The sequence below is a fragment of the Tubulanus polymorphus genome, chromosome 9 (assembly GCF_964204645.1).
Source record: "Tubulanus polymorphus chromosome 9, tnTubPoly1.2, whole genome shotgun sequence".
Classification (NCBI taxonomy): domain Eukaryota; kingdom Metazoa; phylum Nemertea; class Palaeonemertea; order Tubulaniformes; family Tubulanidae; genus Tubulanus; species Tubulanus polymorphus.
In genome coordinates, this window is record NC_134033.1 from 5,593,985 (window position 1) to 5,657,549 (window position 63,565).

General features: G+C 39.9%; 2 protein-coding genes across 2 annotated transcripts; one reads left to right on the forward strand and one right to left on the reverse strand.

Moving 5' to 3' along the window:
- The first annotated feature begins 501 nt into the window (after positions 1-501).
- Positions 502-53,349, forward strand: LOC141910490 (uncharacterized). Its single transcript, XM_074801183.1, has 40 exons — positions 502-2,636; positions 3,390-3,691; positions 4,426-4,503; positions 5,671-8,211; positions 8,610-8,741; positions 9,048-9,184; positions 10,068-10,287; positions 11,196-12,050; positions 12,473-12,570; positions 12,647-12,754; positions 13,149-13,202; positions 13,840-14,013; positions 15,738-16,010; positions 16,898-17,011; positions 17,362-17,644; positions 18,429-18,626; positions 19,313-19,568; positions 20,542-20,677; positions 26,998-27,195; positions 27,614-27,780; positions 27,915-28,071; positions 31,017-31,275; positions 31,598-31,841; positions 32,337-32,472; positions 32,723-32,863; positions 32,955-33,094; positions 33,781-33,926; positions 34,674-34,820; positions 35,142-35,337; positions 35,757-35,896; positions 41,458-41,652; positions 41,807-41,964; positions 42,235-42,355; positions 45,054-45,143; positions 45,880-45,975; positions 46,554-46,637; positions 47,210-47,362; positions 48,176-48,431; positions 49,031-49,200; positions 50,928-53,349. The coding sequence occupies exons 1-40, from the start codon at positions 502-504 to the stop codon at positions 52,190-52,192; spliced, it is 12,753 nt and encodes a 4,250-aa protein (XP_074657284.1). The 3' UTR covers positions 52,193-53,349.
- Positions 28,664-29,732, reverse strand: LOC141911149 (uncharacterized). Its single transcript, XM_074802123.1, has 2 exons — positions 29,721-29,732; positions 28,664-29,638 (listed from the first exon to the last, which is right to left on the reverse strand). The coding sequence occupies exons 1-2, from the start codon at positions 29,730-29,732 to the stop codon at positions 28,664-28,666; spliced, it is 987 nt and encodes a 328-aa protein (XP_074658224.1).
- Positions 53,350-63,565: the final 10,216 nt, after the last annotated feature.

The window sequence follows — 63,565 nt, forward strand, 5'->3', positions numbered from 1 at the left end:
CAATACCACCGATTAATACACCGCACAGCGGTGTAGACGCACTGAAAGGGTTAATTTTTCATCGATGCTATTACCATGAAATTACGCTAGCAATAGCGTTCTCTTCCCCTACAGCCATTGGAAAACTTAACGTTTAACATACCGGGGTGACATCATTAATGTTGGGTAACGCCACTTTCAACATAATCAATATCAATTCCGCCGATTTATACACCGCACTGCGGTGTAGACGCACAGAAAGGGTTTATTTATCATCGATAACGTTTACCTTTTGTAGGTCGCCGAATTTCGATCGAAGATTCCATCGCGCGAAACAACAGTGAAAACGGGCTGACGTTCGCCGGTAAACTCGGCGCCGTATCCGTGAGGCGAGTCATTATCGACCAGTCGCGAATCGGAATCCAGTCACTCGCGGATTCGTTCCTCGCGCTCGAACTGACGCGAACGAACGTAACGCGCAGCGGCGAATACGGAATATTCTTTGCCACGAATTCCGGAAACATGTCCCTCGTCGATTCCGCGATAAACGACTCGAGAAAGCGCGGTATCCGCGTCGTTAACTGGTACAGTTGGAACTGTCATAATAGAGCGATTACTATTCGTAATTCAACGTTGGAAAATAATGCGGAATCGGCCGTCGACGTCGACGACGTTTGTCTCGTCGAATTCGACGCCGCGAACAACGTCGTCTCACGCAATAAAGTCGGGCTCAAAATAACAAACGTACACGGCCAAAACGGACTCAACGTCCGTATTCGCGATAGTACCTTCATACACAATCGCGTCGTGGCCATTCGATTCGAAATCGATTCGAACAGCAGCATCAGCGTCGTCGTCAACGATTCGAAATTCGAATCGAACGGAAACTCGACTTCGAGAAACTCGACCGTCGAAGCGCGTATTTGCGGCGGGAACAGTATCCGAGCGGCAATCGATTTGACGAATAATTCATTTGCTCGCAATTTAGCCGCGACGGGAATCGTCAAGATATTCGGATGCCCCAGTCGGAGCCCGCGAACCGAGGCGCGGTTGATCTCGAACGAGTTCGTCGCGAATACGGCGCGTGATTCCGTCGTGACGCTGTACGGCGGTGACGAAACGGTCATCAAACGTAACGTATTCCGCAATCCTGCGTCGAAATACGAGTGCGCGTTATTACCGGAAAACACGCGAAAAACGTTTAATTTGTCGTATAATTATTGGGGCATCGATACCGGTATCGAGAATCGGATACTCGGTCAGAATATGAAGATTTCGCGGCCGACGTTTGAACTCGTGCCGTATTTCACCGATTCGACGTTGACCCGAACGAGTTCGGTTCTCACGCACGATTCGAGTGCGTTCAAAAACGGAAGTCGCCTCGGCGGAAGTTTATACGACGCGTTGACCTTGACGTCGAGCGGAAGCCCGTTTACGATCGATAGCGACGTGATCGTTAACCGCGGAGGTTCACTGCGTATCGAACCGGGCGTCGTTTTGAACGTGGCGCCCGACGTTGGATTTATCGTTCGTGGCGGGGGCCGTCTGCTCACGGACGGTGGCGCCATCTCGCGTATACACTTCCGACTCGACAAGCGAACGCCAGATTCACGAATCACGATCGCAAACGCGACGAAAATAACCGAATACGAACTTCAAAACTATTATCGTTTTCAACAACCGCACCGTCGCAGACGCAAGCGGCAGGCGGCTCCTTACAGACGCAAGCGGCAGGCGGCTCTTCGCAGACGCGAGCGACAGGCGGCCCGTTACAGACGCAAGCGGCAGACGTCTTACATGTTTACGGATGTCGTACAATTCTATCTCGAGAATGAAAAAAGGACCGTCTGCTCTCCTTATTTGGGTGAAAGTGGATTCACGCCTGTCGGCCCGACGCTCTGCCGATTGATGGGCCTCGGTCCGTATGTACCCCCACGAAGCTATAGACCGTATTACAGTGAGCGTATAGCGTATAGAAGCATACACTGTGAAGAGGGCGCTAAAACACTCGACGATTGTCAACTTGAAAAATGTCCCGTCAATGTTCGGTGTTGCAACTCTCCGTTACGAATGAAATGTCTACCGCCGGCCTGGGCCGGAATTCATCTAGCGGCTGGCGCCAAACCGAGCGTTCTACGTAACGTCGATATCTCCGGCGCCGGGTTGAATTACGGCGGTAACCTGGCCGCGAGTTTATCGATCGATTTTCATCGGCATCGAATCGAAAACGTTACCATCGTTCAAAACACGTCGGGTCTGGGCGTTGTCGCGAGCGGCCTCGTGATCAAACGCGCCAGTCTAGCCGTCGAGGAAACGTTACGCCATGTCACCGTCGACGTTTCGCAAAATATCAACGGTTTGAAATTACCGGCTTCGTCGACGACCAAACTCACAAACGTGACGGTAAGCAAAACAAACGGCACCACGAGGGGATACGGAATCGGTTTCGAAGACTCGGCGGTGAAGTTTAATCCGACGATTCGATCGTGTAACGATCAGAATCCGGTACGAGTCGACGCGGACGGCGCGTTCTACTCGTTGACCAATAACATGACGGCGACTAACTCTACACTAGCTGAATGTACAGTTCGTCTGCTACCCGACAAACTGACCGATTCGATCGTCATCGATTTGCTCAAAATCGTCGTTTCAATGAGGTTCGTTACAAATCTCCCTACGATATTATCAATGAATTACGTAGTGTACGTAATCCTTATTCGGGAAAACATGGCTACATCCATAAATCCCCTATGACATCACCAGCCGGCTGATGGAGGTATAAGTGTTTCTGTCGTCGATATCTGTCCCATTTATCCTTTTTTTGTACGGAAGAGCATTGCGGCCACATGCAATTTTGAATTCGGCATTTCGACATTATAACACATGTGCGCATGTTGTAAAATTCACACCATGACACAATGAGATCAGAGATCAGTTTGACCGTCGCCTCTTCAAGCTAGGTTCAAAAAATGCCGATATACGATACTGACTTGGCAAGCACGATCGACCTCGAATGGGTGCAAAGTTTCGAGATTAAAAGTCAAAATTTCGAGATTAAAACTTAAAATTTCGAGTTTGTAAAGTCGAAAATACGAGTTTCAACGTCGTAATTTCGACTTAAAAAGACAAGAAGGTTTCATGTGGCCGCAATGCTCTTTCGGATTTAATACATCATCGGAATTCTTGTGATTTTTTTTAACCTTCCAGGAAAAATGTCTGCCTCCACAATATGACATTTGACCTAATATATACCTCTTGATAAAGGCATTTTTCTCAATGATGATCTGCGCTGCCAAAAATTTCTCTATCACATAATCAGTTTGCTAAGTGATTGGATATAAATGAACGCTTCCAGAAAAGTTAGTTAATGTTTTTTAAGAACGAAATATAAGATGATCTACGTTTTATAGGAATCATTCTCGAGTCGAGCCCGATAAGGGAGGTAAGGGAGATGGTAAATCCAAGGTCAAGCGGAGTACGAAAATATCAGGCTCTAAATGCAAGGAGAATCCGTCGGTGCAGTTGTATGCCGGGAGTCAACTGTTGACTGAAGAACTGACCACTAGAGACGGGTTTAGGTATAAACCGACAAGCGGAAATCAGGAACTCGCTTTGAAGATCGTAACAGGCGCCGATAACTGCGGATCTGTTGATATCATCATTCACGTTATTGCCGTCAAACATGCGTCATTGTCACCGAAACAAAATACCGGTAAATATCCACCGTATATCGATTTGCCTCCATGAAATCCCCCTATGACATCATGAATATTTTGATTAATTAATGTATATACCGTAATAGAAGAGATGTTTGCCTAAATCCGCTTAGACTAATCGTAAACTTAATGATTTTGTATATGAACGTTTACGGAAAAAGACACCAGGCCCCATAAGCCCCCTTTGACATAGACCCTTCTATAAAAGATGTCTGCCCCCGTAAATCTCCTGATGATATCATACCCACTAGCGATTTGAAAATATTTCCAGAAGAGACGTCTGCCATCAAGACATCCATATCAACCCTTCGGATTTCATAGTCATTTCTTGTATAGAACCTTCCAAAATGATGTCTGCCTCCAGAAAATGTCAAAATGACATTCATCAATAATGGCCTAGGGTCAGTTGCGCAGTCGTCGTTTAGATAGTTCCACAGCAAATTAACAAAACTTAAAAACGGGTCTTGAATTAAATCTATTCCAGGTTTGCGCAATTGGGCCCAGGGTCCAGTTCCACAGTTGTAAGTTAAGATTTAACTCTGAGTTAACTCATTGAAAATGAACTAACTTTAACTCAGAGTTAAATCTAACTCAGAACTGTGGAACTGGGTCCAGGTGATTTAATATTACAGCTGTTATGTTTCCAGAAAAGAAGTTCGCCTCCATAAATCCCCGTTTTTAAAGTGTTTCCATAGAATTTCGCTTCTCTAACAGAAAGTTCCCTTTACAGATAAACCTAAGAAAGAACTCGATCAAGTGAAAGTTCACGGTGATTTCAAGACAGGAATTAACTTCGATTCTCCGTATTGTAAGTACACATGATTTCTGTGATTGTATTAAGCCGAGGGGTTCCTTTTTTGCTATGTTTAAACTCCGATTTATGAAAAAAATCTATGCATGAATTTTGATTTTGCCTTATTCACAGACTTTTGGGAAAAAACTTTCACTCGAAAATTTGATTTAGGCCTAATTGATATGGATCTTCTCTTAAAATCCACCCACCTCATATCGCACTTTCCCCGAGGTGTGATGTATCAATCATCAAAATAGCTTTTGAAATATGGCAGCACATGTCAAGCAATGTGAAAATCGCGCTGCAGAAGGTGTAATTTCGTGGTGAGCCCAGTGGCGGATTTAGCCTACCGCACTTGCCGCTAATGCGGTAGTCAACATTTTTCCTTTTTGATGCAATATAGCGGTACGCCTGTTATACACCGCACTGAAGGGTAAATTCAATAAGGCGGCACGCATGGTACACACCGTACTGTGGGGTATATGTAATATAGCGGTACGCCTGTTATACACCGCACTGAAGGGTAAATTCAATAAGGTGGCACGCATGGTACACACCGTACTGTGGGGTAGATGTAATAAAGCAGTAATAGGCCCGTGATACACTGCACTGCGGGGTTGATGCAATTTAACGGTGGGCCTGATATATACCGCGCTGCGGGGCAGAATGTGGTACGCCTGTTATACACCGCACTGCGGGATAAACGCGGATAAATGCAATAAGTAATACGCATTTTATTCACCGCATCCTTGGGCAGATCGAAATAGTGGTATTTCTGATATAAACCGTAGTATGGGGTAGATGCTATATGGCGGTATGCCTGTTATACACTGCACTGCTGGATAAATACTATCAAGCATTACGCCTGATATACACCGCACTGCGGGGCATATTGAAAAAGTGGTATTCTTCAAATAAACCGCCGTGCAGGGTTGATGCAATATAGCGGTATGCCTGTTATGCACCGCACTGCAGGATGAATGCAATTAGTAATGTGCCTGATATACAACGCACTGCAGGGCGGATCAAAATCATATTTCTCATATACACCACTGTGCGGGGTAGACGCAATATAGGTGTATGGAAAGTGTTCGAATTTTCGATACTGAAAAATTATCTGTAGCATTTCTAAAGGATGTATCTATTCTATCGATTCACGTGATATGAATTCGATATTTTCAGCAAAAGAAAAAGAACGAATCGCGATTCACAATTCGACGATCCGTGCCAGTGGTCCGTACGGGATTTACTTCGGATTCGAAACGGACGTGAATCTAACGATGCAAAACGTCAGCGTTTCGAACGTGACCGTACAAACCGTCTACGGGAAATTCGTGGCGTTCGACGTTCGCGACTCGACGTTCAGCGGCAGACGCGTCGAGGTCGAGTTCGGAGGAAATTCAAACGCGACGGCGCGCATCGAAACTTGCGTGTTCACGAACGGCAGCTTCCTACAATTTCGGATGCTGCAACTGACGAACAAATCGGGAAAACCCGAACACCGGCAGCAGACTTTGGTGGCGCGCATCGAAATATTGCGCAATAAATTTGAAACAGACAATCGAACGATCTATCAGCTAGAGTGCGGCCCGATCGATTGGACGATCGCGTATAACACGTTTTCTAATATAACCGTCGACAAAAACTATTCGATCGTTGACGTCTGCGGAGTCGGGAAAATCTCCGACAATTTATTCCGCGGAATCCGCGCGCGAACGCGAGGATCGACCGCGGCGATCGTGAGCGTCGCGCAGAACGCGCGGGTATCGTCCGCCTCCACGACCGATCCCCGGAGCGTAGCTTGGGAAATAATCGGCAACGAGTTTCTCGATAATCGAGTTATGATGAGTTTGGTGCGAGTTCGACACGTAGCGAAGAGCGTCACGTTCGTGCGGAATAAACTCATCGGTAACTCCCGAATGTTCGACGGTTGTCGACTGCCGCCAGGTGGCAGCACGGCTTTAGAAATCGGAAGTGTCGAAAACGTCGCGGTTAGTTTGAACGCGTTCGACAACCCGGGACTCGATTCGGAGGTCGTTTCGGAATTTGGTCGTTCGCTCGTCGATTTCAACACGAATTTCTGGAACTCGCAAGACGCGGAGGCGATCGTGAACCGTCTGGCGGGGATGATCGTCCCGCCGCGTTCAAAGACATTCAAGATCTGCACCGATTCCGATTGTAAAATCGTTCTCGATTTACAAACGCGAAATCCGCACGTGTACGCGAGTCGCGACGAACCGTACATCATCGAACGGGATATCGTCGTCACCGCAGACGATCTGCTAACGATAGAAGCCGGCGTTACGCTGCATTTTCGACCGGGGCGATCGCTGATCGTTTACGGCCGGTTGTCAGCGGCGGGTACGTGCGATAAACCGATCGCGATGGACGTCGAGCGGCGCGCGCAAACGGGAAATCCCATCTGTTCGCCGGAATCTACACGCGCGGTGCTGGTTGGCGGAAACACATCGACGGAAGGCACCGTCTTGATCAAAAAACAACGGGGCGTTTTATATCAAGCGTGCGGTGGTAATTTATGGACGGCGGTGGAATCGGAAATGATTTGCCGGTCGCTCGGATTTGGGCCGCCGGTTCTGTGGCAGAATCTAACGTCGCTCGCGGAAAAGAACAGGAGTTTGTCGACGCGTGTTTTGTCTTGTTCAGGAGCGAGTGAACTGAACGGTTGCTTTCCGAAGAATAGTTCGTGCAACCAGTACAATTACGAGGCAGTATTTATCCGCTGTCAGCCGGAAGTTTGGGGCGGCGTGAAACTGCGCGGTGAAAAATCACGCGCAGATTTCAAACACGTGAACATCTTAAACACAAAGGACGGTGCCATTACTCTGAGTGGTGGTACAGGTGATACCAGTAGTGCAGGTGGTACCAGTGGTACAGGTGGTGCAGGTGGTACCAGTGGTACAAGTGGTGCAGGTGGTACCAGTGGTACAAGTGGTGCAGGTAGTACCAGTGGTACAAGTGGTGCAGGTGGTACCAGTGGTACAAGTGGTGCAGGTAGTACCGACGGTACAAGTGGTTCTTCATCCCTAATAATCAGAAACACCGATATCATCAACGCGACTAACGGAATTCAGATTTACCGCGCCGTAAGCGGTATCGAAATCGACGGCATCAATTTCGAAAACGTTTCCGATAAAGCGATCGTGGCGAGCGTCGTCGTGCCGATGAGCGTCAAACGCGCGCGTCTGAAAAACATCGGCAACACCGGCGTCTATATTTCCCCGCCCGACAACGACCTCGAGCGATACCGGAAAAAAAAGGAACCGCTCGCGTACGACCCGGCGATCGGCGGCGGCGATTTCGTTCTATGTCGATCGGACGGGGTCATGGTCGAACCGCGGCAGACGTTACTGATGAAATCGACGAAAATCGCGAGTTGGAAATCGCGAGAGGCGGCGGGAAGTTCGATCATGGGTTGCGAACCGACGGTTTTCGCTACGGACCCCGGTTGCGTGCTACGCGTTTTCGTACGGTACTCCTCGACGGCCACGAGCGAATCCGATTTGTTCGATTTTTTTAACATCGACGGAAACGGCACGCGCGTCGAGCAAATTAATTATAAACGGAATTTCGGGCGAATAAAGAAACGTCGAACGTACGAGGTGTGGTCGAATTCGTCGCGGTTAGAAATATCGTCACTTTGCCACAGAGCTGGAATTGATAGATACATCGAATATATGGAAGTTTCAGCTCACAATGCGTCGTGTAAGCATTGCATTTGATCATTTTGCTAATTTACATTTAGTTCCGAAACTTGGGCCAATTCCTTTAAACTTTGACCTTTTGGTGGTTCGTTTCGGTTCAACGCTGGGCAATCTAACACACTAACGCTCACTCAAGCAAGACCAGTCTTAAGTTCATTTTAGTTCTTAGTCTTTAGTTCAAAATTAAGACCAGTCTAAACTCATTTTGGTTTTCAACAAATCGATGCACTTAAGGTATTTTGGTTCTATAACCAATGAGACAACTTAAGACCAGTCTAAGCTCATTACGGTTCTATAGACAATCTGACAACTTACGACCAGTATAAGCTCATTTTGGTTCCATTTGGCTCTAATGTTTCAGGAAATATTTTTGTATCATTTTTCATACATCTATTTCAGTTGCTAAATGTACGTTTGACTGGAGCAGCCCGTTCTGTCCTTGGAAATCCGATCCCAACCGATACATCGAGTGGAAAAGAGGAACTGCCAGTAGACGGTTTAATTATGAAGATAATACAGTAGGACACTCTGGTTTGTATTATACATGTAGACTCAATAAGTAATTGATGTCCCCGGATTGTTCCATGCCTGGAAATGGTTAAATAACTGCCTCTGAAATTGGTTGGCCGTGCCCTGACTGTCTGAAAGAGCCCGTGAACTGCCAGGAACTGTCTCTGAGACTATTTTAATAGTAATGTCCCCTGATTGTCAGGAGCAGATTCTGGCAATGGTTTACTTATCCCGATTGTCCGAAACAGCCGGGACAGTCACTGAAAATGAAAAAAACCATTGTGACGAAAACTCGGATACGAAAAATTGAACATCGATCTTTTTCAGGTAAATCGATTGCGGTGGTTCCTAAAAAATCAGCTAGACTAACATCGACGTTGCGCAGTGGGTTGATCCCGGTCGGCGCGTGTGGTATTGAATTTGCCTACTCGGTGAGCGGTGAACGGAAGGAATCTCATCTCGAGGTATGGAAACGAATATGAAAATTGATCATAACAAATCGATCAAAGGCTTAGATCGGCCGCATGGAAATCAGTTTTCTTAGAAAGTAGTCTCGACTAATGTTCGGAACTGATGATAATCGAACACACTCAACCCTTCAGGTGGCAGTATACAAAATAAAAATCCAGAAGCCCGAGAAAGCAGTTTTTCTAAAAAAAGAAATTTTCAAGAACTTCGGCCATATATCTGTTTGGGCATTTCAACGACTGTAAGACAGCTCTAAAGCATGCCATAGTGCAGTTAGAGCGGCCACCTTCGACTAGCTCGCCCTCTAGAGGACAATTAGGTCAGTAGGCCACTTCTGATACCTCAAGGTTTTCACTGTCACTCCCCACATGGGATGGCCGAGTGGTTCGAGCTGCCTCGTCAACCCATGGTTTCTGGGTTCGAATCCTTTTTGGTGATAGAGTTTTCTTGCCGGGGAGTTCTTTTCCGTTCTCTCCCCAATCGGGTAAAAGAAAAATCCTACCCGCTTATAAAGCCCTGCGTGGCGCTCAGTGGTTGAGGGGAAAAAAAAAAACAAAGAAACTTAAGTTCGAGTTTGACGCATTTCTTAAAGTGTCGTCCATCTTTGAACTAGTCCGGATTTAGAAGCAACTGTACACAGTCGTGTTGTCGACCATTTCCGGACCCATCTCCCGACCGAAGTTCCGATCGACTGACTATCGGCTTCATTTAGTTCGCAAATATGGAGTCTCCCACTTCCGATAACCGAACTTCGTCAAGGTTTGCTGGTTGGTTACCTCGCTTCTGGCTGGCTAGTTAGCCTTAAATAAAAAGCCACTGGTTCAGAGATCCCCGTGTTTAAAACAAAGGCATTCCGTTTTGTTCTTGTTTTTTTTCTAGATTTTCGTTGGAGATAGCACGTCTGATGAACTGATATGGACGTACGGCGGTCCGTACGAAACGACCGAGCCTGAGAAATTCCTGAACGGCAAGGCGTGGTTCAAACCGGTTAGTCCTGATAGCGGCGCCGAACTGAAATTCGTAGCTAGATTTGAATACGTCCGGAACACCGAAATCGCGCTGGACGATATCGCATTTTTGGAATGCGACTCTAGACCAGGTAAAGACAAAAATGTGCATAGATATACCTCCGCTTTAATTGGTAATTGTTTTTTATGTCGATTGTTTGAAAAAAGTCCCCTTCGCATCAATCGGGCAAACGTTTCATGATTTCCGCAGGCATCGGTTTAAAGACACCCTACGTACACACCTTGTGTCGGAAATATAGGGAAAACCATCAAGTAGAAATTTAACAAATGTTTGTTAGCCTCCGAAGCGCACCCCCTGTATGCTGATCGGAAGAAATGGCTGAATTATTGCGTAGGCTTTGGTTAAAAAAAATCATCTAGGACTTTGAAATATCGGGTAGTCCCTCTGTAGGCAGATCAGGAGATATGGGAGCACCCCGTGTAGACATATCAGAAGAAATGTTTGAAATATTTTTCGGACTGTAGTCCGAACGGACCCCAACCAAATTTCAAAAAGTCTGGTAAAACCTGCAGGTCAGGCAGAAATATAAAGCCACCTGTAGGCAGATCAGAAGAAATGGCTTTATTATTGTGTAGGCTTTGGTCATTAGATACCATATGACGAGTTTCAGGTTTTGGAAGCAATTCTAAGTTGAATATGTCCGACGGACAACAATTTAAGAACGGAGTTAGGCCTAATTGACAATTTTGTGGAAAATTCCACGCCAGTGCGATGCATTACAAGCTTACCGCTATATTGTGTCTACATTACCGCCATATCGTCAAATTGCATCTACGTTGATTTTAACTTACCAACCAATAGTTACCAGCTCGGAGTACCAGCGAAGTCCATCGATATTTGATACACCGCATTATGGCGTAAACGCGTTGAAAGGGATGAGATGACGGACCGATCGAGATCCCAATAACCCACTAGGTCCCCGAGCTGAAGTATCTTTGTATTATCGGTTTGAAAGATCTGATTGCTTTTCTATTTCAGCGAGTTTAACCCCGGAGATTGTTTTGGAAGACGTAGAAATGGTCGACGTTCACAACCAAGCTGTTTACATGACGTCACCGGACCCGGCGCTGCGCCCGCAGATCCTGCTCGATCGCGTGCATCTGCACCGGTTTTCGGGAATACACACGCCGCGAGTCATGCGCATAATTGACGCGTACACCTTGGAGTTCGGCGTCAAGAACGCCAACGTAACTCTACGTAACTTTGCGACGTACGACTTGAATCTACCGGGTATTCGCATTGACGCTTACGCGCTCGATCGTTCGAAATTCGAACTGGTCGGCTCGACCATCAACGGAACTCTCAACGCTGTTTTGTACGTCAACTACGGTTACCAGATCCCTTTCGAAGGCCGGTATCCGTTCGTTGCGCGTATTCGCAATTCTTCGATAACGGCGACGCGCGCAGAGCGGAAGAACTCGTTTACCATCGCGATTATGTTCTACGGCGTCGCGTTGAATATCACGAATAGCCGCATCAACGAGAACCGTGGATACGGGGTGATGTTTGCGCACCGCACGGAGGCGACCATCCGCGACAGTCAGCTGTTGTGGAATGCGCCGGCGAACTACTTGACGCAGAACAATCATGTCGTTCAACTCGAGTTCACGAGCGTTTCGATGGCGAATAGTTCGTTTTACAATCCGGGAACGACGAAACAGATTCAATGGCGGAATATGAACGGACAGAAAGTGAGCGTCGCGTGGAACTGGTGGGGACAGGCGTCTCAATCGGCGGTCGGTAGCGTAATAAACGCAGCGACTCAGCACGGTTGGAGACCGACTATTGAATATTTACCGATCATTCCGTTTAACGACCCGGCGTATGAATCAGGTGAGTAAACAAGCGACACCTACCATAAGTATAATCGGCTATCACCGCAGTAGTTGATACCCTATTGCGCACTGTCGACACCTGGTGGATCCTCACTTGCCACAAGTGGAATCCTGTATTGCCACAGTAGTTGATGTCCTACTGCAAACTAGCGACACGCGCTGGTGAATTCTAACTTGCTGCAAGTGGAATCCATGATTGCAACAGTAATTGATATCCTACTGCACACACACGACACCTGGTGGAGTTCACTTGCCACAAGTAAAATCCGTTATTGCTGCAGCAGATGATGCCCTAGACTTTAACCAATCGGCTCCTGAGAACCTCACTTGCCACAGGTAGAATCCTCTATAGCTGCAGTAGTTGAAGTCCTACTAGCCGGTCTTTACTGGCGACAGTAACTCTGAGTATTTTCTTTTCAGTTATAATTTGTCCGATTGGTTGGTATATCTCGGGATCGAGTTGTTTGTTATATCATGGCGGGGCCATGTCATTTTCGAACGCTTTCAAAACTTGCGCGGTAAGGTTTTTAGAATACCATTCAAAAGTAGTCTGCCCTCATTTCATGACAGGAAATGAATTCGTTTTTTTTTTAGAAATACGCCGGCGGTTCCCCTTTGAAATCAACCAGCGTCGCTAGGGCAAAACATTTATGGCAGAATACCGTCGACCAGTCGGACAAAATTTGGATCGTAGCGGAGCAGGTGAATAAAACATTCGCAAATTAAAAAAATGTTGATTGAAAACCTAGATCCAGAGTCAAAATCCCATAACTGTGTAGCTGGGTTCAGAGTCAAATTGAAACTACACCACCGTGGAACAGGTTCCACAGTTGAAACGAGCCCGCAAACTAGCGGAGCTAAGTTCTGAGTAAAAATCCACACAACTTTCGAACTGGATTTACAGTTGAAATAAACCCACAAAACTTGGAGCTAAAATCCAATCAGCGACATTGCACCCGCACTGTTGTGTTACTTGATCCAGAGTTATAATCATACCTGAATATATTGTGGAACTAGATTCAGAGTAAAATCTAACCCACAAAATCGTGATACTGAATCGCAAAAAGACCTTTAAGATCTCTAATCATGTTTTTAGGATGTTGATTCTTGCTACACTCGCTCTGTATTCGGTGATGACCTGAGTAATTCGGTAGATTGTAACAGTCTATATCCGTTCATCTGTGACCTCGTCCGTGGTGAGTTCGCCTAACACCCCTTTGCTTATTGCACTCGGGAGACCTGACTTCAGAGTCTGAATACTGTCTGTCATACAAACTCCCCGTGACCCGTAATTTCATTGATAATCAGTTGATCTGTGTTCTGTATGCATCACTTTGTTCAATCAGGATTTTGCATTCAAAAATAAACTTTGAATTCATATGAATGGGTTTTTATCTATAATCGGCGATAGTTTACTCAGCATACGCCCGCGTAATGCTGAAAATCTGCTTTTGTCCCCGTATTGTGGCGCCACCTATATCGTTGTGTTATGCTTATGAATAGGCCACGACGTCATAGCAGCATCTAGCATTATGGGAGCGTAAGCTGAGTATCGCTGATTAATGAAAAGAAAAACAACTTTTGGAAAAATCGTTGTTTATTTCTGAAGGCAAATTGCTTCCGGAATAAATCGATGCATAGACAAGTAGATAAGCCGATCATCAACGAAATGAAAAAACGTCGCACGAAGAACGTGTGTGTGCCGTACGTACAGTAGTTTTTTTGGAATGTGACTCCTGACATAGCGAGCCCAACATTTCTAACCGCTTGATTTTTCTTCCATCTAGACACGCCTCCGCAATTGTTCCGGTAATGGAATTTGCATCGGGCAGAAGTGCGTCTGCGCTCAAGGTTTCCACGGCGACGCTTGTAACGGCTTCGATTGTTCGGCCGTTCAAAACTGTAATGGCCACGGAAAGTGCGTCGCCGCCAATACGTGTAAATGTGACCCGGGCTGGCGTGTAAGTTTGGAACATGTATACCTTTTGAATTTTCATAATCCGTTCACTGCTAAAACTTTCCTACCTTTGAATGCTGAGGCAAAGACTGAGACAGCTATGCATCTAGCCCCGTAGTGCGGCGTAACGTAGTAATAGGAAGTGCTTCTACGAAGCTGTGCGGTGAATTTACTAACTGCAAAAATGTTTGACAGGTGCGGCCATCTTGCAATAAGGATTTTAACTAATTTAGATAACATCGGTACAATTTACCATGACACAAAATTGTAGGTGGTAGACGTAATCTAGGTTGGTGGATTAGGCCTATACACATTATGGTAGACATAATTTAGGGTTGGTGAATTATACACTGCATCACTCCGAATACGTAATGTAAAAAGGTTAAATTATACACTGCACCACGGGACACACTTTATAAGGGGTTGGTGGATTGTACACCGCCCCACGGGGTATACTTTATATGGGGCTGGTCGATAGTACATCGCACCATGGGGTAGACGTTATTTGGGGCTGGTTGATAGTATATCGCACCATGGGGTAGACGTTATTTGGGGCTGGTTGATTGTACATCGCACCATGGGGTAGACGTTATTATGGGCTGGTTGATAATACATCGCACCACGGGTTAGATGTAATACGGAGTTGGTGGATTATACACCGAACAACGGGGTGGTCGTAATTAGGGTTTGATGTATTATACACGGCACCACGGGGCAGACGTACTACGAGGTATGTGGATAATATACCGCACACGGGGTATACGTAATAATTGGTTGGTGAATTATACATTGCATCACGCGGTAGACATAAGTTTGGGTTGGTGGAGTATACACCGTGCCAAGGGGTAGACGTAGTAAGGGGTTGGTGAATTTCATCACAATACGGTTTAGACGTAATTTATTGTCTGTCACATATGCTCTCCTTGCGACGTTTGGATCCATAATTTCGTTAATAATCAAATTATCTGTGGATATTACGCATCAATTTGTTCAAAAAGGGATATGCATTCAGAAATGAATTATGAATTAGCCTAAATTTGCTTTTGTATTCATGTTTCAGCGAAAGTTTACCTTGCATACGTTCAACGCGTGACGCCGAAAAACGGCTTTTGCGTTGTGACGTCATAACAACCTCTCTGGGTGTCCGCGGAGTGGTTTTTTCAGCATTACGTGAGCCGTGTGCCGAGGGAACTATCGCTGATAAATGAAAACAAAAACAACTTTAGTAAAAATCGTTGTTTATTTCTGAACGCAAGTTCCTAACTGATCATATCGATGCATAATGAAGCTTGATCAACCGATTATTAACGACATTACGGATCAAAACGTCGCGCGGAGACCATGTGTGACAGAGATTAGGGCGGATGGATTATACACCGCACCGCGGTGTTAGTGTAATTAGGGGTGGAGATTATACACTGCATTATGGGGTAGACACAATTGAGGTTGGGCAGATTATGCACTGCACCACCAGGAAGACGTAACTTACGGTTGGTGGATTATAGGGGTAGGCACAATTTAGGACGGGCGGATCATACACTGTGCCTCGGGTAATATACGATTAAGGGTTGGTGGACTATACACCGCATCATGGGGACGTCACAATATAAGATGTTTGCATTACATACCACACCGCGGGGTAGGCACTATTCATGGTGGTTGGGTAATACAACACACGGTGGGGTAGATGTACAAAAAAGCATTCACGTCAACGGTGTTTATTTCCAGGGATTGGCCTGTCAAATCGACGACTGTTTAGCTCATGATTGCACGTCGTGCTTAAGAAAACCCGGCTGCGGTTTCTGCGCGTACCCGTTGTCTACCGGGTTCACGGAGTATCGCTGCATCGCCGGAGATGACCACGGTGCGTACGAGCAGACAACATTCCGACACGATGAATTCAAACACTGCGTCAGCGGCGTCGCCTGGTTTAAACACAGTTGCATTACTATCAATAAATTAAACCAACAAAACGGCTGCGTCTTCAACAGAGGAGTAACGGTGCGTATATGATGTATAATCGTATGTAATAAAAATGACAATGATGACGTTGATGAAGATGGCAAAATTAACTGCCTTAAATGCACCGCGAAGGCCTTCAAAAATAAAAAGAGCATTTCTTTTTAGTTCCCGTTTTGTCCTAATTCCTGCATGAATATAAAAACAGTTCACCATAGACAAACGTCACTGAATCGCATTTGGCTATGAGTAAAAATGTCAATTATTTTTCAAATAAAACCGAATCTTACATACAAAATCAAGAGCTTTGAGTCCTGAGACTCAATCAATAGTTTACATGATTCAAATATCTGTAGTTGATATGAGAAATTGAGTCTCAGGATGCACGTTCAAAAATTAGTTTGAGGTAATATTTGTATCGGGTCTTAACATGCATTTTAGGAATTGCAATATTGATATGATAAGAAATTAGATTCGAGGCTTGAGACTTATTTTGGTATCTGAAAAAATGGAATTATAATGGTTAGCTTGAACCTTCGAGTAAGCGCCCCGGTTCGTTTCTAATTTATTTAGTGAATTCCATCTTCAGAGAACAAGGAACAAGTTCCATGGTCACGGCTTATATTTAAGACCAGTGTAAGACCAACTTCGTTCTATAGCTAATCTAAAAACTAAAGACCAGTCTTGAGATTTGAAATAACTGTTTATCGACTGAAGACACGTCGACCGTAAAACTGGACCAAGGACTGTTGGCTTACTTTTTCTCTGAAGATAGGTCACTCAGATAAATCTCAATACAGTCAGATGGATAAACTTTGAAATATCATCATTTTCGGATTATTCGTTACTGTAGCCTATATGCGTATGACTTCAATTTGACTCTGGGCGCATAAAACCGCTGAGTGTGTGACTCGGTTTTATTCTTTCAGTCGCTGAACTGCTCAGAAGTATCGTGCGACACTAGGTGGCAGTTCTATACACCCGAAACATGCCAAAACTGTAAAGACTTCGACAATTGTTTCAAGACCGAAAATGTCAGCGAGGTAAGTGCGGAGTCAGACTACGTTGTGTGTGTTGCTCGATTCAAAATCAGGGTTCGCGCATGCCCTTAAATCCCAAAGTACTATATATAATACAAAAAAAAAGTTTTCATCGTTTAGAAATTTATGCGAAGTTTATTAGATGTTTTTTGGCTAATTTAAGCCTAAATAAGCTGCCTGACGGACATATAGAGTCAATAACTGCCCTACAGCCATATTGAACATAAAACAACTAGAAAGCACGAAATGATCCTGGAAAATCCCATCTAACGAATCGAGTTGGGTTGAAAGATTGTACAAGTTTGAAAACCAGCCAAAAATTGTGCAAGTATTTTTTTTTTGTTTCGTTTAAGAACAAAAAGTGTTCGTCATGGAACAGCACAAAATGTCCAGGAGGATTCATCCGACCGGATTACTCCGACTCCAGTCGAATACTGAATACCGTTTTCAAAGACGGAGTGAAATCGATCGCCGCCGATCAGGCGACCGTTTTTAAATGTCCGGTGACGATCGGATCGTCTGACTCGTCGATTCTCGTCGTCGATCGACCGATGAAGAATTTGACGAGAGGCGACGTCATCGTTAGTTCACAAGCAGACGGCGTTTTTCACAAAATCGACGCCGTTAACATTCTAGGTAAGTTCAGAATACTGATGTTCCACCTATGACATCATCATCGAATCGCTGTATTTTGACTGTGTCATTAAAAGTTGAAACTCCGTGGTTACGACCGAGCTTAAGATGTTACATTGGCTGTATAAGATGTTAGATGGTTTTAAAGTCTCAGCCATGCCTTGTCGCACCAGTCGTTACTAAGTCGAGAAACATTTTGCAGTCATGACTTCCACGAGTCCATATGCGATCATAAATAATAAGACTACTCTTTAGTTGGTAGATTGACTAAAGAAACAAGATGGTCTTACCGTGGTATTCAATCAAAGCCTTGATTGTGTTACTATAGCAAATGGCCCATGGAAGCATGATGTCAGAGCCGGACTTAACTGTTTTCATCATCAATTTCCTGTTTTAGCTGCCTTCATGTGGTTCCCCTTATGATATTATCCATTTCCTTGGCTTTGATTATTGCAGTGTTAACCCTACTCATCATTGAAATGCTTTACCCAGGTCATGATTTTGTTCTTCGAGAAGATTGTTTTCTACTTAAAATCATCCCATGACTTCATCAAATTACCAATTGGTGATTTTTCTATATTAACCATCGAAAATATACTATCGATAATTGATAAATAATACACTCAAATTCTCCCTATGACATCATCAAATTGACTAGATCAGAAACTCCTTGGTAAAAAGCAAGCATTGAATGTTTAGCATCCGATAAATGGATTTCTAGTTTAGAAACTCCCCCGAAATAGTGATGTCATAGGGGGATATGAAATGAGAATATCATGTTTTGCAGACGATAAATTGACGATAATGCAGGGAGATATGGCTCGAATCGAGGACGTTATCAAATACGCCGATTTCCAACAGAACGTCGATTTGATCGAGATTAACGATCCGCGAACGATAGAGTCTCTTCCGAGTAAAGTCGTCATCGATTCCGGGGCGGTTACAAACACCAGTAATAACAGCGTCGTACATCACATCAAATCAGGTAAAATATATACACAAGACATTTACCTTTAAAAGGGGGGGGGGGGGTGATAATTCTCCTAGCGGGTATTTAGATATACCCTCTGCAAATTTACTAACCATAGTTTTGATGACGGAACATACCCCGCGACTTGTTAGGGCGCTTCTATATGCCAAGAAAAAGTCATAAATTCCAAAGATTTCTCGGGCAGATCCGAACCAAGATTATTGGATTCAAGCATGTTTTTCTAGCATTTTCTCCATCCCCTTATATACCGCCCTAGCATCGCCCATGCAAGGTCATGATGTTGCCTTTAGTAATCGAGGAGAGTATTAGGTCAAGCCAAATCGTCCAAACTATATCCTTTTCCGCAATATGAAAGATAGAGAATCTGCTATTTAGAGTGATTGGGGGGGGGGGGGGTCCTGGATCCAGCTCTGAATCCCCAAATGTAAAAAAAAAATCCGGGACAATGTTCTCTGGACGACTTAGTATCTCTATTAGCTCCCTGTTCAATAACGAACGCTTCACTAACAACACGTAGCGTACGTACATATGGCTGAAAGTAAATTTTGAAGCTTAGCAGCCTAACAGTAATTTATCTTCGGTCCAAGTACCTCGAGTATAAGTATATGTAGCCTAACCGATGCCGCTTCTTTTCGGCAAAGTGTAATCACGAAAATTTCAAATCCAACTTTGAATTTCAGGTAAAACCGCGTACAAGTGTGTTGGCCACGAATACGCCCTGTCGTCTGGTCGTAAGGTCTACACGTACGTCGTCGTTCTGCCGGCTGCCGAGACGACCGGTCAAACGTACGTCACTGGTGACGTCATCATCGGTAGTCATAGCGACGGTTACCTGGAGACGGTCGATAAACTAACAATGACCAGTGTCGGGTCATTTTTCACCACGAGGCTCGTTGATTGCGGCACCACTGGCTCGATTCAGACTGTCACGAAAACGTAAGCGCAGATTGAGATTAGAAAAATGTCGTATGAAACTGTACTCTATTTCACTTTTAAGGCCAGGTTCCATCGTCGAGAATCCAAAAGTGCCCTTGGAACTTACGATTGGTCGCAGAACCAAAATGAGCTTGGACTCGTCATATGTTGATTTGGTTGTAAAAGAAAACCGGGCTCAGACTGGTCTTACGTAATTGTAAGATTTGTTATAGATCCAAGATGAAGTGAGACCTTGATTAATGAATCGTTAGATAAGTTATAGAACCAAGATGGACTGGTCTTCAGTTGTTAGAATGGCTATAAAAACAAAAAAAGGTTTAGACTGGTCTTAAGTTGTTAGATTAGAATCAAGATGAGGTGAGGTCACACTTAATTAAGCTGTTAGATCAGTTATGGAGCTAGAATAGTCGTAGACTGGTGCTAGATCCTCAGTTGCCATGACTGTACATCATGGCTCACTCCGACAGTCATGTAACTATAAGCGCAGATTGGGACTAGAAACATATCGATTGAATATCGAATGAAAATGCATCGTTCTTTTCCTCCTGGGGCCAAGACAAAGGTCCGAAAGTGGTCTTAAATGTCTAGATCGGTCTTAAGTTGTTGCGTTAGCTAAAGATGTTCTTTGAATTGTCTTAAAAGCCCTGCCGATGAAATCGACGATAACCAGCTATACGGTCCTAAAACATACGGCTCGTCTTAAGATGTTACATTAGCCGATGTTTTTAGACTGGTCGTAAGTCTAAGCCATGCCTATGGAAATGGCCATGAACCTTGCACCACCAGTTTTTACCACGTCGAGAAGATAATTTAAAGTCATGACTTATTTCCATAAGAATGGTCTTTAGTTGGTAGATTGACTATGTATTTAGTTGGTAGATTTACTATGGAACCATTATGGTCACAAACTGTGGGATAGGCGGGATAGGCCAAGGTCATGTTTATTTGAAGCATTTTGAATTGTTTTTATAAGCGTTACCTCGGCGAAAGTAGCATTGAGTTGTGTAGGCGGTAACAACTGGCCTTCGATGTATCTGCTAGACGAAGGACAAACGGTAACCATCGGAGATTTAATGTCGCTCAGATCAGCGGAACCAATCGCTGGGCAGGTAGGAAAACATCCGTTTCCTCCGTTTAAGCAAGTTAGGTAGATATCTGTGAAAATTCACCCTTATTCTGCCTTTTGTGATAATTGCCATGGAAACAAGGATCCAGTTCCACAGTTGTGAGTTAGTGTTAACTCTGAGTTAAAGTTAGTTCATTTTCAAAGAGTTAACTCAAGAGTTAAATCTTAACTCAGAACTGTGGAACTGGAACAAGGTATGTAGTTCAAATTTCAGATGCCTCCACATCTAGAAATTATACCTATCTTCATGGCAAGTTTCATGCTTTTATCACAAGAGGCACAATGTTTTCACTTATCTTCCCTACTATATCGGCCTACCGTATCATAATGATATAAACTTCTAGAAATAGCTGACACTAGATCTTTGAAAATGTTTTTGATTAAAGTTAGCGTAGTGAAGCTAGGCATATAGTAATCAAAGAAAAAAAATGACTGCCATCACGACATCTAAGTTGGTAAATACTTGTCATATTAAGTGAACGTTTGTGATTTCTTGGATAATTTATGGAGGAAGCCATGTTATACTGCATTAATTGGTGATATCATAGGGGGATTCGTAGAGTATACTTCCGCTGTTTGTATACAAGAACGCACGAGGGAAATCTCTCCAACAAAGTTGACGCTCGTTTAACGGAAAAATCGTCCTGCTTACTCGTTGGAAATGATAGTATTGATGCTCAGTGAAACGAACATGTAAGAATATACTGCTTCTATCTCATCCGTTAATGCTGTAATTAGAACTTTAAACTCTCAAAGCCTCCAAATTTGAACTTGGTTATTTCCACACGGCCATATATAAACGTTCAGTACAGAGATTCAACACAATCACTCGTTCCGCTTGACTGCGTTTACAGCTTGTAACACTGACTATAAACCGCTAAAATGGGGCCTAAACCACGAGGAGTCAATTCGACAGTAAATACTGCACCCAAAAAAAGTCACAAAATTTGAAATGTAAATCGGTGGCAACTCCTAAAGATAGTGCTAGTAAGCAGACGGAAACAGAGCAGCCTTCTACTGAGGAAAACCGCAAAAAAAGAGATCGCTCAGAAGGCTCCCTAAATACCTCTGGCGACGCTCCCAATCCATCAAAAAATGCGCAACAGAGGATCATATGGGCAGTGAGAGCGAATATCAAACAGACGCCGAGGATGATGAAATCTCCAACAAAATGCTACTAAATGAGATACGCAAGATGAAAATTACTCTCGAAAGGAAGATCGATTGTAAGTTTAATCAGCTCAAACAAGAGATGGAGTTATACAAAACTGAAATCGAAAAAAAACATTGATTTCCAAATACAAAATGCGAAAGACGAACTGAGAACCGAACTAAGAAACGAATTCAGTAGCAAAATATGCGATTTAGAAAAAACAACTACACGTCAGCCGAGTGGTCAAAGATTGCGATTGCTCGAAGACCGTCTAATCGACCAAGAAGCGAGAGCACGCCGTAGCAACCTTGTTTTTGTAGGAGTGCCAGAATCAGATATGAATTGCGAATTACAAATTCGCGAATCGCTTATAAATTCATTTCAGATGGATAGAACACAGGTTACAAATATGGTATTCCAGCGAGCACATAGGAACCCTACTTACGTGGGCCCAAACACCAAGTTGCCGCGATCTATAACCGTTAAGTTTAGAGATTATTGCGATCGCACTTCAGTCTATCAAGCGCGGAAAAATGCAATTACAGATACGAAAATCCGAATTTATGAGGATTTTCCACTGGAAATACGAGCGAAACGCAAAATTCTCCTCGATAAGCTACGTGAAATCAAAGCGAAAGAACCCCACGTGAAAGCATTTGTTACGTATGATAGGTTAGTGTATAAATCAGATTCATTCAAAGTTATCGATAGCGAAATAGTGAAAGTTACGCGTTGGTCACCAGTGGGTAACGGAAAACCAAACATGAGATCACCACCGACAGGAGCGAATACGCACAGCCGAAGCCTGGCCGATCAGGCAGTCCGAAACCCCACTATCGCCGCAGAACACCAACCGAAAAACCAACAAAAACCGGTGGACAATCCGACACCAACGGCAGAAAACCCGATGGACAGCACAAAAACAAAGACACCCTCTGTTAACGAAATGTTAGAGCCTGATGATACGATGCTCACCCTAGATCAACCGTTAAATCCCAAATCCCCCAATGCGAATAACAATCTCATCGATCTAAGCGATATAATTTCGAATGCGCGAGCCGCGTTAGAAAGCGAATAGGAAACTGTCGAGCGTAACATACAATCGTCTGGCCTTCCTAACTTTGATAAGTTGCGGTTATATAGTTTAAACGTCGGTGGATTAAAAACAAAGATAGACTCCTTGGATTTCAACAACTTTTGTACACTCGCAGATATTATTGTATTAACAGAAACTAAAATTGATGAAACAGACGAATTATGGGTCAAAGAATATTTTGATACGCTTGGTTTCTATGTGGTAATGAACAATAGATTTAAATTAGCTCTGAGAAAATCGGGGGGTATATTAATTGCCATAAGGAAAGATCTTAATAGCTATGTTAAAGTTCTACCAAAAACATCAAGCCATGTACTTTGGGTTGAACTGAATAAGTCGTACTTAGGTTGGGATAAAAACCTGACCTTGGGAGGTGTATACATACCACCGGTGTCGAGTAGTTACGGAAGAAATGTTTGACCAACTAGATACAGATATGATTAATTTAACGTCAGATAATAATACATTTATTTGTTTATGCGGCGACTTTAATGCATATACTAAAGAGTTACCGGATTACGTTGTGCATGATGAAAATTTGATTAATATTCTAGCTATAAATGAGATATTCCATGAATCTGCTAATAGTCTAGCTGTAATGATAAATGGTGGTTTTTTAAGCAGAAAAAATAAGGACAAATACGTGAATAACTGGGGTTATCGATTATTAGAGCTGTGTAAAAATCATAATATATTTGTAGCAAATGGAAGATTAGGAAAAGATCAGGGCGTTGGAGAATTTACTTGTGTAAAGGGCGTAAATCATCATGTTGTGGATTATATTTTAATGTCAGCTGAACTTTTCACGAAATGCTCTGATTTTAATGTTATGGACTTTGACCGTATACTGTCCGATGTTCATTGTGCTATTTATTGTACTCTAGCCTCAGATTGTAATATTTAAAGGAATGAGTTTCTACCATCCAGAGAGAAGGGCAAAATCCGGTGGTCAAAAGATAAAGAGGGTCTCTTTAGGAATGCTATTGACCAACAGAAATTAAGTCAGTTAAATCTTGATCTAAACGATAACAAAATAAATTGTGAAACTGCGAATAATATTTTAACGGAGACATTGATTGGAGCTTCCGAACGTACAATGGGTAGAAAAAAGATTGTTTCAAAAAATAATCGTAAAAAGCCGTTTTTATCTGACCCTGAAGTTTTAAAACACCGAAAATGTTATAGGCGAGCAAGAAAGAGCTGTAAAAGACACCCAACACCACAACGAAGAACACACATGAATTTGGCTTATAGGAAATACAATTTGGCTATTAAAAAAGCGAAACAAAAATACCTTTTGGATCAAAATAACCTTTTGAAAAAACTGTCGAAAACCGATCCAAGAGCTTATTGGAAGTTTTTTTCTAAAGCCAAACAATATGTTTGTAAAGCCTCCCTATCTGACCTTTTTCATCATTTTCAAAACTAAATCAAATACCAACAGACGACGACGATGATAGTAATTATTTTGATGTAAATAACTTTATCGATGTTGACAATGACGACGCCCTCAATCGAGTCATTACGGAATCGGAAATTTCTAAATGTATAAAGAAACTTAAGAATAACAAGGCACCTGGATGTGACGAGATACTGAACGAATTCCTTAAAACCTCTGAAGATATAATAATGCCCACTTTAGTCAATCTCTTTAATAAGGTCCTGGAAACTGGGATTATCCCTGAGAACTGGACAATTGGTAAAGTTACACCTATTTTTAAGAACAAAGGCGAGCCACGTGATCCGGACAATTATCGGGGAATCACATTACTGAGTTGTATTAGTAAGTTATTCACAAGTATATTAAACGATCGTCTCCATGAATTTCTTGAATCAAATGAACTCCTGAATAGAAATCAAGCCGGATTTCGAAAAAATCATAGCATTTTGGATCACATTTTCACCCTTCACTCAGTAATTGACACCCTTTTTAGTAAGAAGCGAAAGCTCTATTGTATTTTTATTGACAACCAAAAGGCATTTGATACAATATGGCGAAAGGCACTGTGGCACAAACTTATCTCAACAGGTATCACCGGAAATATCCTAAACGTAATTCATAATATGTATAAACATATCAAATCCATGGTTCACGTGCAGGGTCAATCCTCAGGTTGTTTTCTTAGTAACATAGGATTGAGACAAGGGGAAAATTTATCGCCAGTGCTTTTTTCTATATTTGTCAATGACCTTGAGGCTTCATTAATTGAAAGTGGTTGTCAAGGGATTTCATCTCCCTTCGAAAACGAAGATCTATGGGTTCAGCTACTAGTTCTGCTGTACGCAGATGATACGATCTTATTGGCCGATAGTGCAAGTGCACTTCAGAAAAACCTCGATATGTTGGTCGCTTATTGTAAAAGGTGGAAATTAGTAATCAATATTAGTAAAACTAAAGCCATTGTATTCAAAAAAAGGAAGTCTATTAGACAACCCGTATTTAATATCGATGGAGTATTAATCAAAACTGTATCTGAATTTAAATATTTAGGTGTGCTTTTTAATTATACAGGAAACTTTGCAAAATGTAAAAAGCTGATTTGTGAACACGCAAAGAAGGCGCTTATATTTGTTCTTAAGAAAGTTCAACATTTTTCTCTTGACTTTGATACTGCTTTCCAAGTCTTTGACGCAATGGTTGGATCGATTTTAACATTTGGTTGTGAGGTGTGGGGCTTTGGAAATTTTGATGTTATTGAAAAAATTCATTTAACATTTTGTTAATATCTGCTAAGCCTCAAGAGGTCAACACCAAATTTGATGATATACGGTGAGACAGGAAGGTTTCCATTTGAAATTCGTATCGAAGTTCGTATGGTAAAATTTTGGGGACACTTGATCCTGCATGAAGAGACATACTCTGGTAAAATGTACCGCATTCTTTATAATAGTCATTTAAATGGTTCGCAAAGTAAATGGATATCCTGTATCAAATCAATCTTACAGAATTGTGGTCTTGGTAATATATGGTTGGAACAAACTTTTCCGAATATTCCCTACCTTGGGGAACTCGTAAAACTTAGATTAGAAGATCAATTTAAACAGACATGGCATGGATCGATGGTACTATCCTCTAAATTAGATACGTATAGAATATTTAAAACTGATTGGGGACAAGAAAAATATCTTTCATCACTACCACGAAGTTTAAGAATCTCACTATGTAGATTTAGATGTTCCAACCATAAATTACCAATAGAGACTGGTAGATATGAAAACAAACCACGGAACGAACGAGTTTGTAATAAATGTAACGAGAATACTATTGGGGACGAATATCATTTCATACTGAAGTGCGAATTTTTCAACGCTTTTAGAATTTTGTATATACCTAACAGATATAGAATTGGCGCAAATCATTATAAATTCAAGCAATTGCTCAGTAATGAAAACCTGTATTACAGTCTATCTAAATACATTACGACTGCTACACGGTTGTTATAGCTAGGGCTATTAATATGTATAAATTTGCCAGCTTTTATATTTATACTATTCATACTATTTTGTTATGCTCGGAAAAATTGTATATCTTTTTTGGAGCAATAAACTAAACTAAACTAAAACTAAACTAGAGACGCATAGGGCCTAAAATGATGACGTCATACGGGGGATTTTTGGGCGCCATACCAAAATCATCCAGAGGGGACGAGGCAAACCTGCTAAAAGTGATTGTGATGTCATAGGGAGATTTGAGGAGGCAGTCATCTTTCGTCAATGGTCAAACGAATTTGATGATGTCATAGGGAGATTTATGGAAGTTGTCATGAAAGGGCAGATGAGATTGATGATATCATAGGGGGGTTATGAAAGCTTTCTAAAAGCGTTTCTAAAAGGTTAGATGAGTTTTGATGATGGGGATTTTTGAAAGTTTCTAAAAGGGAAGATTAGTTTGATGATGTCATAGGGGGATTTTTGTAAGCAGTTATGATTTCTAGAAGTAATAATGATAAGTTGGTAATGCCATAGGGATTAATGTATGAAATCAGCTTTTTAGGTAGAATGACTTAATGATGTCATAGGGTGATTAACGGGGACAGTCGTGTTGTTATTTCAGATCGTCACTGTTCACAGTGATTCTCAGTATGTTTATCTCGAGTTGTTGCCGGTTGATAGAATCGATTCGATGTCGCTGAAAACGACGGTTCCGCTGTCGGAATTAGACCCGAGTAAACGAACACCTCGCGTCAGACGGGCCGCGTCGAGTCCGATACAACGCGTGAGAAACTTCTTCAAAGACAACTTCGATTTTCAGGTGAGGCTCCCGGGCAGTGCGGGGATAGATATAGAAGCTCACACCCACAACAAAGATGCTTCATCGAATTTTTTTCTAAGATTGTTTCCGTATCGTAATGCTCATCTCCGGGAATGCCATTGTCGTTACAAGATTAAATTATATAAACAATTGCACCCCAGTACATTGTACGTAAGTTGGCGTACTCGTTAAGTGTGTCTTCACTGCGGTGCGGTGTATCTTTACTAATGTTTCAGAGCGTTAGGCAGGTGCTGTCATCTTTCATTAGGCCTAGAGAAAATATAATTAAATCAATGCGCTGCAATGCAGAGTGCTACTGCAAAGTCCACTGATTTATACACCGCACTGCGGTGTAGACACACTGAAAAGTTTAAGCAGGTTTTAGTGTAGAATTCTATTTTTTTCTAATTTCGCGTAGTTTTCGTCTAAAGTGAAGGCGACGTCGAGTTTGAACTTGGATTTTACCCCGACCGTGAAATTGAAACTGAAAATATCGTGGGAGTCGCCGTATCTGGAGGAGGCCGGAGCCGAATTCACCGGAACTCTCGAGGCTTACGTCGAATCTAGAGTCGATTTCGAAGCCAGGTTCGGTTTTAACTAACAAGCCTTTCCATTTTCACTATATTTCATTCTAAAATGTTATCATCAAATAGTTTCATTCTCTAAGAAAATAACACAACATAAATCTATATGTCGCTATTTCTATTTATTCGTTATAGTTTTAAAGGTAATGGACCGACTGAGAAGATGTTCAACAATCCTGTATCAAACCTGCAGGTCGGCTTGTTCTCGATACCGATTTGGGCGACTCCACCTATCTTTCTACCCGGATCATTCCTCTTCGATCTAAAATTCAACGTTCACGTGGACGTGAAGGTAAGCATCATTATAAATTTCTATTATTCAAAACTTGTTGAATTTATCTTGAATCTGTTGTGTGGGTTTAATTAGACTCTGGATTACCCTGTTCCACCAGTTGTGCGACCTGAATTTGACTGTTGATCCAGTTCCGCTGTTGTGTCGGATCATTAATTGCATTCTGGATTGAGTTCCTGTTCATGACGTCAATTTCTATCAACATGACAAATATTTCTTATTTTGGACATGAATTTAGTGTGTTTGGTCTCATTGAATATGAGATGTCCCATTCGCCCTTTCGTAAAATCAACCACTTAGCATTGATGGTTCAATTGCCCTCGATTTGCCCATTCATCATAACAGGAATCAAATTAATGCTCCGATTCGTCCTTCATTTGTCCTTTCTGTGTATGGAAATATGTATCTTAAAACGGTATCTATCGTTTACTAGAAAGAAAAAATATCAAAACACAGGAAATCCATGAAAAGTAAATTTATTTTCGAAACAAACAATTCAGCTCTCAATATCTAGTGGGAAAGATTTTGGTAAAACGCTTTTGTATCCGAATTACTGATTACCGGCATTTCTCCCTGACATAAACGCATCAGATCATTGAACTTGTCGGCGCTCAACTTCGGTTTTTTCATCGTACGCCGGCATAGGATATGGGATCATCTCTACGAAGTTTCGTCTTGACTTTAGATCTAAGGGTGCGAATACGTCATCATGATGCGACATCTTGAATCCGATTATGCTGGGTGAATCTTTGTTAACTTGCAACTCGCGAACTTTTTTCCAATCAATTTCCAACGAACCATCGTTGGCCTCTCGAATGCGAAGAATGGACAGATTTTTCGCCAAATCTTTCCAGTTCAGGATATCGCCAGTATCCACTTGAGTGACGCTAGTTGTTGATCTCAAGCGTGCCATTTTGATTATTGCCGATAATTCGCTAGGTGTCATAATCTCCGGAATTCGTTTTATTGCGCGTTCGACACAACTGTGTACAGCATCGCCCTCGTTTTGACCGTGGTGTGGTTCAAAGTAACGTATTGTTATACTTTGTACATTAACGCTATTCTGGACAAAGTACAAAAGCATACACGGTAAAATACTATTCTTATTCTGCCCGGAACATCCATCAGCAAAAAGGAATACATGGCGTACAGAGTTAGCGTCAATTCTTTTCAAGTACTGATAAACGCACGAGGCGATTTCGTTTGAACCTCGACCAGCAATGCCTTCATGCCATAAAAAACATTCACAATGTTTCGAATTGACATCGGATATCGTAAAGTTATAACAAGATAATCTTCTACTGTAGAATATTTCGGAGCGGTTTGTTTTTGGTAGGAATATTACTTGTTGCAGATCAAATGAACATACGTTTATCTTGTCATTTAATGATGCATGACATTTCAAAGACGATTTGATATTCCGAACTTTCTCCTTTTCACTGATGTGGGTTTCAAATTGATCCTTCAGTTTGGCCTTCTCTGTTTCATTTCCGTTACGATATGATTCGCATAAACCACATGCATCTTTCTTGGGATTATGAAATTTCAATTTCATAGATTTGAAGACCTTGCATTAGTATGAGAAAGACACTTTGTTTTCTGGTTGACACTCGTGGTTTTTGTTTTTAAATTTCACTCATTCGCCCCACTTGTAGTAGCATTGCAAAATCGTTACTATAGCACACAGGGGCTCGTTACGATAGCTGGGGGTCCAAAATCAAAGATTTGACCCAGTATCCTAGGTACCACCTATAAAAAAAGAAAAGGGAGCTAACATTTTGACATGATACTAGAATTGACCTTCTCATTTCAATCGCTCATAACTTCGTAACCCATCGACCGATTCGCTCGAAATTGGTTTCGTTTCATTCCTAAGAGGTTACTTTTTCGTTTGAGACCTTCCGCGACAAAATCGGATAAGAGACACCCGAGAAATCACGACTCAAATCCGAAAAAACGAGTCAAAATAGCCAAAGCCGGAATTACTAGGACGTCTCGGAGTAGTCGATTCCCGACGAAAAACGATGAGTTGACGCGGTTCCCGGACGTTAATCTTCACATATCATACATCGCTGGAAAGCTTATGAACTGACCTTATTGAAAAATGCGTTTATTTGATAATCCGTTCCGAAACCGGCGACAAGCGAGGTGATAATACGCACCGAACCGATAAATACGCACTTTAAGCGTCACTGAACCGCCATTGAGGGTGTGACGTCACGGGCTCTGAGGACTGATAAATTCGCGATACGTGATTGGTCGACTGAATATGTCAATTATCTAGCGTTGCATGCTGGGATTTCTCGTGACGTCACGCAGTTAATGGCGGCCGGAATACACTTGGAAATCGTATTTATCGCATCAATCTGGATTATCAGCTCGCCAGTCGCGGGTATCGGAACGGATTATCAAATAAACGCGTCTGTCAATAAGGTCAGTTCATAAGCGAAAAAGTAACCTCTTAGGAATGAAACGAAACCAATTTCGAGCGAATCGGTCGATGGGTTACGAAGTTATGAGCGATTGAAATGAGAAGGTCAATTCTAGTATGTCAAAATGTTAGCTCCCTTTTCTTTTTTTATACTAGGTGGTACCTAGGATACTGGGTCAAATCTTAGATTTTGGACCCCCAGCTATCGTAACGAGCCCCTGTGCTATAGCAATGCATATTTAACAAAAGGGCGAATGGAACCATTCGCCCTTTTGTGAGAAAGGTAATTGGGCTTAATATTTCATATGACCTTAGTGGATTTTTAAAAATCGTATTTCCAGTAAGAATAGACAAAAAATACTTCATAAGGCCATAGAAACCATCCCCATAATGTTCATGGTGGGCTCAGTTAAAAACTGTAAAAAATTCCCATTCGCCCCTTCGTCAATTATTGAGTGGGTTTTGTAATGATGTACGTAGGAAATATACCCAGACTTTAACGTTTTATTTCCAGGCTAAAGGTTTTGTGTCAGTAAAAGCGGGAGCTACTGGTACAATGAAGACCGGTGTTTCGTGGAAGCCGTCCGGTGGTGTGTTTCAGGAACCGACGTTCGATATCACTCCGATTCGCGAATACGGCGGTGAATTAGACGAGAAAGAGACTCGTGCGACCCTCACGGCAACCTTAACCCCATCGTTTAAAATGATCTGGCCGACTAATATTCTCAAACGACTCGGTATATTGATACCCTCGAAATTAAAGCGTTTATTAGGTTAGTTTGAGCATCTTAGCCACCAGGGGGCGGTTACTTGTCGCTAGCATTCAATATCCCCACAATGGGCTAGTGACGGAGTTAGCGTTTCACCGCCAGGGGAAATTTAACCGATAGTTTTTGATATTACCGCCAGGGAGCAGTAACTGATAGTATTTGCAGTCCACCACCAGATTGCATTTTCCTATGGCATCCCGCCATATGGCACTTGCACTAGGTGCAGTGACTCGAAGGTTATCTGATATGTCAATCAACATGAGGAAATCTGGGAGAGGTTTGTTTCAAGTAATTTAATCAGAAATTCTTTGTTATACACTTTCAGAAATCCACGATGGAAAAGGCCACACGAGAACCGGATTCGTCGAGGTTTCGATACAAGCCCCGGTGGTCGGCCAAGCGTGGGCAGACGCTTGCAGCGAAAAGTGTGCTGACGACCCGGATGCGAACCTGCAGCTCGGAATGAGCGGAAGTCTAGAGGAGATTACCGGATCGTTGAAAATAAACGCATTCGGTTTCGAACCGTACGAATTCCTGAGATACGACCCGAAATTCTCCCGGAAGTTATCGTAAGTAGACGGATTACTTTTATTTGATTCGTTTTGCCCATCCCTTTCAATGCTAGCGAATTGATACCCGAAAGTGTATCTGAAAATGTGCAAAATAGTGCGTCTTCACCGCCACTTACTGACATTCTACTTTGTTCACTATCTAACAACTAGGTGGTGACATCTCTCATTAGAGATCAAAAATAAAATACTAATTACATCGATACACTGGTGTAATCGCCAAGTCGAAAACCTATTTAAACACTGCAGTGAAGACGCACTGAAAGGTTGAAGAAGGGCGAGGGAGGGAGGGAGGGAGGGAGGGAGGGAGGGAGGGAGGGAGGGAGGGAGGGAGGGAGGGAGGGAGGGACCAAATTATGTCGGACTTACCAAATTATTCCGTGTGGATGCGAATCGGTTCCTCTGTATTTCACCTTTTTTCATTGATCCGCCCCTGGAAGGTGGCAGTTTATTCTATTAAATCGTACATCGAATTTAAAATGACGATTATTTCAGGAAATGTGTAAAGATGCCGGTGCCGTGTTGCGTGTGTAAAGACACCGGAAAACCGGGTAAAATTGACCCGGAAACGAAAAAATGCATGTGCGAATGTTTCTGCGACCCACCACAAAATACGATACAAAGTTGGAAGGTACGTCCTTTTATCGATCTACGATTTAAAAAAGAACAACCCGGTTGGGATTCTGTCTGCTGCAAGAAGGGTACACCATTATCAAGAGACACAAATTAATGCTGCGGGTATGGATTAAAGTCTAGAAGAAAGTTTACTGAAAATGAACAAGATTTGGATTTGTCACGTACGACATCTATCGGGCTCGCTGGAGGAACATATAGTGCTCATTCCATTTTCAAAATTCGTTATAATTTCTATGTCTTTCTAGCCGGAAGGTGGAGAATGCCAGTGCGAATTGTGTCCGGACAATACAACTCCGAAGAAGAAGAGAAAAGACGGAAGTCTGTGGTGTCCGTGCGAGTGCGCCGACGGAAGCCGGAAAGATACGCGTAGCGACGGCAGCTGTCCGGTGAGCGATTAGCGCATAATCTCAAATCTCGAGCACCGACGAGTTCGGATGAGACTTCGCGTAAATTGAGTTATTTTCCTTTCAATTTTAGTGCGATTGTACTTGTAAAGACGGTCGAACTGTCGGTACATTGTCGGCTGATGGTCAGTGTTCGGCTTGCGAGTGTACGTGTAAAAACTGTGAACGTTCTCAACTCGGAGCAGACGGCCAATGCGTCTGCCCGAACGACGTGTAAGTTTGTCCATTCAAATTTTGATCTTTCTGTTTAACTACTTCATGTTGTACCTTGTTTCGAAGAATGTCTCATGAAATGAAAACATTCAATATCAGATAACCTTGTGTTCCGCTCGCTTGATTCTTCCAGAAAACATTAGTTGCCCCATAAATGCATTACCAAATTTGATTGCTTTTTGACCATTTTGGGAATAACGTGGCCATCACAATACGCCGCCCTGGCCCTGGCATCATCACATTGGTCGAATAGTGCTCTTCCCAAGAGTAAATGGCGCCTTCGTGAATCTCCTTACGACATCATGAAATACTAAAATTTCTAGTCATTGGGTCTCCGTATAGACCTTTCTGTAAAAGATGACCACCACAATGAGAGGCGCAGTGGCCGAGTGGTCGAAGCCGTCGGTCACTGGTCTCGTCAATCCAGGGTTTATGGGTTCAAACCCTGGTGGCGACAGAGTTTCTTGGTCCCTGTGTGGCGCTTAGCGGGTTGAGTGTGTTAAAAAAACCACAATGAGAGTTAATGGTCTTATAGATCCCTCGATTCTAAGATAGGCCTTCGTAAATTCCCTAAACATCATCAAGTGTCGTAAGACTCTTCTGCGAAAATATGGTTGACTCTATGACATCCATGACATCAACGGATATGAACACCATATCATTGTTTTTTTTTACATTATCTATAGCTGTCCATCGCGGTGTAGATATGGAACTGTTTGGGTCGGATGTGAATGCAAGTGTAAAGACCAGAACACATGTGGAGTTGACTCGGTCTGCTTACCCGGTCGCCGTGGCAAAAACTGCAATATCCCTGACTGCGGTCCTTGCCCGAGTAAGTGATGATTGTGAGGGCAAATGAATGAAATCATTTGGTTATACATGTTGTATCGGGTGCCTAGAACAGAAACATGATTCTTAGAATGAACCGAAATTTTATCAGACGTTTGGCCTGATTGCAATAAGCGTCCATAGTCATACCCACACAGCGTTTTCAAAGCCAAACTCGTGAGTGAATTATAAAAATTGGGGCTGAAAAACCCTTTCGTTGGGATTGGAATAGTTAGAAAAAACTCTTTAGGCTTGGGGAATTATTGGCGATATTTCCGAAAGTAATCCAAGGAGATATCGATATCTATCAGCGTTTGGCTATATGAACGACTATATGACAGCTCTAGAGCGTGTCAGAGCAGTTTGTGCAGCCATTTACGACTAACTCGCGGACAATCAGTTTAGTAGTTCAGTCACCTATTTGGTGACCATGCCAAAATCTATCGGATATCATCATCGCACCCTGTGACGACGCCGACGATTGTAAATACACCTACGCCTACCATAGAATTTAGCGCACTGCTATCTTATAGGGGTGAGAAAATGTTCGTTATCGCGCTAGAAATTGCTACGTAAACCACATAAAATGATTTCATTTTTGAATCAACACGAACAATTTGTTTCGTAAAGCCCAGTCATAGATTTTGGGTGATTCGAACTCTTAACGTTTTGAAACGACTTTTATTGCTGACCGACCAAAAGATATTATAACGAGCGATAAAATTCTAGTGGAATTGAAATATGATTGTAGATTGTGGAAATGGATTCTGTCGGAAGGAGTGGTGGCGTGGACCATGTAGAGCTCGGTGTCGTTGTAGAAACGGTTGGCGCGGACGTTGTTGCGAAATAAATGATCCGTCAGCGACGTGGGGCGATCCGCACATTACTACACTCGACGGTCAGTATACACTGCTCAGCCCCCTATGACATCATCAAATTTGATCGAAAAAGCCTTCTACACCAATGACATCATCGAATTTATCGAATGAGCCTTTCAAGATAAATGGTTGCCTCCAAATCTCCTTCTGACATCATACAATTTATTGAAAGGCCCTTCTAGGGTACCTAGAAAACCCATATGACATCAAACCATATCGCTATGAATCAAATAAATCAAAAATGCTGTAAAACTTCTGAATACCGGAAATCTTAAGATTTTTAAATGTCTGGTTAATTCAGGCCAGCGTTTGTTAATCTTAGTGAATTTGTCTTTAATCAGGGCGCGATTTCGATTACTACGATATCGGCGAGTACTGGTATTGTTTGAGTAGGAAGATGAATTTTGGAATTCAAACGCGATTCTTTTATCACATCTCGATGTCTTTGACAGGCGGAGTCGCTGTGAAAGCAGTCGACTCCGTAGTCACGATTATGACTAAAATCACAACTTCAGCAACTGAGTTACCGCACATCAGGTAATCCGTTAAATGCACTTATGCCATCATTAAATTGCATCGCGCATTTTATCTATAGACCGTTACTGAAGAGCCTGCAGCATACGTAAATTCCCTTTGACATCACTAAATTGCACTGTACAAAATGTGCAATGCAATTTAGTAATAATAAAATGATGTAATTATTATATCTCTGGTATAGATTACACAGGAGCCTGCCTACATAAATCAACCGATGATATCACTAAATTGTGTTTTGTTCATTACGGCTGCGAATCCCAGCATGACATCACTGAATTATAAACCGAAGAAGTTGCTTATGAAATTCCCTATGGCGTAACAAAATTGCGTTATGATCTTACAGAGGTTGTTTCCCCACGAGAAACCCCCTATGACATCACCCACATCTTGAACGCATTTTAAATGTATTTTCTGTATAGAATCGACGGCACTTTGAAGAATTTGAATGTAGAGAAAGAATGGATTTTAAGCAACGGATCAGTGAATGTGAAATTAGAACCTGGAAGCGGCACTGACCAGAATAAACCAGTTGCTACTATCTACATCAGCTTCAAACAAGGTAACCGTACATGCATTATCAGTAACTTATCACAACTTAGCTCAATCATTAGAGAATGAGTAGGTCGTCATTATCATCCTCCCCCGGCAAAGAATCGAACCTGATGGTATCACTAGTCAGTAATTGGGAACGTAGGCTTTCATACCAGAGGTCGAGCGGTCGAGACACCACTCATCACCACAAGTAATTTTTTTTCCTAATAAATGGGAGATAGAAAAGCATTCTTAGCAACAATAAATAACAGAATAAAACCAGCAAAAAAACAATTTGAAATAAAAAAGTTAATTGATGTTACAAAAGAAATTGAACATAAAATATTGAAATAAGAAAAGATAAAAACTAAATATGGAGAGAAAGTATCGGCGAATTAAGAAATAAAAATAAGTTTAGAAAAATTAAATTTTTTTTGCTTTTTTCCAAAAATAAACATACTTTTTAATATAAAAGCGCTAATAAAATGATAAAATTGTTCAATATTAAAAGTGTGAGTAAAATAATTTAGATTTTCAATGTTAAAAGTGTGAGTAAAATAAGTTAGATTTTCAACGTTAAAAGTGTGAGTAAAGTGTGAGTAAAATAATTTAGATTTTCAATGTTAAAAGTGTGAGTAAATTGTGAGTAAAATAAGTTAGATTTTTAACGTTAAAAGTGTGAGTAAAGTGTGAGTAAAATAATTTAGATTTTCAATGTTAAAACTGTGAGTAAAGTGTGAGTTAAATAAGTTAGATTTTTAACGTTAAAAGTGTGAGTAAAGTGTGAGTAAAATAAGTTAGATTTTCAATGTTAAAAGTGTGTGTAAAGTGTGAGTAAAATAAGTTAGATTTTCAATAATAAAAGTGTGAGTAAAGTGTGAGTAATAATTTTGCTATATAAATGAAAGAAGAAATGGAATTTAAAATTGAAATAAAAGAATTTAATGAATTATTTTCACTATTTAACATTGAAAATTGTATCTCAGCAAAAAATTTAGTATATGGAAGACAATATAAAATTAACTGAACTAATAGATACTTTAGATAATGGCGCCAAAAATCCTAAAATATTTAATACAGTTTTAAATTATAAAGGTAATTTAGATGAAAACATAATAAATATTCTTAAATTTCCTTTTAATGAAAGAGAAAGTGATATAATACTTTCAAAAGGTAATGATAGGAATGATTAAATAACAAATTAAAGTAAAGAATTTTAAAAAAATCTCATTTATTGTGTAAAATTGAAATACTTTGAACTACGACTAAAATTAAACTAAAATAGACAACTTTGTTAATCTAATGAAATTTTAGTCATATTTTAGTTGAATTGTAATTAAAATTAGTTGCAACTAACTTCAACTAGAATTTAACTAGAATTGAATAAAAATTTAAAAAGATTAACAAGACAGTTGATTTAGTGTATTTTTAGTCAATTCTAGTTAAATTCTAGTTGAAGTATTTCAATTTTACACAATAAATGAGATTTTTTTAAAATTCTTTACTTTAATTTGTTATTTAATCATTCCAATTTATGCCCAATTTTATGATTTCTAAATCCTTTTTCCGTCTTGTATTTTTTACTACAAATTTCGCATCTTTTAATATTATTCATTCTATCTGAAATGTAATTGATATTATTTTTCAATTCAATATATTTTATTTCAAAATCATCATAAAAATGAAACAATTGTTTCAAACCATAAACTGAAAATGAAAGTAACCCTGAAATCATCATAATTAATTTCATTTCTTCTTGATTTCTGTAAATAAGATTTAACAAATTTAATATATTTTCACTCATTTAATTAGAAAAAGATTTTAATAGATTAATTCACTATTTAATCTGATTCAACAACTTTCTTGTGATTGTTACCGTTTTTATGATTATTTCCATTTTTAGTATTTAACTTCTTTAATTTCTTGCTTAATTTATTATTTTCATTTATTAAATCTTTTGAAATATTTTCATAATAAAAGTAAAGCGCAGCTAAAATTAAATTCCAGCAACTAAATAATGTTTTAAATCACTTTTCCCAGTTGGAATGAAACCATCCATTTATTTAAGAAAGAAATCAGAAAATTAATAAACATTTGCTTGTTTTTAATTAAATATCTTATAATCATTTTTAAAATATTAAACTTTTAAATGATTAAATCAAATAACAATTAAATTTACAGCTAAACAATTTATCATTTCAACTGTCAAACAATTTATCATTTCAACTGTCGAACAATTTATCATTTCAGCTGTCTTATCATTTCAACAGTCGAATAATTTATCATTTCAACTGTCAAACAATTTATCATTTCAACTGTCAAACAATTTATCATTTCAACTGTCAAATAATTTATCATTTCAACTGTCAAACAATTTATCATTTCAACTGTCAAACAATTTATCATTTCAACTGTCAAATAATTTATCATTTCAACTGTCAAACAATTAATCATTTCAACTGTCAAACAATTTATCATTTCAACGGTCAAATCATTTCAACAGTCGAACAATTTATCATTTCAACTGTCGAACAATTTATCATGTCAACAGTCAAACAATTTATCATTTCAACTGCCAAACAATTTATCATTTCAACTGTCAAACAATTTATCATTTCAACTGTCAAACAATTTATCATTTCAACAGTCGAACAATTTATCATTTCAACTGTCAAACAATTTATCATTTCAACTGCCGAACAATTTATCATTTCAACAGTCGAACAATTTATCGTTTCAACTGTCAAACAATTTATCATTTCAACTGTCAAACAATGTATCATTTCAACTCTCAAACAATTTATCATTTCAACTGTCTTATCATTTCAACAGTCGAACAATTTATTATTTCAACTGTCAAACAATTTATCATTTCAACAGTCGAACAATTTATCATTTCAACTGTTAAACAATTTATCATTTCAACTGTCGAACAATTTATCATGTCAACAGTCAAACAATTTATCATTTCAACTGCCAAACAATTTATCATTTCAACTGTCAAACAATTTATCATTTCAACTGTCAAACAATTTATCATTTCAACAGTCGGACAATTTATCATTTCAACTGTCAAACAATTTATCATTTCAACTGCCGAACAATTTATCATTTCAACAGTCGAACAATTTATCGTTTCAACTGTCAAACAATTTATCATTTCAACTGTCAAACAATTTATCATTTCAACTCTCAAACAATTTATCATTTCAACTGTCTTATCATTTCAACAGTCGAACAATTTATTATTTCAACTGTCAAACAATTTATCATTTCAACAGTCGAACAATTTATTATTTCAACTGTCAAACAATTTATCATTTCAACAGTCGAACAATTTATCATTTCAACTGTCAAACAATTTATCATTTCAACTGTCAAATCATTTCAACAGTCGAACAATTTATCATTTCAGCTGTCAAACAATTTATCATTTCAACAGTCGAACAATTTATCATTTTAACAGTCTATTAGATATTTAACCGACTATTCATAGCTATATGTGACGCAAGCATCGACGTAGGTCTGGTAATAGCAACACTGGCGATTAACTCAGCTTCTGTACATTATCTAAACTGCTAAATTACCACACAACATCTCCTTGTTAAGTCTCACTTGTCTCTGACTAAATGTAATCTCAATTCGGTAAAATTGTGTGAGTGACTTGACATTATGACTTTCTCCTACGGCAGGGATTCGAACCTGGACGCATCGCTTGACTAGAGTAATTGGGAAAGTAGGCTTTCATACCAGAGGTCGAGCGGTCGAGACACCACTCATCACCACAAGTAATTTTTTTCCCTAATAAATGGGAGATATGAAAGCATTCTTAGCAACAATGAATAACAGAATAAAACCAGCAAAAAAACAATTTGAAATAAAAAAGTTAATTGATGTTACAAAAGAAATTGAACATAAAATATTGAAATTAGAAAAGATAAAAACTAAATATGGAGAGAAAGTATCAGCGAATTAAGAAATAAAAATAAGTTTAGAAAAATTGAATTTTTTTTGCTTTTTTCCAAAAATAAACATACTTTTTAATATAAAAGCGCTAATAAAATGATCAAATTGTTCAATATTAAAAGTGTGAGTAAAGTGTGAGTAAAATAAGTTAGATTTTCAATGTTAAAAGTGTGAGTAAAGTGTGAGTAAAATAAGTTAGATTTTCAATGTTAAAAGTGTGAGTAAAGTGTGAGTAAAATAAGTTAGATTTTCAACGTTTAAAGTGTGAGTAAAATAATTTAGATTTTCAATGTTAAAAGTGTGAGTAAAGTGTGAGTAAAATAAGTTAGATTTTCAACGTTAAAAGTGTGAGTAAAGTGTGAGTAAAATAAGTTAGATTTTCAATAATAAAAGTGTGAGTAAAGTGTGAGTAATAATTTTGCTATATAAATGAAAGAAGAAATGGAATTTAAAATTGAAATAAAAGAATTGAATGAATTATTTTCACTATTTAACATTAAAAATTGTATCTCAGCAAACAATTTAGTATATGGAAGACAATTTAAAATTAATAATATTACTGTAATTAATCAAATAGTATTAAATGAAACATATTTAATAACTGAACTAATAGATACTTTAGATAATGGCGCCAAAAATCCTAAAATATTCAATACAGTTTCAAATTATAAAGGTAATTTAGATGAAAACATAATAAATATTCTTAAATTTCCTTTTAATGAAAGAGAAAGTGATATAATACTTTCAAAAGGTAATGATAGGATAGACTTAAGAATTGAAAAACGACAATTATAGTATTGTAATTTTGATAACAAACAAATTATTTATAATGAAAATACATCAAATATTGAAATTCAATGTGATTTAGAAATCAATAATTCTTTTAAAGATATTGCAATTCAGTGTGATTTAGAAAATAGTAAATCTTTTAAAGATATCGAAATTCAATGTGATTTAGAAAATGAATTCAAAAGATTTAATCCTAATTAAAAAATTCATTGTTATTGCGGAGGTAAATATTCAAAATCACATAAATCAAAGCATTACCAAACAATTAAACATAAAAACTGGTGTAAAGAGTAACAATTCTACATTGATAATAAATTAAATAGTCAAATAATTATTGAATTTAGTTAAATGATTTAATGAACATGAGCTCTGGCAATTGCAAAAGTATTATTTGAAATATTGTGACGTATGTGTAGGTACGTAAACATTCCATACATGCATCGGTGAAATATCGTGACGTATGCATACGGATTGTTGTGTTAAACATTGAACATCAGGTTGGGGAACCAGTAACCAGAAGATCCGACACCAATACACGGGTGAACAATAACCGCAACTCTGAGGGAGATATCAACCCACGTAACATTTAGTGGAACATTATACTGATACAACAATTGGTGGACATTTATCCACAACAACAGAGGGTCGTCATTAGTAACTCCGCATATAAACATAATTTTGCTGATTCGGTTAAGTTACCTTGATTGATAAGGTCATCCTTTTATATGCTTTTTGTGATTACTCGATGAGAATGAGTCATCAAGCGTGAAAAGGTTGTAATTATAGATACTAATCATAATTTTACTGAATCGATTAAGTGATATTGTTTTCTAGGTTCCGGAGTGACGGTCGAGGTTCGATACAGCGATGTTATGAAGCGTCAATATTTGAACGTATTCCTAACATTAACGACCGGTTTCATATCGAATACGGCCGGACTTTGCGGTTTCTTAGACGGTGATCCTACCAACGATTTCCAAGCACCGGACGGCGCTATACTCACAGATGCGGTCAAATTCGCCGAATCCTGTGAGTAGTAAAACACTGCTTCAGAGATTCTTGTTCTTAATCCTTTGACCCCTGCGAAACCGGTGACCAAAATTCCGATTTATATGTAAAAAAATCTCGAACAAAACGTCTAAATTAAAATGGAATTTTTGATGATTTTTGACGATTTTTCCAGGGAAAATAATTAACTCGCATTCGAGCGGAGGCATGTTCGATTCTTGGAAATGGGACGCGTCGAACTTCCATAAAGACGACGTCATGGACAAGAACTATAACGACCCGACTTTCAAACCGAATTACGTATCGCCGGCGCTAGACCCGGTTGCACTAGCTGTGAGTTCAAATTATACTTATCATTCTACGAACCAGTGTTGTACAGGACCGAGGCAAAGTATGTTCTGTTGTTATGGGTCGGTTTGTTACCCGGTGTTTGCATATTACGGTACAGGGCTCAGCAGGCCTAAATTTTAAGGGTTTTGTGAGTTCGAATGTTAATCGATGAGATAATTGCAAGGTCAAAAAGGGGAGGGTACGTCTTCCTGTGCAACCATATCGATTCCCCACTGGATTTTCGGTAATTCTATTTCATCATTGACATTATAGAAAATAAAAGAGGTGTGCGGAGCGAACGGAGCCACTGGTAATCTATTACAGAGCTGTATATTCGATGTCGCCGTTACGAAGGATACATCGTTTGCCAATCAGAATGTGATAACTACAGCAGGTAAATCAATAGTCCAACAACATCCACATAACTCTCAATATCTGACTCTATCAGATCCATCGACCAGATACGCATTGTTCATCTATCTAAGATCCACAATCGCGGGTTTCGTTCAACAATCAGTCAAAATCAGTTCATTTTCAGTCATATCTTTCCCCAGTTTTCTGGTGGAACTAGACACAATATTTAACGATTACTCTTATAACTTTCAATGTCTGACTCGATTACAGAATATTTAGCTTAAATCATGAATGTTATAGTTCATCTATTCGAAAAAGTGCAAGATCTTGTTTAAAAAAACAAGCTGTGCTGTTGTGTGAGTTTTGCAATAAGTGAAAATCAGTTCATTTTCAACCCGTCCCCAGAATTGTAGACCTGGATCCAATACTAATCGACGATGCAAAAAAGCACATTTTCGAATATACAATACCATATGGCGATTAATGACGACAAATAACATCAAGTCCGATAGTGTTTTCTTGAACTAGTAGATCATTTAAAGTTTTGACTGTCCAATAGTCGTCTTCGGGAATACTGTATTCCCGCTGATGACTACGATATAAGTAAAAAAGTTGACGAATCACTTCAGAAATGTTCAGGTAACGCTTTTGCGCACAGAGTAGACGTTGTTGTCATATCTCGGAATGACGGAATCACGGATTTACATATTCAAAAAAACAGAATCTCTTCGATTTCACTATAAATAATAATACCCGGTGTCGGACAAGGCTCCGGACCTATCAATGCACTGAGTTAGCTTCGAATCACACTGTAAGCACGCAATTTTATCTGACATTGTTCTATGACACCAGTGATACCAGCTGCAGCAACAGTCAGAATGTAGTCGGAAAAAGAGATTGGCACCAGGGCAATAATCGGTTATCGAAAGTAATCGACTTTTGCGATCTTAGTAGATTTGAGCACGGTCGCTCGAGGTTGGGCCGTAGTTTCAGATAGCTGCAAACGTGAAATGTTTTACAACCAAACATGTACCGCGGTTCCTTAAGAATTATTTTGATAGAAACTGCCGTCTAGTACCGATAGTACACAGAGAAGCAACGAAGTAACAGCTTTCTCTTCACAAATAACTGAGTTAAAAAAAGATACCATCTTATATATAATCTTTAATATCATTCAAGAACTTTTATTAACTCTTCTCGATACCTACACCACAATCGCATTAATCACAATTTAGAGGCACGAGCGGCATTAAAAATCCAAAGCCAGAATATGCATAATGTGTGTCCGTTTTCCTCTGACATCGTTCATTTTGGGATATTTCTCTTGACCGTATAAAAACATACCTCAGTTTGGTTATAATACGACCAGTGGAAGAGTGCAGTCAAAATAAATCATAAATCATCAAACAGTCATCGTTTTTATATCCATTTTACAATGCAACATTTATTAAATTAGTTAAAGGTTTATCAGTTGTAAGATACGCAGAACACGTAGATGCGGTCTCAATGTTGATAGATTAATTGCCTACGTAGGTTCTCCATTTTCTCGTTTGGAAGTATCGTTAATTTGTTGAGTGACGATAGTAATAGATTACCACATAGACTTACCAGGTACCGCAATGAAATCATGCGTCCGGCGCCTTGTCTAACAAAGGGTATCCCGTGGAAAAACCCGGTTACTAGAGTGAAAATGAAGAAATTCCGTGTTTTTTTTTGAAAATTCCGCGATATGACAACACCGCATAGTAGAAGCTGTATTATCAACTGGCCGAGTTCTATCGGTAAATTGATTAGCACGCTTGCTTTCGCGTATGAGACCCGGACTCACCCCCGGTGAGTGCGCGTAATTCCAATGACAGTTCCCTCAATCATTAAAACGTTAATTCTATTTCAAAATAGAAACCAGGTCTAAGCATTAGCTAATTCTTCTAAACTGGTTCTCAAATTAGGGCCTGTTCATCTGAACTTTGAATTAATCCGCTAAATTGGTACTAGTCCACGAGAGTATATAGCCTTGGTTCTTCTGAACTGGGCCCTTTTCACCTCAACTGGGCTGTAGTCTACTAAACTGGGTATTTGTTCTATTTAACTGGCCTGGGCTTTGGTCCAAACTCTAAACTGAGAAATTCACCTGAATTAGGCCCCAGTTCCCTTAAGCGGGCCCTGTTCGCCAAGACTGGTCCCAGTTCTTCTTAACTGGACCATGGTCTTCGAACTGTGACTGAGTTCTCTAATAACTTTCAATGTCTGACTCGATTACAGAATATTTAGCTTAAATCATGAATGTTATAGTTCATCTATTCGAAAAAGTGCAAGATCTTGTTTAAAAAAACAAGCTGTGCTGTTGTGTGAGTTTTGCAATAAGTGAAAATCAGTTCATTTTCAACCCGTCCCCAGAATTGTAGACCTGGATCCAATACTAATCGACGATGCAAAAAAGCACATTTTCGAATATACAATACCATATGGCGATTAATGACGACAAATAACATCAAGTCCGATAGTGTTTTCTTGAACTAGTAGATCATTTAAAGTTTTGACTGTCCAATAGTCGTCTTCGGGAATACTGTATTCCCGCTGATGACTACGATATAAGTAAAAAAGTTGACGAAAAACTACTACCTCAAGGAAACTGTAATATTTTTTGTTAATTTTCATATTCGCTCATCGTCACCACACGGACATAGTGTTTTATCAATTGTCACCACAGATTAAATATTTGACTTTTTTTTATTTAGCGTGTCAAGTGTCTTGTTCCGGTCACGGTCAGTGTAATAATGGGACATGCGTCTGTGATACTGGTTGGGACGGAACTGACTGTTCTATAGGTGAGTATAACGCACAAAATATTAACTTGTTTTTCAATCGGCCAGGTAATCTTCTGAACTGCAATAAACATTTAAATTCAGTTCATTTCTATAATCTGTTATGGTCAGTTTAATCATTATCTAAAAAAAAGAAATGTACAGGGTTGATAGGCAGCCGGCCGAGTCAACTTTTAAGCTAGGCAAACTAAAATGGAAAACAAAAGGTATCAATTTTAGCCCCAAAGTCGTGAGTAAGAGTTTAAACACTGAATGAAAAAATAGTTGATTTTCAAGTAAATTCTAAGTCAAATCTTAACTCACAACTGTGAAACTGGGTCTAGGAAAACAAAATGTAAAACATTTTTTAATAATCACTTCAGCTCCACCGAGTTGGATGACTTGAATCTAAGACCAGTCTTATCTCAAGAACTGAGCCTTGCGCTATCTGAATGCAATTTTATTGTCATTATTGTAAGAACTCAACGAATCGAGTCTCGGGTTTAAGACTATTTCAGGTGGTTTAGGATTACGATTACGTTTCTAGAAAAATGCTTTCACATAATGAAATAGAATTGTTTACCGATGTATATATGCCTCCGTTCGTCGCAAGACCTATGAATATACTATCCCAATGCTGCAAGCAAATTGAACATTGATAAGTGGAGGGTTGGAGTAGGAAAACCTAGAGATACTGAACAATTCGAGGTATATGGCTTCATAGCAATCGAACTGATTTTACACGCTATCTATATCGTAGGAATTTGCAGTAACTGTTCCGAACACGGAGTTTGTAAATCGAGTGGTTTTTGTGAATGCGACGTAGGTTGGGATGGAACGACTTGTAACATTAAAGGTACGGTTACAAACATACATGTGTTAATATCGAAACACGCATATGTCAATCTTCTAACACGCACATGTCAATCTGCAATGATGCGCATGCCATTTATCCAAACATGCACACGTGAATTATCCAAACATGCACATGCCAACTATCCAAACAAGCGCATGAAAACTATCCAAACATGACCATGTGAATTATCGAAGCATGAACATAACAATAATCCAAATATGAACATGTGAATTATTAAAAAATGCACATGACAATTATACAAACATGCTCATGTCAACAATCCAAATCATGTGATTTATTCAAACATACATCAATCTGCAGTTACGCATATGTTTATTACTAGACATGGGCATGTTTATTTATTTCCAAACATGAGCTTGTCAATGTGAATGTCCCCTAAATGTACATGTCAATCTTCTGATTCAGACATGCATGCGTTAATCTGCATTGATATGCAAGTCAATCTGGAAAAATGCACATTTCAATTTCCAAACATGCACATGTCAAACATTTACGTGTTTCATAATCTCTAAACGTGCACATGTAAATGTGATATGTAGTGTTGTTTTTTTTTTCAGCGATATGTCTGGCAGTGAACAACTGTTCCAGTAACGGAGTTTGTAAAGCGATCGATACTTGTCTATGCAATAAAGGATTTTCCGGTATGTTTTACACCGAGCTACTTGCATGCACCGCCAGATGGCGTGACTCTACCGTTAACTCATTTTCTATGACCTTTGATCTTGTAATTTATACGGCTTACAATTCCAAATGTTATGAACCTAGTAACCAGAAAGATATGACATATCTACTCTGAACGTTTGGTTTAGTTTTCATTCATAATTCATTTAATCAAAAAAGAAAAAAGTGAATTCGATTTTGGTTGTAATATATAAGAAATTGATGTACGAAAAACTACTGGCGACACCTGGTGGATCCTCGCTCGCAGCAATAGCGTTGTAGGTTCCCTGTTGGAATGTGAACGTTGTAAAGGACAATCGTATGACATATAACGATATTCGTGCAACAAAAACCCAATATCGTTAAACTAATTTCTGGTGTTAGTAGACAGTTCAATCTTAATCAAGGCTGCTCGGGTGAATTCCTGAACGCATGTAAGATGTAGATGATCAGTTTTTTGGAAAGTGTGCTGAAAGATTTTTTTCACATTTTGGTGTCCATTTACATCACTAACTGTGAAAGAAATTAAATTTTCTGATTATCATCAAAACAGGTGCTGACTGTAGCGTAGCGGTCACTTGCAGAAATGTATCGTTCTGTTCGGGTCACGGAGATTGCGTCGATTTCGACGTCTGCCGCTGTTTCACCGGTTGGACGGGATCTAACTGCATGAAGCCTACCTGTGAAAAAATGAACTATTGTTCCGGTAGGTTCAATTCAATATCTCAGTGATATGATGTCATATTGGGATTGGTGGAGGCGTGCTTATAGATAGTCGAATTGCTAGGCTTTGCTAATGTCAAACGGTGATTTAATGCGGGTTGCCATCTCTCTGAAAAGGTCAATTTGGATCTAATTTTTTTGTTATCAAATTTGATGATATCATTTGGGGATTCTATGAAGTTGTCTTTTCTGTCCATAATGACAGATCAGTGCCCAGTTTCATAGTTTTGGCTTCAACTAAGGACTAATTAAAGGCCATCTAGTTCTCTAAAAATCTAACAACTTAAAATCGGTCCTAAGATTTTCAGACCCTTTTCAGACCCCCGATTCGGTTATACTATAGTGGATTCGTGGGGCATCCATCTTATCTGGCTAAGGCTTGAAAATTTGACGATGGCATAGACACAGACGAGATGGTCATCTCTTGCAGGCTTTATAAAACAATAAAAGCAAATTATTGATCACATGTTGGGTTTATGAAGAGTTCTGGAAATGAATATGATGATGTCATGACGGGATTACGAGTCTTTTTCGTAAGGTTTATCAGTAATGATGTCGAAGTTGGATGATTTGTTTTCTCGAACAATGTCCCTGATAGTATTTCCACGATAACATTGCGTTGAACAGTAATCCGCGTCGGTCCGATCCGAATTGAGCAAAGTCTACTGTAAGAGCCCAAGTAAGAGCTATATCAATTACTAGAGAAGTTGATGATGTCATGGGGTGATTCGATGAAGAGCGTCATGTTGCGCTACGTTAGTGTTGATGGTAATTAGAAATGATTGGTTATTTGCAGGTCGGGGTGTGTGTATCGGTTTCGACGTGTGTCAGTGCAATCCTGATTGGACGGGTACGGCGTGCTCCGCGCCGGACTGCTCCGCTCTCAACGACTGCTCCCAACACGGGTCGTGCAACACGCCGAACAACTGTACCTGCGACGACGGCTATACCTCGCTCGACTGCAGCCAGATGGCGCTATGTCCGAACAATAACGACTGCTTTAAACGCGGTATCTGTTTGAAGAACGTAACGACCTCCGAATCCAGCTGCAGGTGCGCACGAAAAAAAACAACAAACGATTCATTTGTTTATAACGTACGCATACGTAGTGGTTTTGTACAGTTCGGGATTACAGGGAAATGGAGGGAATTAATTTTCGCTCCAAAAAATAATTTGCTTGAAAAAAGCTTTAACAAGTTCGCAAAAATTTATTGAGTCGAACAAACAGTTCTTGGTGTAATGTTTGACGCTGATTTCGGCTTTTTAAATCGATTTTATTCTTAGCACACCAAGACAGGGACAACAACATGTCAGAGAATAGTCAGAGGTGGTCAATTAAGTGGCCTCACTTTTAGTGCGAATGCCCACAACGATGGAATCAATTCTTAGTTTATTTTCAATTTAACTACAATTTTTGATTTTAAATTACTCTAGTTTTTGTTGAAATCTACAACATGATACTAACAATGAACTTTTAATCGTCACAATGTCAAATATCCACTGGTTAACCCTAATCAACTGTTGAAAAGACAGGGATTGGATGATTTATATTTTATGCGTACCTTCTAAACGAATGATCCCAAAAATGGCGAACAGTTTTCCAGAAAGTCTCGCATCCACCTTTAATTCTGTGGATATTTTCCTCTTACAGCTGTTACTCCGGTTACTACGGGACGCGGTGTGAGTTCGCGCGTTGCGATGAAGTTCAGAACTGTTCCGGTCACGGTCGATGTAAAGAACCGAATCTGTGCGAATGTTTCGTCGGTTATAACGGAACGAAGTGCGACGGCTTCAGCTGCGATTCACTTCAGAAATGTTCAGGTAACGCTTTTGCGCACAGAGTAGACGTTGTTGTCATATCTCGGAATGACGGAATCACGGATTTACATATTCAAAAAAAACGGAATCTCTTCGATTTCACTATAAATAATAATACCCGGTGTCGGACAAGGCTCCGGACCTATCAATGCACTGAGTTAGCTTCGAATCACACTATAAGCACGCAATTTTATCTGACATTGTTCTATGACACCAGTAATACCAGCTGCAGAAACAGTCAGAATGTAGTCGGAAAAAGAGATTGGCACCAGGGCAATAATCGGTTATCGAAAGTAATCGACTTTTGCGATCTTAGTAGATTTGAGCACGGTCGCTCGAGGTTGGGCCGTAGTTTCAGATAGCTGCAAACGTGAAATGTTTTACAACCAAACATGTACCGCGGTTCCTTAAGAATTATTTTGATAGAAACTGCCGTCTAGTACCGATAGTACACAGAGAAGCAACGAAGTAACAGCTTTCTCTTCACAAATAACTGAGTTAAAAAAATATACCATCTTATATATAATCTTTAATATCATTCAAGAACTTTTATTAACTCTTCTCGATACCTACACCACAATCGCATTAATCACAATTTAGAGGCACGAGCGGCATTAAAAATCCAAAGCCAGAATATGCATAATGTGTGTCCGTTTTCCTCTGACATCGTTCATTTTGGGATATTTCTCTTGACCGTATAAAAACATACCTCAGTTTGGTTATAATACGACCAGTGGAAGAGTGCAGTCAAAATAAATCATAAATCATCAAACAGTCATCGTTTTTATATCCATTTTACAATGCAACATTTATTAAATTAGTTAAAGGTTTATCAGTTGTAAGATACGCAGAACACGTAGATGCGGTCTCAATGATGATAGATTAATTGCCTACGTAGGTTCTCCATTTTCTCGTTTGGAAGTATCGTTAATTTGTTGAGTGACGATAGTAATAGATTACCACATAGACTTACCAGGTACCGCAATGAAATCATGCGTCCGGCGCCTTGTCTAACAAAGGGTATCCCGTGGAAAAACCCGGTTACTAGAGTGAAAATGAAGAAATTCCGTGTTTTTTTTGTTGAAAATTCCGCGATATGACAACACCGCATAGTAGAAGCTGTATTATCAACTGGCCGAGTTCTATCGGTAAATTGATAAGCACGCTTGCTTTCGCGTATGAGACCCGGACTTACCCCCAGTGAGTGCGCGTAATTCCAATGACAGTTCCCTCAATCATTAAAACGTTAATTCTATTTCAAAATGAAAACCAGGTCTAAGCATTAGCTAGTTCTTCTAGACTGGTTCTCAAATTAGGGCCTGTTCATCTGAACTTTGAATTAATCCGCTAAATTGGTACTAGTCCACGAGAGTATATAGCCCTGTTTTTCTGAACTGGGCCCTTTTCACCTCAACTGGGCTGTAGTCTACTAAACTGGGTATTTGTTCTATTTAACTGACCTGGGCTTTGGTCCAAACTCTAAACTGAGAAATTCACCTGAATTAGGCCCCAGTTCCCTTAAGCGGGCCCTGTTCGCCAAGACTGGTCCCAGTTCTTCTTAACTGGACCATGGTCCTCGAACTGTGACTGAGTTCTCTAAACTAGTCTCTGGAATTGTCACCCTACACAGATCTTCGAAAAAGGTGCCAACACGTTTTTTTACGAATGAACCCCTGTCTTAAAACTCCAACTTCAACTTACTGATTGCTTCTATTGCTGTTGTTTTCTAGCACACGGAATTTGCACGGGTTTCGATGTTTGCGCCTGCGACAGCGGGTGGAACTCATCGTTGAAATGTGACGTGGCCACGTGTTCGACTCCGTGTCAGCATTCGGGCGTCTGCGTTTCTGAAAATACGTGTGAGTGTAAAACCGGCTTCTTCGGTAACGACTGCGGCAACGTGTCAACCATCCCGAACAGCAAAAGTCCAGTTTTTATCGGATATCCGTGGCCGGTCGTTCCGCTGACCGAAAACTGTCGCCTGGGAACATCGGTATTCAATGCGACGGCCTCCGACGCGGACGCAACCGGGCCGAACTCAGAAATCGTTTATTCGATATCGACGGTCGAATCGAACCCGTCGTTCGGCATCGATTCGAAAGACGGAACGATCTCGACGATCCGGACGATCGACCGCGAGCGTTACCTCGCGTCCGGCGGCCGTGTCCTAATTTACGTAACCGCTAAGGATAAAGGCTTTCCTTCGAAAAGCACCACGCGGACCTTGACCGTCGATGTCCTCGATGAAAACGACAATTGTCCGGAATTCGCATCGATTCCGGCGCCGGTGAGTTTCGCCGCGAACGAGATTCCGTCTGCTCCGATCGTCCGAGTGACGGCGACCGATGAGGATTCTGGGAATAACGGCTCGGTCGTCTATTCTATATCCGGTAATACGATGCACGCGTCTAGTTTGAATATAAGCGCCTCAGACGGATCGATAACCGTCACGAGGGGAATTCCATCCGGAGAGTTTATCGTTTATGTAAAAGCGTCGGACGAGGGTACTCCGAAACCATGCGTCGTTAAATTCGATTTCAAAGCCCAAAGCGTCTATCAATCGCTTAAAGCTCCTTCAACTACACCAGCTCCTTCAAGTACACCAGCTTGTACAACTTCACCAGTTTCTGCAATTACACCAACTCCTGCAACTACACCAGCGCCTACAAAAGCGCAGCCTGTTACATCAACAGAGCCGACTACTCAATTCTCAGCTCAACCATCGTCTACGCAACCCACTTCAACCAATCAACCCGTTACAGCAACGGGTGCTCGAACAACTACTCCACTTCTCGCTAAACCGCCAACTCCAGCTGCAAATGACGACAAACTGTTCATCACATTAATCGCCTCTTTGGGAGGTGTGTTGGGGTTGATAACTCTCATCGTGGTCGCTTGCTGCGTGCACAGAATGCGCCAAAAACAAACCCTGGCTGCGAAAAGGAATCAGCCGCCTGAGGATTTCGAAGCGATGATGATGGATCGAAGATATTGATCATTCGAAATTCATCTTAATCTTATCTACTTAGATCTAAATCCTTTATTCAATTAAAAGATATTTTAATGTCATTCGTCCTTGTTCTGAAAGCGCCTGTGATGTCGGTTTTATAGTTTTGTAAAATCTATTTTCTAAAAAATTTTCTATCCATTATTTTGAAGCCATATGTTTTTTTATGTTTTCATTTTCAAATTAGATCTAGATATTTGGTTTTATTCATAGGGAGGAAGAAGATCTGAGCTAATTCGATCTGAATTTAACTATTGATCCAGGCCCTTAGCCAAGGGTTGGATGCCAAAATTCACAATCGTAATTGTTATTTCGAGCACGTAAATATTGATGACGTAGTGCGCATCGAATCGCACAGAACTCCTTAAATAACGCTTACTATGTATCGGTCATTGTCTATGAAGATTAGGCACGCGATTGTCCGAGGCTATCGATGCCGGGGTAAACACAGTCTACTTAAGTTGTTTCATCCATAATGTAAATTCAAAAAACAATTGTCTTTTTTTCTTACGTTTTAGGTGGATAACGTCCACCCATCTTCAGAGATTTATTTGAAAAAAGATTTTTTTTTCATATAAATAATTGCGGGTGATACATCATCCAAACTGAAAATAGTCTCAACTATCTACAAGAGTCTACTGTATTTTTTCTCAGCGATACAAATATGTGGAAGAATGAGGCCACATACATAAAACATAATAGCGCCTTTCGAATGCATCGTCTAGCGACTACAATTTTTCAATGTAATCAAGAACTCACGATGGTGAGCTACTCGCCTTAGATACTCGTATGGCGTCTGTATAACTGAATATGTCTCAATTGTTTAAAATGTTTATTTTGTATTTAAATCATGTAATAACTGATTATCTTGTATCCACTCGGAACGAATGTTAATATCGTCAGTATCACTCAATTAATATGCGGCACTATTTTTAACCATAGAATTTTTAATTATTACAGAATTATCATGAATGAATAAACGATATACACTTAGAATACGATTATGTTATATGGAGGATTGCTTTGACCCTTCAGGTTGTAGATTAAAGATAAAAATCCTGAAGCCTGATGAAGCGATTAAAGAAAAAAAAATATAGAATATAGCTGCAAAGCAGCAATAATGGGTTTTCTGCACATCCTTGTTCGTATTCTTGATCTTGTCTGGATAATGTGTCGACCACGATCGCGTGTACGCGATGCAGCTAAACCATGCCATGAAAATAAGGGAATTTAGAATCCTGTCCAACCGTCAACACGGTTTTATAAAAGGACGGTCGACAAAGAGTCAATTAGGCCTACCTGGAAACCATAGCTGATTGCACCAGATAATTATTTGACTCTGGAAAATCGACTGTTAGGCCTATAAGTATTTATATATTTCGAAAAAGCATTTGATAAGGTACAACATCAGCGATTACTAAACGAGCAATGATGGGTCGTTTAAATAGCTTAGCGGATTTCTCTGAACGAAAACAGGGGGCCGAAATCAAAGGAACTCATCTTGGAATAAATCGGTCTGACTAGTGGAGTCACACAAGGTAGTATCCTTAGTCGTCTTCTCTTCACTATCCTGATAGATGATATACAGAGTAATCAATAATGTACCGGACAGAGTATATTTCCAAAACGATCTCAAGAAGCAGTGTTCTGTTCATGGTCAGAAAGTTGGGCTTCTACCTGACAGGCATGATATGGATATTGGATACAACGAAAACCCAGGTTCAGATTATACCTTTGTGTTCGAATGAGAAGATTATTTTGGTCGAATTAAGATTACTTATTATAACGAAGACTATCTAGTTCCACCAAGATTTTGCTCTTTGGAACGAAAACGCTTCGAACAATATATCTGTTCGAACAAAAAAATAATGATCCGAAGAAAATCTTGTTCGAATAAAAACAAGAACAATACGCTTTTTGTTCGAACAAAAATTTATCTTCGTTCTGACCAAAAACTTTGTTTGAATAAAGAGCTATGTTATTGTTGAAATGAAAACCTTTCGTTCCGACAAAAAAATTTTGTTGAGCGAAAACAATTTCGTTCAAATAATGTTTGAATGAAAACAATTGTGTTCGATTTAACAATATACATGTGCTTAATACTTTATTTTCGGACGAAAAACTTTTTACAATATACTTCTTCGAACGACAAGAAAATTTTGTCCGAATGGGGACGTTTCTGTCCAATCAAACAATTGTCCGAACGAAAAACCATTCGTTTGGACAAAAAAGGTTGTTCGATTAACGAAAACAACTTTGTTCTAACGATTCTTTCAAATCGGTTCAATTATTATCGGGTCGATCGAAAAAGTACAAACGATCTCCTATCCACCGCGGCATCCTAGACGCTCACTCCGAATATCAAGCTGGAGTCCAGCTTACGGATAAGAATGTGTAATATACAGGCATTCAGTAAATATCCCGTGGATTTGGGTAAGATCGGTATAAACTGCAGGAAAAATAGACTATTGATAAATGTTTGAAATCCGCGGCCGAATCACTGGTAGTAATAAATCCATTTATTGATACCTCATCACCACAACAGCTTTTCTCCGCTGCATCAGTTCGGCGTGTTTAGTTTAGGCCTATACGACTTGGTACTCTAATGATTTATCGTAGTAAATATCCGATAAAGAAACTAACTGTTTGAAGCCCGCGGCCAAATCACTGGGAGTAATAGATTTATTTCTTCTTGCTTTGATTCTCATGGCGAGCGGGTCCGCGGAACAACGATGTAAAGAAACAAATTGATTCATCGATCTTGACAGCTCGACAGTGCTTATAATATTTTTAGAGTAGTAAATTATATCCTGTCGGTTAAGTGTACTGATGAAGAAAATGGCTAATTGTTTAAATTTACTGTTTAAAGACCGCGGCTGAATGGGAAGTCTTGCGGCAGTAAATTTGTTTATTAACACTTGAATTGATAATCGAAGTGACGAGCAGCCTCCGTTGGATTTCGGGATGACGACTCAGAAAAACATGACGCCTCATTGAATGGGGCCCAATTTTCGATGTCTACGGCCCGACAGCGCTTTTGTAACGTTGATTCATTATAATACGCACGGAGTATTTGTAGATCGAAGTGAGCTGAAGGATATCATACGGATTGTATCGGCAACAGTGGCAAGGTAACAAAGCCTCTGTTCTTTTAGTGAAAACAGTGTGACATAAAATAACAAATATAGCTGCAAAGCAGCGATAACGGGTTTTCTGCACAGTCTTAGAATCCTGTTCAACGGTGGATTTCAACAAAGCATTTGATAAGGCTCAACATCAGCCATTACTAAACAGGCTATTAGGAAACAGTATCAATGATAGGTCGCCCAAATGGCTCAGCAGTTATCTCTGAACGGAAACTTGTAACCGAAATCAACGGGACGCATCATCTTGGAATGAGACGGTCTAACTAGTGGAGTCACGCAAGGTAGTATCCTAAGTCGTCTTCTGCTTAATGTCCTGACAAATGACATACACAGTAATCCAAAATATACCAGACCGAGTAAATTTCCAAAACGACCTTAACACACTGTTCGACCAAAAAACTTAATGTTCCGACAAAACCACAGGGACAAAACCAAAATTATGAATTGTCGCGGGTGACAAAACCAAAATATTGAATTGTCACGGGCGACAAAACCAAAATAATGAATTGTCGCGGGCGATAAAACCACAATAATGAATTGTCGCGGACGACAAAAACAAAATATTGAATTGGTGCGTGCGACAAAACCAGAATAATGAACCAGAAAACCAAACTAGCGGACCAGGGACACCATGCTCACTTGGGAAGTGGTTTCAAATGCTCAACAATCTAACAATTTCAATACATAACGCCCTCTAGTGACCATATACAAAAACCAATGACCTTGAAACCCTCCACAATCATAGAACATGTGAGCAGCTATGATTTTGTAATTGATTGTGATAACAAAATATGCCTCGTTACCAATTTAATATGGAAATACTAAGTTATTCTACTATTCAACGCCCCTGGTGACCGTATGCAAAACCCATTGACCTTAAAACTCACCACAATCGTAGTACATGTCATGAAATACAACTTTGCAATTGATCATAGTAACAAAATATGCCTAGGTACCAATCTAATAAGGAAATACTAAGCCATTCTACTATTCAACGCCCCCTGGTGACTATATGGAATAACTAATGTCCTTAAAAACTCACCACAATCATAGACGATGTCATGACCTACAACTTTGCAATTGATCATGGTAACAAAATATGCCTGGGTACAAATATAATATAGCGATACTAAGTTATTGTATTATTCAACGCCCCCTGATGGCCACATACTAAAACCAATGACCTTGAAACTTACCAAAATCAGAGAACACGTTGTGGGCTACAACTTTCCAATTGAATATAGTTACACAATATGCTTAGGTATCAATTTAATGTGGAAAAACTTTTTCCCACCTACGAATGAGTACTGATGACACCAAAATGGCCGCCAATTGCGTCATAATTGGCTGATCAAAAATACCAGTCCCAGGTATAAAACATCCCTCTCTAAAGAATACCCATCAGCAGTTGCAATGAGAAATGGCAAACCAGTAGGAAGCTACAGGACCTAGAATTCTGGCCAAAATTGACATTTTTGGGCACTAAAAAGGTTATAGGACGGCCATCTTGAGTCAGATCGACCCAATTTTCTTATGCTGATGGGCCTTTGGTAGATTCAAATATAAACGAAAGATCAAGGTAATTGATCAAAGCGTCTTCAAAATTTCACCATGAAAACTTCGAAAATGTTTAAAAAGTGCTGATTTTGGCAAACAACAATGGCTGCCAGTCGGCCATCTTGAATCTGACAGGGCCAGATTTTTGGGCTGACGATGTGTTTAGGGTAGATACATGTATAAACCTAATATCAAGACATTACCTTGAAGCGTCTTCAAAACTTCCCAAAATAACTGGATTCCGTCTATGGACGGACGGACGGACGAAAAGTGAACACAATAGCCCGCTGGGACTAAAGTCCCAAGTGGACTGAAAAAGAATTGTCGCGGGCGACAAAACGAAACTATGAATTGTCGCGGGTGATAAAACCAAAATATTGAATTGTCGCGGGCGACAAAACCAAAATAATGAATTGTTGCGGGCGATAAAACCAAACTAATGAATTTTCGCGGGCGATAAAACAAAAATATTGAATTGTCTCGGGCGATAAAACCAAAATAATGAATTGTCGCAGGCGACAAAACCAAAATAATGAATTGTCGCGGATGATAAAAACAAAATATTGAATTGTCGCGGGCGATAAAACCAAAATAATGAATTATCGCGGGCGATAAAACCAAAATATTGAATTGTCGCGGGCGATAAAACCAAAATAATGAATTGTCGCGGGCGACAAAACCAAAAAAAAATGTCGCGGGCGACAAAAACAAAGTATAAAACCAAAATAATGAATTGTCGCGGGCGTCAAAACCAAAAACAAGAATTGTCGCGGGCGACAACACCAAAATAATGAATTGTCGCTGGAGATAAAACCAAAGTATTGAATTTTCACGGGCGATAAAACCAAAATATTGAATTGTCGCGGGCGACAAAACCAAACTAATGAATTGTCGCGGGCAACAAAACCAAAAAAGAATTGTCGGGGCGACAAAACCAAAATAATGAAATGTCGCGGGCGATAAAACTAAAATAATGAATTGTCTCGGGCGACAAAACCAAAATAATGAATTGTCGCGGGCGATAAAACCAAAATAATGAATTATCGCGGGCGATAAAACCAAAATATTGAATTGTCACGGGTGATAAAACCAAAATAATGAATAGTCGCGGGCGACAAAACCAAAATATTGAATTGTCGCGGGCGACAAAACCAAAATATTGAATTGTCACAGGCGACAAAACCAAAAAAAGAATTGTCGGGGTGACAAAACCAAAATAATGAATTGTCGCGGGCGACAAAACCAAAATATTGAATTGTCGCGGGCGACAAAAGCAAAATATTGATTTGTCGCGGGCGACAAAACCAAAAAAAGAATTGTCGGGGCGACAAAACCAAAATAATGAATTGTCGCGGGCGATAAAACCAAAATAATGAATTGTCGCGGGCGATAAAACCAAAATAATGAATTGTCGCGGGCGATAAAATCAAAATATTGAATTGTCGCGGGCGACAAAACCAAAAAAGAAAAATTTCGCGTGCGACAAAAACAAAATATAAAACCAAAATAATGAATTGTCGCGGGCGACAAAACCAAAATAATGCATTGTCGCTGGCGATAAAACTAAAATAATGAATTGTCGAGGGCGATAAAACCAAAATAATGAATTGTCGCGGGCGACAAAATCAAAATCATTGTTTTCTCGCGTTATTTTAGTTTTGTCGTAATGTCGCCCTCATTTGCATATTCGTGTTTTTTATTTTATCAGCCACCATACTAAAGCTTTAAGGTCGCCTAAAACTCGATAAACACTTCAAGCGACACAGCGAACATCTCCTTTCCTCCACAGCGAACACTTACTCCGAATGTCAAGTGTAAGTCCAGCATACGGATAGGAGTGTGTTTTATACTTGTATTTAGTAAATACCTTGTGGATTTGACAATGATCGGTATGTATTGTAGGAAATATAGAGTATTGATGGTATTGATATAGAGGGCCGCGGCCGAATAAAGTAATATATTCTTTTATTTTGATACCTCGTCGATATAACAGCTTTTCTCCGCTATATCTCTTCGGCGTGTTTAGTTTAGGCCTACGACTCCATTGTACACTTATGATTTATCTTAGTAAAAACACGGTAAATTTGGTAAAGAAAAATAGGTATCGCTAAATCAACTGCTTGACGCCCGCAGCCAAATCACTGGTAGTAATAAATTAATTTGTACTCGATTTGATTCTAAGAATGAGGAGAAACTCGCAGCTAATTCCCGGAACAACGATGTAGTGACACACGTCGATTTGTCGATGTTTACGGCTCGACAGTGCTTTTAAAATCCAAAGTAGTAAATTTCCTGAGTATCAGTAATATAATTTGATGAGGAAAATGGGTTACTGTTAAAATTAGTTTTTAAAAACCGCGACAGAATGTGCAATCTTTCGGTAATAAATTTGTTAATTTATGCTTGAATTGATAATCGATGTGACAAGTAACGTGCGGTAGATTTCGGAAAGACGACTTAGAAAAACATGTCGGCTCTTTGAATGGGGCTCAATTTTCGATGTTTACGGCCCGACAGTGCTTTTGTAACGTTGATTCTTCAAAATTCGCACGGAGTATTTGTAGATCGAACTGAGCTGAATGATATCAGACGGATTGTATCGGCAACAGCGGTAATGTAAAAAAGCCTATGTACTTTTGACAAAAAATGTAAGGAAAAAAATAATAATAATAATAAATATAGCTGCAAAGCAGCGATAACGGGTTTTCTGCACAGTCTTAGAATCCTGTTCAACGGTGGATTTCAACAAAGCATTTGATAAGGCTCAACATCAGCCATTACTGAACAGGCTATTAGGAAACAGTATCAATGATAGGTCACCCAAATGGCACAGCAGTTATCACTGAACGGAAACTTGTAACCGAAATCAACGGAACGCCTCATCTTGGAATGAGACGGTCTAACACGTAGAGTCACGCAAGGTAGTATCCTAAGTCATCTTCTGTTTAATGTCCTGACAAATGACATACAGAGTAATCCAAAATATACCAGAGTAAATTTCCAAAACAACCTTAACACACTGTTCGACCAAAAACTTAATGTTCCGACAAAACCACGGGCGACAAAACCAAAATTATGAATTGTCGCGGGTGACAAAACCAAAATATTGAATTGTCACGGGCTACAAAACAAAAATAATGAATTGTCGCGGGCGATTAAACCAAAATTATGAATTGTCGCGGGTGACAAAACCAAAATATTGAATTGTCACGGGCGACAAAACAAAAATAATGAATTGTCGCGGCCGATAAAACCAAAATAATGAATTGTCGCGGGCGATAAAACCACAATAATGAATTGTCGCGGGCGTTAAAACCAAAATATTGAATTGTCGCGGGCGATAAAACCACAATAATGAATTGTCGCTGACGACAAAAACAAACTATTGAATTGTTGCGTGCGTAAAAAACCAAAATAATGAATTGTCGCGGGCGACAAAACCAAACTAGGGGTCCAGGGACACCATGCTCACTTGGGCAGTGGTTTCAAATGCTCAACAATCTAACAATTTCAATACATAACGCCCTCTAGTGACCATATACAAAAACCAATGCCCTTGAAACCCACCACAATCAAAGAACATGTGGGCAGCTATGATTTTGTAATTGATTGTGATAACAAAATATGCCTCGTTACCAATTTAATATGGAAATACTAAGTTATTCTACTATTCAACGCCCCCTGGTGACCATTTGCAAAACCCAATGACCTTAAAACTCACCACAATCGTAGTACATGTCATGAAATACAACTTTGCAATTGATCATAGTAACAAAATATGCCTAGGTACCAATCTAATAAGGAAATACTAAGCCATTCTACTATTCAGCGCCCCCTGGTGACTATATGGAATAACTAATGTCCTTAAAAACTCACCACAATCATAGACGATGTCATGAACTACAACTTTGCGATGGATCATGGTAACAAACTATGCCTAGGTACCAATCTAATAAGGAAAAACTAAGATTTTCTACTATTCAACGCCCCCTGGTGACTATATGGAATAACTAATGTCCTTAAAAACTCACCACAAGCATAGACGATGTCATGAACTACAACTTTGCCATTGATCGTGGTAACAAAATATGCCTTGGTACAAATATAATATAGCGATACTAAGTTATTGTATTATTCAACGCCCCCTGATGGCCACATACAAAAACCAATGACCTTGAAACTCACCAAAATCATGGAACACGTTATGGGCTACAACTTTCCAATTGAATATAGTAACACAATATGCTTAGGTATCAATTAATTGTGGAAAAACTTTTTCCCACCTACGAATGAGTACTGATGACACCATGATGGCCGCCAATTTCGTCATAATTGGCTGATCAAAAATACCTGTCCCAGGTATAAAACATCCCTCTCTAAAGAATATCCATCAGCAATTGCAATGAGAAATGGCAAACGAGAAGGAAGCTACAGGACCTAGAATTCTGGCCAAAATTGACATTTTTCGGCACTAAAAAGGTCATAGGACGGCCATCTTGAGTCAGATAAACCCAATTTTCTTATGCTGATGGGCCCTTGGTAGATTCAAATATAAACGAAAGATCAAGGTAATTGATCAAAGCGTCTTCAAAATTTCCCACGAAAACTTCGAAAATGTTTAAAAAGTGCTGATTTTGGCAAACAACACTGGCTGCCAGTCAGCCATCCTGAATCTGACAGGGCCAGTTTTTGGGCTGACGATGTGTCTAGGGTAGATACATGTATAGACCAAATATCAAGACATTACCATGAAGCGTCTTCAAAACTTCCAAAAATAACAGGATTCCGTCTATAGAAGGACGGACGGACGAAAAGTGAACGCAATAGCCCGCTGGGACTAAAGTCCCAAGTGGACTGAAAAAGGATTGTCGCGGGCGACAAAACCAAACTAATGAATTTTCGCGGGTGATAAAACCAAAATATTAAATTGTAGCGGGCGACAAATCCAAACTAATGAATTGTCGCGGGCGATAAAACCAATCTAATGAATTGTCGCGGGCGATAAAACAAAAATATTGAATTTTCGCGGGCGATAAAACCAAAAAAATGAATTGTCTCGGGCGACAAAACCAAAATATTTAATTGTCACGTGCGACAAAACCAAAATAATGAATTGTCGCGGGCGACAAAACCAAAATAATGAATTGTCGCAGGCGATAAAACCAAAATAATGAATTGTCTAGGGCGACAAAACCAAAATAATGAATTGTCGCAGGCGGTAAAAACCAAATATTGAATTGTCGCGGGCGATAAAACCAAAATATTGAATTAGCGCGGGCGATAAAACCAAAATATTGAATTGTCGCGGGCGATAAAACCAAAATAATGAATTGTTGCGGGCGACAAAACCAAAATATTGAATTGTCGAGGGCGATAAAACCAAAATATTGAATTGTCGCAGGTGACAAAACCAAAAAAAGAATTGTCGGAGCGACAAAACCAAAAAAATGAATTGTCTCAGGCGACAAAACCAAAATAATGAATTGTCGCGGGCGATAAAACCAAAATAATGAATTGTCTCGGGCGATAAAACCAAAATATTGAATTGTCGCGGGCGATAAAACCAAAATAATCAATTGTCGTGGGCGACAAAACCAAAATATTAAATTGTCGCGGGCGACAAAACCAAACTAATGAATTGTCGCGGGCGACAAAACCAAAATATTGAATTGTGGGGGCGACAAAACCAAAATAATGAATTGTCGCGGGCGATAAAACCAAAATAATGAATTGTCGCGGGCGATAAAACCAAAATAATGAATTTTCGCGAGCGACAAAACCAAAATATTGATTCGTCGCGGGCGACAAAACCAAAAGATTGAATTATCGCGGGCGATAAAACCAAAATATTGAATTGTCGCGGATGATAAAACCAAAATAATGATTCGTCGCGGGCAAAAAAAACCAACATAATGAATTGTCTCGGTCGACAAAACAAAAATAATGAATTGTCGCGGGCGATAAAACCAAAATAATGAATTATCGCGGGCGATAAAACCAAAATATTGAATTGTCGCGGGCGATAAAACCAAAATAATGAATTGTCGCGGGCGACAAAACCAAAATATTGATTTGTCATGGGCGACAAAACCAAAATATTGAATTGTCGCGGGCGACAAAACCAAACTAATGAATTGTCGCGGGCGACAAAACCAAAATATTGAATTGTGGGGGCGACAAAACCAAAATAATGAATTGTCGCGGGCGATAAAACCAAAATAATGAATTGTCGCGGGCGATAAAACCAAAATAATGAATTGTCGCGAGCGACAAAACCAAAATATTGATTTGTCGCGGGCGACAAAACCAAAATATTGAATTATCGCGGGCGATAAAACCAAAATATTGAATTGTCGCGGATGATAAAACCAAAATATTGAATTGTCGTGGGCGACAAAACCAAAAAAGAAAATTGTCGCGGGCGACAAAAACTAAATATAAAACCAAAATAATGAATTGTCGCGGGCGACAAAAACCAAAATAATGAATTGTCGCTGGCGATAAAACCAAAGTAATGAATTGTCATGGGCGATAAAACCAAAATATTGAATTGTCGTGGGCGACAAAACCAAACTAATGAATTGTCGCAAGCGATGAAACCAAAATAATGAATTGTCGCGGGCGATAAAACCAAAATATTGAATTGTCGCGTGTGACA

Bases quoted from the DNA above. Each gene is read 5' to 3' on its own strand.
- LOC141910490 (XM_074801183.1), top strand. From the start codon at position 502: ATGTCCCTCGTCGATTCCGCGATAAACGACTCGAGAAAGCGCGGTATC. The intron at 2,637-3,389 runs GTTCGTTACAAA...TACGTTTTATAG, and splicing joins AAAATCGTCGTTTCAATGAG to GAATCATTCTCGAGTCGAGC. The intron at 4,504-5,670 runs GTAAGTACACAT...CGATATTTTCAG, and splicing joins TAACTTCGATTCTCCGTATT to CAAAAGAAAAAGAACGAATC.